Source organism: Prunus mume, linkage group LG3 (genome assembly GCF_029339155.1).
Source record: "Prunus mume cultivar Tortuosa linkage group LG3, ASM2933915v1, whole genome shotgun sequence".
Taxonomy (NCBI): domain Eukaryota; kingdom Viridiplantae; phylum Streptophyta; class Magnoliopsida; order Rosales; family Rosaceae; genus Prunus; species Prunus mume.
Genome location: NC_142700.1, coordinates 27763467 through 27828356, shown reverse-complemented (window position 1 = coordinate 27828356; position 64890 = coordinate 27763467). Strand labels below are relative to the sequence as shown.

At 38.4% G+C, this 64890-nt stretch overlaps 2 protein-coding genes and 1 long non-coding RNA gene across 3 annotated transcripts; all 3 read right to left on the bottom strand.

The window, feature by feature from the left end:
• Nucleotides 1–6239: 6239 nt before the first annotated feature.
• Nucleotides 6240–6979, bottom strand: LOC148919290 (uncharacterized). The gene is made up of 2 exons (XR_016125361.1): nucleotides 6843–6979; nucleotides 6240–6674 (listed from the first exon to the last, which is right to left on the bottom strand). It is a non-coding gene; the product is annotated as an uncharacterized LOC148919290 (long non-coding RNA).
• Nucleotides 6980–29354: 22375 nt separating this feature from the next.
• On the bottom strand, nucleotides 29355–32675 carry LOC148919288 (MDIS1-interacting receptor like kinase 2-like). The gene is made up of 2 exons (XM_089049462.1): nucleotides 29971–32675; nucleotides 29355–29878 (listed from the first exon to the last, which is right to left on the bottom strand). The coding sequence occupies exons 1-2, from the start codon at nucleotides 31196–31198 to the stop codon at nucleotides 29523–29525; spliced, it is 1584 nt and encodes a 527-aa protein (XP_088905588.1). The 5' UTR covers nucleotides 31199–32675; the 3' UTR covers nucleotides 29355–29522.
• On the bottom strand, nucleotides 31314–32675 carry LOC148919289 (uncharacterized). The gene has a single exon (XM_089049463.1). It carries the CDS (start codon nucleotides 32664–32666, stop codon nucleotides 31314–31316), a length of 1353 nt encoding a protein of 450 aa, XP_088905589.1. The 5' UTR covers nucleotides 32667–32675.
• Nucleotides 32676–64890: the final 32215 nt, after the last annotated feature.

Genomic DNA, 64890 nt, shown 5'->3' with positions numbered 1-64890 from the left:
CTGCAGTTCTCTCTTCGGTCCACCGCAAGACTGAAGGTCCGATTTCTCATTTACACCATAAATCATGAGATGGTTATATGCTTACTCTGGCTAATGAGCCGGGCTTTGATGAGGTTATGTGAAGAGAAACTTGGATAAACCTCTCCACGGTAGGACCTTCAGCCTCACCCTCTCGACCGCTGATCTTCGATTGGGTAGCGCCTACGCTGCTTTACCTGCATAAAAAGAAACGGAATTAATATAACCAAGGATAACACAATCAAGGAATCCTACCGAATGGCAGATGGCTTCACGCATGATTTGGAACATGGTGGGAATGTGAAACGGATACGGTGTCCCGAGGAGACTCTCGTCACCGGACAACAAAGACTACCGCTTCTCCACGTCTCGGGAGGTCGGTATGGGTTGACAAATGGCCACGATCGGTAGCCTTCTGCCAGCTTAGCTTGAACCCATCCCCATGATCGGCGATTCGACTCGTGATGCCGCATGCATGGGAGAACTGCTATACGGTTGCCTCCTGCTACCATGCCGGACCGCGGATCACACCCATCAGCTACCCAGAAGTTGGGGTTGAACAGCGAGAGCATAGCCTGCTTCGGCGCCAGATCCTCCTCAACGGCGGGCTACGAGGGAGCCTCACTCCTTGCGTATACGTCCAGAAAAAGACGACTTCGCCATCTTTCGGATCGCTTAGAGATTCGGTAGGACCCGATCCTCATGCCTACCGAATATGGGATAAGATACTCAACCCAAAACCTCGTGATCTCCTCTCTGATCCCGCGGCCTGTAATCTACGCCAAGACTAGATCCTTCGAACAGCCATCGCACCCTAGGGTTGAAAGACTACCAAACCCTCGGCCGGGGAGATGGTTCGCAAACTGGCTCTCCGCGACCGGGAGGTGGAGGCCTCGTCGGGCGATCGCGCTGCTTCCTCAGGGGCGCCTGACATCACATGGCGACTGCCGCTATAGATAATAGACAACGGCACCGGGCGGTCATTAGCCCTTCGATGCCATGTGTCGGGTAGTAGCCGGGCCCTTCGCCGAGTATTTCGACATCGTATCACCCCATCCCTGTGATCGGGCCCGCCGCTTCAACATCGGTCAAAGAGACCATCCGATGACCTCATCGAACGCTGGGCCTACGCCGAGAATGACTCGCTATCGGATATCTACAAACCAGGGAAGAAAGGAAACTAAGGCTCATACCGGATGCTATCCTACCGATCCCTACATCACTACCTATGGCGACTAGACTACCGAACGGAACCCTATGGTCACTCTAGTTCAAACCAAGGAAGGACGTAACTCTTAAGGTATGCAAAGGGAAAAAGGAGATGCCGAACGGTACCTTGGTTTAGCTTGGAGGATGAGCGCAAATCGCGGCTCGTATGGTTCTAGACAAAATCGCTCTTCCTATCTTAGTGGTGCCGAACGCTCGATTGCCGCTCGCAAACGCCGGAAACGCTTGAATACCGGAAGCTATCGTTAAAAACGCCAGAGTTTCGCTACTAAGTGCAAAGTGAGTCTCCTCCGTGGTCACTCTATTTATAGGGCGAGTCCGCAATACAGACACTCGAGGCCAAACGGGCGATTAATGCCTGCGACGCTATCATTACTTCCGCCACGCGTCGCCATCCTATGGGGATCGACGCACGCGAGGCGAAGTCGGCGCCGACGCTTCTTCGCTGTCTCTCAACGCGACCTTCGACTACCCAAACGCTGCCTTCAATGGGCGAGAACGAAGGCTCGAGTTGAGCCCTTCCATTAAATGGCCCTACCGAACGGTAGGGCAACGCTTTCTATAATCTTCAAATCCTTCCGAATTCTCGCAAGAGGACTTGGGACTTATTTATACCAAAATGAACAGCCAATAAACATTGACACGTGACCAAGCCGAGTATGGGAGCTTCTTCGCACCTAGCCGCATCTTACCTACCGATCGCTCTATTAGGGCAACCTTGGCATCCGGATCACGTGGCAGTCACACAATCAATGTCCAGAGTCCCACATCGAAACTCTAAGTAAAATGCACACCTCCCAAGGCCTATAAAAGAGGGCAACCATCTCAGCTTGGAGGTAATCAATCAGAACTAACGGCATCGCTATTGATCTGTAGTTCAAACTTACCAACTCAGACTTACTTAAGCATCTGAGAGCCTTCGCGTATCACACCGTACCTAGGACTTACTGAAGGCTTGCTATCTTATGTGTGTAACTACTACTACCAAGTCATAGCATACCAAGGTAACAAAATCACAAAGTTACGCGGGAAAAGGACAGAACCATTTTTCAGCGTCAACAAGAATCTAGCTCCTTTTGAGTGGAGAACCTTGTATTGCTATGTCATTTCAACTCTACTGCTTCCGATTCTGAAATTTTTTTCTTCATTCAAACAGTATCTTGTGCCTAATTTTGCCTTTTTTTCTAGGACCCACCCTACTTCAAATTCCTTTTGGGTCTGGTTAAAGACTATTCTCTTATATTTTAGATTTTCTTGACTGAAAAATAACCTTTGATTAGCAACACACAACTGATACGCGTGCATAATTTTGCTTTGTTCTCTCTTTCTCCCTCATGGTCTCACCCGCTTCACCTTTTCATTTTGACAGCACAAATTGGGTAGAGGTCACCAGGAAAGGCTCCAGAAGTTCATAACAATAACTGGAACGAGGTAATTAATAATCATACGTAAATTTTCTGTAGTCTGTCTTAAGAAAGGAGTTTTTGGAGAATACTATGCTTCTACTCTACTAATTCTTTGAGTTTGGCTTTATTCTAAAAAAATATGCATGTAGCTTAGATAATTTATTCCTGTGTCACAAGCTTGTTGTAATATTGTGAAAAACAGGTTGTGTGAAAGTGATAAGTGTTTTTATGTCTGAATCATGCTGTAAGATGAAATGCATTAACCACAGTGATGATAGTATATAAGAATCTTATAAGCATGCCTAGGTTCATGGGTCTTTATTAAAACCCATTTAGATGTTGAAGTTTTGCTAGCTTGCATCTGTCATGCATGATATTTAAAGCACCCATTTGAACCAGTTGATGTTGCGTGTTTAGTTGTTGATCATGCTATGGCTGGCTTCAATCTCTGTATCATAAGAGAATAATATATATTTGTACTTATGGTACATGTGGCTTATGAATTCTTATCTCACTCTTAAATGTTGTGCCTGCTTGATATATATTTGCACTTATGGTACATGGCTTATTTATTTCAGAGTTTAATTTCATCTATAAGAAAATAATATACTTGAAATAATTTAGTACCTTGGACTTTTTAAATGTTCATATTTCTGCAGTTCGTGTTTACATTTTACATGCTTTTTTTTTTTCCAGTGTAAAGCTAGACAGAAGGACACGTATATCCAAATGGAATTGGATGAGGTGCGAGAAGAATTGGCAACTCATGCCCTATAATGGCTTTTTGATTGAACTAAACATTCCTCCTTCATTTTACATGTCTTTCTAGCTAGTATTTTGCATATATATAGACAAGTACGGATAATTTGTGGTGTGGGGCTGGAAAAATTGTGATTCGGATGTGACAAGTACGGATCATTCAAGTGTTTTGCTTATATATATAGACAAGTATGCATATATTTAAATTACTATTTATATATATGTTTTTTTATCAGCAATGGCAACACAACATGATTTGGAAATGATGCCTTTTTGATATTCTAAGACATTAACCAAGTAAAGTGTGACGTGGATCATGCAAAATGCCTACACTTTCCTTACATAAGTGATGCCTATTGTTTATAACAACTTCAGTTTTGCAGAAAATAACTAAAGTTGAAAGATTAAAACAACCACCAAACATCTATGATCACTAATGCCTAAAATTAGAAGTAGCATTAGCATTTATATAACAACCAGCGCTATTGGAGGTTTTTCATGTTGGCAAAATAGAAAAAGCGAAGACTTATAACATAATTCGCAACAACACTATTTGTTTATGGGATTTTGTAATTGATAATACATCGATGATGGGTGCGTCTTCAATGACTAGTTCGCTAGTTGTGACTTGGGAGACATAAGTCGCCTGCGCTATCTTTCTCTTGCCCTCCTTAGTGGTCAGCCCGGACTCATAAGAGTTAGCTAGAATGGTGTTGATCCGTATGACTTCTTGGGGAGGTTCCTTGGCAACTGCATCATGGTCCTCGCTTTGCTGGATGGCCTTCTTTGCGATGAATTTCGTGCAATGGCCGTTTCTTACCAGCTCATCGAGGTGCATTTTCAAGGCATTGCAATTATTGGTGTAATGATCATGCTCCTTGTGGAATGCGCAGTATTTACTGGTGTCCCTTCTAGCCGGGTCTCTCTTTAGGGGTGGCGGTCTCCTCACCCATGATTTTTCCTTCACTTGTGCTAGGATCTGGTGGATTGGGATAGTAAACTCAGTGAAGGTTTTTGTTTCGGGACTCCGTCCTTTGGGCCGCGATATGCTCTTCTCCTGGTTTTTGTGTTCAAACTTGTTGTTGTTTTAGCTTTTCTGCCTTATCGGGTGGTCAGCTTACTTGCTGGCTTTCTTGCGCAATGCAGTCATCGTCCCAGTGCGTAGCACTTTGTCGTCACGAAGCATTCTGCCAAGGTTTGGCTCGGAGTTGTGGCCAACTCACGGTATAGCTCGTGTTTGGTTGGCAAGCCCTTCTTGAAAGCTAAGGATGCAACTAAGTCATTGCATCCTATGATGTTTGCCTTCTCCGCCTTAAACCTTCTGAGGTATTCTCGAGAGACTTGTCCAGCTTCTTGTGCAGTTGAACTAGTGGTCCACATGCTCTTTGACCGTCCGAAAGGAGTTATGCTCTTTTGTGAAAATGAGAGTGAACTCCTTGAATCTGCCTATCGATGAGGATAGTAGAGTGTGAAACTAGTCTTGAGTTGCTCATGGAAAAGTCATTGCGAACACTTTACAACCAGGGAGTCGTCTGCCTTGTACAAGATCATGGTGCTCTTGAAGTGCCTCAAATGGCCCTTGGGATCAGAGTACCCCTTGAATGGTGTGATGGACGATGTTGTGAACTACTTCAAAGGTGTAGCCTGCTCCACCTTGTTGGTAAAGGACAAGGAGTTGACTCGATCAATTTCCCTACACAGAGCTACCTCTGTGCTTCCTTAAGTTGGAGACCATGGAGTCGGTCATTTACTAGCCTCTCGACATGTTCTACTCGAAAGGCTGGTGGCTTGGGTCGGTGTCTTCGGTGTCTCGAGCACCGCTGGATAACTTCCTTCTCAACTTCCAAGGGTTGATCCCCTTAGCTGTTCTGCCAGTGGAGCTGATTGAGAGATTGAGATTGTGAGGATCCCTCTACAGCTTGCTGCCGTGTATTAGTTCTCGAGCGGGTTGGTGAGCGTCGATCGTTGCATTTGTTACACATTTGTTTGTGAAAAATGGATTTAAGCACGCTTTGAGTATTATTTCGTGCTCTCAATGAAAGCACCAAGTTGTGGGAGCGATTTTCATTCCCAAAGAATATTCGTCTAAAGATTCCGTCTTCCTCTTCGCTTATCTTTCTCCCTGCAAAACAATACGGAGTAAAAGACCGCACCCGAGGTTGTTGGCCAAAGATCCTCCGATGTCTAAGTTAGGTTGAGTGTTTGTAGGAAAACAATAACTAACAATAAGATGGAAATTTCTATAGGGTGAGAACCGAATGGTTGGAGCCCTGTGTGGTGGCCGGAGCCTTATGTGTGAGAGAGAAAGAGTATGGCGGCTAGGGTTTGTGAGAGAGAATTTTTGCAGAGTTTCAGACAAAAGTTTTGACGTACCTCAACCCTAGGTGTAGCCATGTATTTGTAGGAGCCTCGGAAGAATAATTCCACATATGAAAAGGAATTATTCTTCCCCAATTTGGAGAGATTGATGTAATTACGGATTTGATTTAAATCAAATCCCTAATTAAGGCAATAATCGAATAATTCCCAATTAAATCAAATAACTCCCAAGTAGGTCAAATAATTCCCAAATTGATTGGCTTAATTATTTGACCTTATTCGTAGATATTTTGCTTCCACAATTCCCATCACAAATTTTAATTTCTAAGACTAAAGCTCGTGCTGAATTTAATTTGGCTGACGACTAACGCAGTCCATATAATTATGCAATGGATGCATTTAAATATGTTACGCACTACCAATTAGAATTCATAAACTATTAGCAATCTCGTTCAATGACTTTGATTGACGAATATTCAATCATTCAACAAATTGCTTGGACATTTGAAATACATGGAAAAGTACTAAAACATGTGTTTTTTGTTTTTTTTTTTGGGTACAATAAAACATCTGTTTTTGTTGTGCTGTGTTCTTTGCATGATCATAGAATACATGTAAGCAAGTAAAGTGGCCATGGCCAATAAAGAAGGAAGTGGCAAAAAACTTATACAGCCTACAAGAACAACCATACAGAGAACTATGAGATGACCTAAGATTATATTCCCTCCAAAGTCGATCAACCAGATCCATATTTCTATAAGCACCAAATCATCCTTATTTCCGTTCTGGTTTATGGTTGGTAAAGAACAGTTATATGTTGTTGTTGCTGGTACAGTCCGCACACTTAACGGGTCCCTGGAGAGCCTGGTGGCTTTTTATGTGGGTCTATTGACTTCTCATGGTTAATAATCTTCATCTTCGAAAATTCCGTATCGATCTTCTCTTCTGTAATGAGAATACAAAACTTTATTAATAACTAATCATGCTAAACAATTTATCAATGTACACATACATATACATGGCGCTCCTAAAGAGAGATTTCTTTTATTTTCAGAACATGGCGCTCCTAAACTATTTTTAGTCTCTATTTAACTATTTGGGAAAGAGACTAACCGGTTTCTGAAAATTGGGAAACTCCAGCAAACACGACTTTGGATGAGAACAACAGCAATAGGATGAAGAGACTCACGTAAACAGCATTGGCCTTGGGAACCATTTTTTATGATAGACAGGTATAAGTTCCCCTCCTCCTTTCTAAATCACCCACCCCCACCTTATATTATATATAATGCCAGTAAACACCACATGGGGAAAATAAAGTCAAGGTCTTTGCGTGTTTCACAAGCAAAGGTCAAGGCTTTCGGGACAGTGGATCCACTTGAACGGCAATCTTAACGTTGAATGACTTGAATTGATGAATTCAGTCATTCAACAAATTGCTTGGATATTTGAAATATGGAAAAGTACAAACACATGACTACTTACTATATCCTTTGGATTGGACAATTGAATACATTCCACTCAATTATATATTGTGTTTAATTTAAGTTTCCAATGTGATATTTTACTTCTTCAACATCGAGAAACAAAGACAGTTAAAAAAGACATCAAGAAACGAATAATGTTTATGAAGAGCATATCTGAGGTGGAGGTGGAGGTGGAGGAGCATATCTGATAGGTCTTTTTGGTTTCTTCTTTTTGTTCTGGTGTTGTAGGTTTTCGGGTGGATGTATTTTTTGCGGTGTTGCCCCTGCCTCCACTGCGGCTGCGACGGTTGTGCTTGTTGTTTCAGATATCTTGAAAATCATCAACATCTCCTATGACGACAACTTACTAGTGAAAAAAGGGTAATGATTGATGTTATGGGTAACCAAGTAAAATGGTTTTTTGTTTTTTTGTTTTTTTGTTAATTTTTCAACAAGTTTTTGGGTGGTATTGTTTGATGTAGATTGCCAACGGTATCAGAAAACTGCTACAATCTACTTCTTTTTTTCTTTTTCATTTTTGGTAAGGTGTCTCCACACCCGAAGGGTAGGATTAATCCCCGCTCCAAGTTTGGCTTGCCTCTGGCCTCAAAGTTCTTCCAATAGGTTTCAAACCCCTGCTATTGAAGCACCAGGTAGCTCGCCGGATGGAGGTGGCAATTTGCCAACCACACCACACCTTGTGGTTATCTTCTTCTTTTTTTCTTTTGCATCTTTTTCAACTTTTTTGTATAAAATTTTATTTAGGGTAAGGTTGGAAGAAAAGTCCAACTCTGAAAAACAAATTAATTTTCTTTTTGAAAAGGACATGTGGCAAATTTTGTGTAGGAATATCACCAACTGACGTTAGTGGCGGACCTATTAAGGAGCAAGGAGGAGTAGCTGCACCTCCCCTCGCAAGAAAAACTATTGTAGGTGCTTCAAATTGCCCTTTTGCTCAGCTGGTGGTGGTGTATAGATTACCTTATTTCTATTTTCAACAAGTAAATGTCTTTGTCATTTTACTTTCATTTATTTTATATTACTCCATTTACTTAAGTTTACAATGTAAATAGGGAAGTACCCTCATATGGATTCAAATGAAAATACTAGAAAATCAAATTCTCACCAAATCAAAATATGAAAAATTGGTTTTAGTGCAAAATACGATTTAGGCTAAAAATGATAGCTCATTAAGTAAATATATACTTCATAAGAAAAGTCTGACGTGGTGATATATATACTTTATCACTCAATAATTTCTCCTATCTTTGGCCCTATATCTTTGAGTGGAGGTATACCATATGATCTTGATTTTGCCATTGGGTTCGTCCGTATTGGTTTAACTAGAGATTGCAGAAATCCATGAAGGGTCTGGTCCCCAGCCCTAACAGGACGCTATTTCAGGGGGAAGATCGGGTACGGGGATTCCCGAATGTTAAAAATCCTCGACAGGTATGTGACAAGGATGATATTCATATCCCCATCCTTGAGCCCGGCCCGATAAAAATATATTTATTTTAAACATTTATAAAGAGGAGAATTTCATTATTTTGGGGAACTCCCAAACAGCAAAATACTATAATAAGAGAACTTGCGGCTTGCAAATAAACATGAAACTCCCCAGTACTGAAGCAATTACAAAATCAATTTTTTTTTTGGTCAATACAGTGAATGACAAAGCTCCAACCAGAGTCATGGCCAATGAGATCAATACATGAGAAACTAGTTCGTGGGAGGATTTCTTGATTTACCTTTGATGTGGATAAATATAAATATTTTTTATATAAAAAAAATAGGGAATTTGGGGGATAGTCCTAAGGGTTCAAGGACAGGCATTCTCTGAAATTTTTTATCGGGGATGGAGACAATCACGGGGGCAGGGATTGGAAGAGGGGATAGGGATGGTATTGCCATCCAAGGCCCCTACCTGGCCCCTTGCCATTCATGGTTGTAACTCTTTGTGGGTAGTTGTAATGGCCCTTTGTGTGGTTCTTAGTGGAGGTATACTGTATGAGTTTGATGTTGTCATTGGATCCCTTCGTAATGTATACAAAATATACATGGCTGTTCTAGAGAGAGATTTCAAATAAGTCTAATTTTCACATAGAGAGAGAGAGAGAGAGAGAGAGAGAGAGAGAGAGAGATATTTCAAATAAGTTGCAGCTGTCACATAGTTTTCACTGATTAGTTATGTGAACCAAAACTAAAGTCAAGGTCTTTGCAAGATAGATTATGCCTGAGCTATAATATGAATGAGAACAGTCTACATACTAGTTTTAAATTGTTTGATTGCAAAAAGTCTTAGTACTATTAGGTGTGTGAGACTACTCACTTGTATGTTGTATTTTATTTGGCTAAGTCTCTAACGTGGTATTTTGCATTCTTCAACAACCAAAAATAAAGGACGAACATTGTCAAGCATCCAAGATGTTAACTATTCTGTCAATTTCATCAATTAAATTCAACAAGAAAATTCAAATTTTGAATTACATTTATGGAGAAATGTAAGACAATGACTTTAACTGAGGTGTAGGAAAGACTTAAAAGTCTCCTATCCAAAATTCAAAATCTGCATTAAATTTATGGAGAAATGTAAGACAGGGACTTTAACTGAGGTGTAGGAAACGTCTTCTCTCCTCCAAAATTCAAAATTTTCATTTAATTTATTTTTTACACCTTTAGTCACTGATTTTATGGTCGAATTTAAATTTGGCCACCGAAATTTCAATTTTTTGATTTTGGTCACTCGGGTTAGTATCGTCAGCAAATCAAATCCAATTGAACCATGATGTCAGTTAAGACGCGTGCATGCAGGGACAAAATTGAAACTTCACCATTTAAACAATTATTAAATATAAAAAATTAAAGCAACAAAAAGAACAAATAAATAACAATTTAAATGGCATGGCTGGAATAACATGACATGGCTGTGATGCGTATCAAGAATAACATGTTTCAATTTGTGCGATGTTTACACCACAATCAACCGAGCATATCCAGCCTCAAAACGACTAGCACCAAGGCAGACATGCCTTCTTCTGCCGGAGGAAGACACTCTTCCGGTGCCGACACTACCAAGCTCCCACGAAGCTCTCATTGCCGAACCTAATCTCTAAGACACGTGTCACCACCACAACAATTTGCACAAAGTCCCACATCGAAACTTTGTGCAAACCACCCACTTTCACTCCCTATAAATAGGGAACAATACCCAAGTAAAAAGGGTAACTCCTCTCTCACTTTTACTGTTACTCGCCAATTTTACCACTCTGGCAACCGACTTAAGATCGGAGAGCCTTCGGCGGGCGCCACACTGTGTCGAAGCTTAACAACCGCTTCTCCTACTTTGTCTTCTGCAGCTCTTCCCTTCTTGTCAAGGTCCTCACCTTCTCCCATGTCAAGACTATCCACTTCTCTAAGTTGACCTCCCAAAAGAGTATCGACGGTTTGCGCCGCTTGGGAAACGACATTTGAATCCCATTTTCTCTACACCCAGCTTGGCTCCTTCTCCCGTCAGCCCCGTCGCTCTTCTTCACCTCACACTCTTCTATGCGACCGAGGATAGCCACGATATTTAGCACCATACCCCTCGGGGTACTCACGAAGCTCGCTTGAAGGAAACCTTTAGCGATACCAATCTCAGGCAAAAGTAGAGCTCCTCCGCAGCGTTACCAAGATGTCCAAGAAGTACGAACATCTTCATACCAAAACATCGAAATGAGCATGACTACCACACACCTGAGCGTAATTGGGAACGAACTCAGGCCTAGGGCTCCCAACGTAACTTTACTTAGGATGTTGAGCATACCCAGCCAAACCGTCGGTGCACTCTGTCATAGTGCTGATCCACCCGATCTAGGTTCAAGAAGGTAAAGGCTCCTCCATCCAAGACAACGAAGTCGCGTCTTCTTTACATCTCCCCACCAAAGAACCGGCCCCATGAACCGATGAAGGTCTACTGAGATTGCAGAGACCGTCTCTTGGACCGTCAAGCAAGACCTATTCCTCTCCCGTTAATCTCCAAGACCCAAGGATGACACACCTAGGTCCCCTACACCTACCCACCTACCACTGGAGAAGGCGCGGGGACTCTGGACGATTGAGAAAATTATCATTCAAAAGACTGGAAAATTTATCACACTGAAGCGTTAGAGGATTGGGAACCTTACCCACCTGCCAATCCACACTCTAGGCCTTCAACACCCGAGACCCTCCTCATGCCCACCCGCCATGAGGCTTTGTACCACCAGGAGAAAGACATTAAGCCACTTTATATCGTCTTCTACACTGCACGGAGGATCCTCTCACCTATATCCACTCTTTCCACCATCGGATGCGGGGCCTTAGTGATGAAGGCATGTGCCTCCTCTTCCCTTTCACCTCGGGCCGGCCTTAAATTGGTTCTACAGCAACCCCGCACTATCAACTCATTGGACACCGGACATCTTCTTGGACCATTTCATGATCTAGATCGATCTGTACTCTGCAGACGACTTGTACATGCTTCGGCAGTGGTGAGGAAGAACCCTTGGGAGTATGCAGCCCGCCTTCAGCCACGAGTACTCATTGCTCGAGATCGATGATTGTGCCGCTTGGCGCTTTCAAGAGTGGCCTCTGCGAGTCCAACTTCCGGCACCGTCCACAACAATCCTTGGAACACATATGCAGAGCTAATGAGGCAAGCAGCCGTTCACGCCAAGGCCGAGTATTTCAACTCCAAGCTTGGCCCAGCCACTGCACACAAAGACCGTTGGTGATCTTCCGCCTACTTTGGTACCTACCCCAGCCCCACCTCAACTTTCTATTCCCGCCCTAGATAACCAAGGTACCCCACACCCAAAAAGGAAGGATAGCTACCTGCATACCTTCAGCAGTGGCAAGCATGGCAGACATGGCAATCACCACCAGCCTAGTGGAAGCAACCTTCCCAGGACAAGCGATCGGGCCCCACTCCCCTTCACACCCAAGCCTGGGTTTGAGGTCTTCACCACCCTCAACACCACCTATGAGAATGTCCTGGTACATGAGGCACCTATCATGCCCAAGCCTCCCCCACGAAGACCGTCCAACGAGCCTGTGCCAAACACAGGTGTCTTCGCCATTTTCATCAATTCAGTGGCCATGATACTGAATACGCAACATCATTGAAGGACTTATTCGCGAAAAGAAGTTGGATAAATATGTGCACAACTTTCCACCCCTACCTAACCCTCACCAAAGGCAGATCAACATGATCTCCACCATCAATGGTGGTCCCACGTTGGCCAGAACCTCCAACAACTCCATCAAACACTATGTCCGTTCTTCCTATGCGCACTGTGTCTTCAAAGATCGAGCACAAATGCCTCGCTTAAGACTAAAAATCAGGCTGGGCCCCATCACTTTTTGTAAGGAGGAAGAACGTGGTGTCATTCTCCCACATGACGACCCCTTCATTATCCACACAAACATTTTTAACTTTGATGTTGGACGATTCGTGGACACCTGGCAGCTCGGCCAATGTGATGTTTGCTAATGCTTTCAACGAGCTCCAGGTCCCTGCTCACTTGCTAGACCGAAGCATCACACCCCTTGTGAGCTTCTCTGGTGATGTTGTCCAGCCCATTTAAAGCATCCATCTCCTATATCTATTGGTTCGGCACCAAGCGGCCGATCACCACTCCCTTCCTCATTGTTGACTGCCCCACAGGCTACAACGTCATCCTTAGGCGCTTTGCCTTGGCCCAAATGAAGGTTTTCATCTCTACACATATGCTTCTGTTGAAGTTCCCTACGCCCCAACTTGGTGCTAGAAGCTGCTATGCTTCAAGCACTGAAATCCACCAATCACCAACATAGGGGTGAGGCCCTAGTAGTAACCAATGCTCAGCCCCTCCTTGTCGCATCAACGACTTGAAGACCCGGGAGGAATCACACCTAGCAGCCGAGCTTGTAGAAGACCTTGAGCTGGTTACCCTCCATGACGACATCCTGGATTGGCACCTCCCTCTCACAAGAGCTTCGCTATGATCTCGACGCCTTCCTCCGCCTCAACTCAAGTCTTCGCCTGGTCTTACAATGACATGTCCGCATATCACCGACATCATATCTCATCCGCAAGCATTAATCCCGCCATCAAACCCATTCAGCAGTAAGCATCGTGCTTATAACCCGAGAGGTACGAGGCCATGAAGGGAATTGGATAATGAGTAGCATTGGATTCATAAAATAGGTGGACTATCTCACCTGGCTTGCCAATCTGGTGATGGTACGTAAACCAAAGAAAGGCTGGCACATGTGTGTAGACTACACCAACCTTAATCGGGCTTGTCCAAAGGATAACTTCCCTTTACCACGAATCGACCAGCTTGTTGACGCCAACGGTGACCACGCCCTCCTTAGCTTCATGGATGCTTACTCGGGTACAACCAGATCTTTATGCACCCTAATGACTAAGCCCATACATCCTTCATCACTGACCGTGGCCTCTACTACTACAAGGTTATGCCCTTTGGCCTCAAGAATGTTGGGGCAACTTATCAGCGTCTGGTGAACAGCATCTTTGCCCCACTAATTGGCAACACCATTGAGGTTTATGTCGATGACATGCTAGTCAAAAGTCGCACTGTTGACCAGCACATCTCCCACCTATTTGCCATGTTCTCCATCCTGAATCAGTATAAAATTAGGCTCAACCCCACAAAGTGTGCCTTCGGCATAGCTTCGAGGAAAATTCCTTGGCTTCATGATCACCCAGCAGGGTATTGAAGCTAACCCAAAAAAGATTTAGGCCATTTTAGACATGAAGATACCCAAGACAGTCAAGGACATCGAGCCTTATCGGACGGGTCGCGACTCGACCAAGTTTATCTCTAAGGCCAGCGATCGCTCGCCCCTTCTTCAAGCGCGCTAAGGGCAACAAGCTTAAACATCACCACTGTCCGAATGTGACAAGGCTTTCAGCAAGCTCAAGGAGTATATGAGTCGGGCCCCTTTATTGTCAACTCACGAGCCTAGGGACATCCTCATGATTTACCTCTCCGTCTCACCACCGCAGTTAGCTCAATTCTCATCCGCCCCCACGAAGGTGCTGAACATCCGATGCACTATGTTAGCAAGGGAGTGCAGGATGTCGAGGTTTGGTACCCAAACATTGAGAAACTGGCCTCACCCTGGTAGTCTCGACTAGACAGCTTAAACCATACTCCCAAGCTCATACCATCCATGTCCTAACCAACTAGCCATTAAGGCAGGTATTGCAAAAGCTAGAGACTTCTGGCAGGTTGGTCAAGTGAGCTATTGAGCTTGGTGAATTTGATATTCACTACAAACCCCACCCAGCTACAAAGGGCTAGGCTGCAAGCTCGACTTCATATCGTAATTCATAGAACCCCAAGCTTTGGCTGCTCCACAAATTATAACCGAGGCCTACTCCTCCTTGGGCCGGTGCGTAGCAAGAACGACACTCTAGACTGATCCAACCTTTGTGGACTGCTATGTGGATGGCTCCTCCAATGCCCAAGGATGTGGAGCTGGCCTCATCCTTATCTCCCTGCACAAAGTTGTTCTTGAGTACGCCATCAAACATTCGTCAGCGAATATCATATGTCGCCGCATCCCCAACACCATCGTCACAGACAACGGCTGGCAATTTGACAATGCCAAGTTCAGGCAATTTTGTTCCAACCTCAAGATACACCTTTGCTTCGCCTCCCCAGCCCATCCTCACTCCAATGGCCAGGTTGAAGCGTGAACAAGATCATCAAGAAGACTCTTAAGACTAAGCTTGACAAAGCCAACGGTTGTTGGCCGGAGGTACTCCCTGAGGTTCTTTGGTACTACCGCACCACCTTCCATATCTCGACAGGAGAAACACGTTCTCTCTTTCCTTTGGTACGAAGCCGTGGCACCAAAGTGGAGATCGACTTCACTTCACAACTCAGAGCAAAGGTTAGATACTACTCAACCATTTACACTTGCACAAGCAAAAATGGAGAACCAAGAGTTAAAGCAGGTAGAAACACTACAAAATAATAATTAGTCTTAAAGGATGGGGCCAAAGACCTATAGACTGGAAGTGGGTAGGAATGTATTTGGAAAGGGTCTTCCCTGGTGAACACTCCCACCACCATAACCTGACACCACCTGCTCCTCCAAGACTTCTGAGTAGAAGGCTTGTGACCAATAAAATAACTCCTCTCTTTTGCCTTTTCGCCAATTGGCTGTACCCAGCCAAAACATAAATTGCTCAAATATTGGCTCCCTCAACCCAGCCAACCACCAAGCAATATAAACCCTATGAAGAAGAATTCAAAAGTTGGGATTATATTGCCCCGACGCATATCCCAGCTTGGCCAACATCATCAGTACCCAAGGATGAAACGGTAGTCTGAAGCCATGCTGATTACATATTGGTAAATATCAACACGCATCCTCTAGAGGATATCTAACCACATCAGCAGCATTGGGTAACCTCAAGCCCATCGAGGGTGGGACATTAAAATTTTTCCAAAGCTCTGCCAGCTTTACCTCTGTAAGTATATTACGCCTTGACAAAGGGACACCAACCCGTATATCCACCCCCTCTGAAGCTGAAGCCACGGCTACACCCATAGATGGTGATGCCGGATTGCTCAAGGCTAGAACCCGGTCAGCCACAGCCTCTAACACTCTATAATTCCTCTGCATTTCTCTATACTCGGCCTCCTGGGAATCTACTAATGGCTCACCTCTCTCACGCTCATGCACTACCTTCCTACTTTCTATCATACCTTCTACCACACCCTCTGTCTAGGAACTCTCATCTTCAAAACAAACATATTGGCTGGGCTCTTCACTCTCAGTATCTTCCCCACCAAAGGCAAGAGGGTCATGACTTTCTCTATTAGAATTTTCAGACATCTACAATATGCAGAAACAAGGAAAGGAGCTAATGCACATGCAAGAAGGATCGAAAAAACAAGAACACAAAAAGAAGGGCACACCTACATGCTCTTTGATCTAGAAGCATACATTCAACAAGTTCATACCAATGTTCAAGGTGTTCATCATGTTCATACTCATATTCAAGGTGTTCATCCTAGTCTTCAACATGTTCATATAGAAAAGGACATTTCAATTCAAAAGTTCAAAGGAAATGAGGTCTAACCATGTTTGCACCACCACAGAGAAACGCCGGAAATCACCTTGGCCACAAGCACCACCACCAAAATCTCGCAGGAAATCTCATTTTCTCTTGCTCACTTTCTAGAAATTTTTCTCCACAACTTAAGTATGATGCCTTCGTCACTCCGAGTTCCTATTTATAAAGTTTTGTTCACCCGTTTTGTGTTTGCTCCTGTGATGGAAGGGTAAAATTCCCTATTGCCTTGAAAATCATTGACGGGTCAACAAGTCAACTTTCTTTAATGTGAGAGCGTGCCACTGGTAATAAAATTCTAGCAGACTTCTTAAAATAGATAACTTGCGCCCCAAGTTACTGATTTCTAAACAAGCGATTATGAATTTGGGTGAGGAATATCTCCCAAGTAAGCTCTTTTCTTGCCTCAGATCTGGTGAGGACTTCACAATTTTTCACGATATAAACCGTAGTTCGCTAGAATAAATGATAAGATAGTAAACTGCTTTTAGGCGTATGCCTTTTACAAAGCAAAAGGAAAAATCAACTCTAGAAAGACAAAAAGAAGGCTGGACTTCCATTTATGCCAAGTTTGAAAACTCCTAATCGGGCTGGACTGGGTAAGCATGTGCTTTGGGACTGAGCTATTAATAACTTCAAGCTGCTAAGCTTCAGCTGTAAATTGATACCAAGCGTTCGAGTTTGGTAGAGCTCTAATCTATTTCAAGCTTTGAAAGGCTTTTTGAACCCGCAGAATTGCGGCCTCTTGATGAAAGGCGAAGTAGTTGGACTTGAGGATTACCTGAGCGGGAGGCGCACTATGGTACCTGTTATGCCCGATCGGGACTCTCCATAAATTTATTGAGGTTTTCATATTTGTAGAAACCTGGACTCTGCTGATTTTGGCTTTTGCTGAACCAAATTTGTAACGAGAGAAATCTCATTTTGAGTGACTTATTTCTCTTAAGTTTGAATTGGAAATTCTGATTTATAGCTGGCTTCTTCTGTGGCTCGAATGACCTTTTGGTTACTTCAGTTTGTTTGAAGGTTCTCAGAGATTAAGTGATCATTTTGAGTTTTTGTCTTTGGTTGATTTTTTTGGTTATTTGATTTTTTGATTGTCGAGTGTCCTTTGCTCTATACACCCTCTCTTATATTTATTTGAAATGCTGCAGTAGGGTTTCTAGAAATGGGTGGCAGATTTTCTGAAAAAGATCTTTATTTTCAAAATGCAAAGAAAAAGGGTTTCTATCAATTCTGGCAGATAAGCCTTCCATAGTCAGCCTTCCTAAGGCAGTCACTTCCCTGTATTTTTTGAAAGAAAACCCAACCCTTCTTCTATAATTTTAAGAGCTCAAACTATGATGGTTAGTTTGATTTTCTGTTTGAGCAACTCCCTACCTTCTACTTATCCTTCTAAAAAATATAGCCTGCTTATCCCTTGGAAATGATGTCTGTCGAATTTTCTAAATACAGAAAAGGATTTTGATTTTTTCCTCTGTCTATGGCAGATTGGGGAAATCTTCCTGTAAGAGTGCCTACACTAAACCCCCCCTATCAAATTCCTTTGTGACTAGTTGAAATTGTTGACTTTTTCAAAGTCTTTATGTAGTCATGTGGGCTTCCTCGAGAACAATTTCCTCATAAAAGTTTGCCAAATTGTTCTTGGGCTTTTTGAGAGATATGGTAGGTTCTGAAGACTAGGCCCAATTCAATTTTCTTCTTTTATTGATGTGCTTAATTTGTAACCGCCATTTTAATTTGGCGTTTCTTTACAATTCTGTCTTTTTTGAAAAATACGTGAGTTTCTGACATGGATTGGGCTTTTCTTGATCTGGTAATTGAAGCCCATTTTTCTATTTTCTGTTATTTCCTTGTGAAGATGGGCTGGTGCTTTTAAATTTCTTTTGGCCCAAACAAATTCCAAGGGTACCAACGCCTCGGTGCACGACAAAACCCCATGCACCCTTCCACCTTCCCTCCCAAATTTCGCGTACTTGCACAACAATTTCAATTTCAAATTTCAAATTCAAAAAAAAAACAACAACAACAACGAAACGGATCGAGGAATTGAGAAGGCCTTGTCGAACGGCAAGGCATTACCTGAGGAAGCGGAGGCCTCGAAAAATTTTACCTCAACAAAACCCTAGCTCCACTTCCCACACAGAAAGGCCCAGCCCGTGCGCACAAAGCTGAACCCGACCATTGCGCCAAAATCATGCCAAGACCTATAGAAGATTAGAACAGCATCTAGGGGGACTCTACAACAAAAGCCTTCGACAATTCCATCTTTGAAAGGGCCTGCAACGAGCAGCAGACCCTTGGAGAAGCAAAAAAGGGACTCACAACAAAAGCCTTACCGAGTGTATAACCCGACCGCCCACTCTAATTCCCAATTTACCAAGTAGACCCTCGTGCAAACCCAGCTCAAATGAGCCCACTCGAGTTGAAACATCAAGGTCGACTCTAAACCACAGACAGTTTTCTTCCTTGCTGAACTACATGTCCGGTGCTAGGTTGGGGGTTACCTCACAAGATTTTCATCAACGAAGACGAGCCCACCATGGCCCACCTACCGAACATGCCCCTGCGAAATTCTACTGCCGAATGAAAAGGCTAAGCCCAATTTTCACCAAGACTGCAGCAAATCCAAGTGCCTCTTGCGAAAATAAAGGCTCAACAACACACCTTTCTACTTGCGAACGGCAAGGGTTGAGCAACGTCGAAAGGAAAGGGGCGTTCTCAAAAATACTTAACTCCAAGAGACCCAGTTCCGGATTATTCCCAGCCTCAAAGATACTCCCCAACCTCACCAAGACCCTCTTGCCAAAAGACAAAATAGGCTCCAAAGTTTTTATGGTCGAACAATTCCTTGTCAAATAGTAGCACCTACCAAAGTCATGGCACCAACTAATGACGGGCACCCTTGCCGAACGGCAAGGTCCATGGACAACTTGAAGGAAGACTTGCAAAAGTCCTGGTTCCAAGTCACCTATGCTGAACGGCAACGAACGTCCTAGCGCATCCACAAAGACTTACAGAGAGGCATCCACAAAGATACTTACCTCCAGAAAGGCCCAATCCCTCTTACCAAAGCCCTAGCGCTCCACAAATCACCTTGCCAAGATCTGCCAAAAGCCAAAACAACTAAAGTTAGCATCATCAGTATCTGAAACATACCTTGCCGAACGGCAAGGCCATGAAAAAATGGGAACAATCACAGCATACTCACCTTTGCCGGAGGCACACCAACTCGAGCCAGCAATGGAGCTCAACTCCTTGCCGAACGGCAAGGTCCGTATGACGCTAGAACCGCCTCCTTAGAATCTTGAGCGGTGCAGTGCGGACCTAGCTCAAGCCCTCAATCGATCTTAGAGCTATTCCAACCATGCAGCCCAGCCCGAGGAGGGAAAAACAAAAATCAGCTTCACCATGCAGGCCCTGGGTGTGGGACCCACCTGCTGGCCGCCCAAGGCAACTTTCGCCTGTGTCCAAAGCGAAGTCGAGCGAACCGCTCTATGCAAGAATGCATAAGAATCGCTCTGATCGCTCTGCTCCCGCTACAAGATCGCTACAAAGATGCATCGATTTGATTTTTTTCCTGTTGCCACGTGGCGTCGTCGGGCTCTCCGATCCGATTTTTTCCTCCAATCCAACTGCCAATTTTTTTGCCATAAAATACTGGAAAAAATTCGGAACTTTTTTTAAAAATACCAAAAATTAATGAATTTTTTTCTATAAATACCAGACTTTTTTTTTAAATTTATCTGAAATTTGAAATTGAAAATTTTATCCGATTATGAGATATGAATAGTATTGACACGTAGGAACCCGTAAATCTTATCCGAAAATATTATCCATATTAATTATTAAGGTAAATAAAATTGTAAATAAAACAAAAAAATGAATAGTAACTGCCCTTAGCTAGGGCAATGGGTGAAACACAAAATTCGGATTTTGCAAGGGCAACCACTATTCACGTGAATAGTGGCTGCCCTAACTCCCCCTGCCATGGCTAAGGGCAATATGGGTGGAGTTGCTCTTACTAAAAGGCCCAGCCCTAGCTTTCTGTTTCTTACCGAATAGGAAGAAGGACCAAGGATTTTTACCAACACCCTTGCCGAACGACAAGGGTCGTGAAGAAGGAACAAAGAGCACTAGCAAAGTCCAATCCAAGAATTCGGCTTGCCAAACGGCAGGCTATATAAATCATAGACACCAACTGCTCAAACCCAGTTCTACTCTATCGGTACTTTGCTAAAAATGGCTAGGACCCAACACCAAAGAGGGTTTAAGAGTCTTGCTGATGTGATCTTGCTGAATGGCGCAAAGAGTCTTTATACTTACCCTCCAAACCCTAGCCTTTATTTATCGAAAGCCCACTCAATTCACCCTTGCCAACGGCAAGCCACATTGAACCTACTTGGGCCATTTTTTCATTTCAGCATCTTATTACAAGCTTTGATACAGCCCTGATTATGACCTCCGTGCCAAAGCTACAAGGCCCGCCCAACAACCTACCAAGGGCCCACTATAAGAAGGCCCCCAAGTGTAGTACCAAAAATGAAAAGGGGGCGCGGCCAAACGGCAAGTTCTGTAAAACAAGAAAGGGCTCACCCAATTCTTCCCTTGCCAAAGCCTAGCTCCCAAAACCCAAGGGCCCGGCTCCAAAGACTTGTCGAAAGCCCAAATGACCACAAGGTACCCAGCTACGAATAGTTCTAGAGGCTCACACAGCTTTCATCATACCCTCACACATCTTCCCTTGCTTGCCAACTTGGGGGACTAGGGAATGCCCCATGGTTCCCACCGAGTCTGGAATGATCAATCATGAATACACAAAAGCTCACAAGTTCCCAACCCAGAAGTTACTTCTTGACTGCAAACTTGGGGGACTACTGTTTAAACCATAATCAACCGAGCATATCCAGCCTCAAAACGACTAGCACCAAGGTAGACATGCCTGCTTTCCTGCCTAAAGGAAAACACTCTTTGGTGCGGACACTTACCAAAGCTCCCGACCACAAGCACTCAAACTGCCAAACCTAATCTCCAAGACACGTGTCACCATCACAACGATTTGCACAAAGTCCCACATTGAAACTTTGTGCAAACCACACACTTTCACTTCCCTATAAATAGGAGAAGCAGTACCCAAACAAAAAGGGTAACTCCCTCTCACTTTTCGTTACTCGCCAATTTTACCACTCCCAAATGACTTAGCATCGAAGAGCCTTTGGCCGCACCACACCTATGTCCTGGCTTAACGACTGCTTCTCCTACTTTTTCTTCCACAGGCCCTTCCCTTGCCGAAGGTCCTCACCTTCTCCCCTGCTGAAGACTATCCACTTCTCTCTAAGTTGACCTCCCAAGAAGAGTGTCAACATGCGAGACTATTTGTGAAAAAATCTCCAGGGCTGGAATTCAAACTTACTCTATGCAGCAGGGAAAAAAGTGCTCATCAAACCAATTGTGGTGTAAAGTTTTGTAGTGATCTACCTTGGCAAATATTTTGGGGCAAACAACCGGAAAAGTTGTTAGTGTCCAATTGTAGCACATTCAACTTCATGAGATTTTCCATCTCTAGGGGGATGGAGCCAGAAAATTTGTTAGCGCGTAGGAATAAGATTTCTAGGCTGTTGTGAAGTGGTGATGGAACCGTTAAGTTAATTCTGGCTCAACTCTAGATCCATAATAGATTTCCAGTTCCCTATCTCTTTTGGAATTGTTCCAGAAAGATTATTTTTAGAGAGATAGAGAAGGGTAAGGTTTGTTAGATCACCTAATGATGACGGGATTGGACCAGATAGATTGTTATTATCAATGCATACTTCCATTAGACAAATTTCCTAATTCTGAAGGATGAAAACCAAAAAGTTGATTGATGTACAAGTATATCATGATCAACTGTTTTAAATTTCCAAAACTTGGAGGAATGGCACCTGTTAAATAGTTTTCCTGCATGTACAACACCTCTAAATTGGAAATGTTACCAAGAGAAGCTGGAATTGGACCTTGTAGATTGCTGGTTTGCAGAGCAAGCTCATTAAGAAAATTTAGGTGATCTAGAACAGATGGTGGAAGCAATCGAAGAGGAGCTGGAGTGACGCGCGTGCAAGAGGAAATAGGGTAAGCTCTGATTTGGGCTCCAAGCTTAAAATCAGGTCCATGACCCATGACCCATTAATTTCAGAGGAACGGCGTCACGAGTAAAACACATTGCTCTGCTATGACATATGGGCTTTTTCGAGCATTTGAGATCGTTTAGTAGCCCAAAATTCAGTTTTAAAGTTTTTACAATTTTTGGAAACTTTGTTATTTTCCTTTATTATTTTCCTTTGTTATTTTCCTTTTTTAATTCCTTTGTTATTCTTGGGATTTCTATGAGTATTTAAGCATACTTTACCCATAGTTAGGGTTATGTTTTGTTATTCCAGTTTATCAAATAAACCTTGAGGCTTCCTCATATCTTCCTAGTGATTCCAGAATTAAATGTTTTAGGCTAAGATTTAGCCAATCAGTTATCACACTGCATCATTACCTGACTGATTTCTTGAGGGATTGAGCTATTTAATCGGTTCTCATTTAGGTGTAGGAGTTGAAGATTATTTAGAAGACCAATTTCGGGTGGGATTTTCCCATAAAACTAATTATAAGAAAGGTCAAGATAGATGAGTTTGGAGAGGGAACTGATCTAAGGTGGGATTGCACCAAAGAGTTCATTCAAGCTAAGGTCAACATATTCAAGATTAGGACAAGGACAAGAATGTAAATTCATAGTGTACCTTGTATCCCATAATTGGTGAGGTTGATCCTGTTGACACTTCCAGCAGTGTCGCATGAAATACCAGTCCAAATATTTCATGGGGTTTCATTTTGCATTTGGATTGTAACTCCATGAGGTCAGATTATTCTTGTTTGATTTTGGAAGATAGCTTTCCATTTGAGAAGAGGCTCTGCTTCAAGAGAAGAATTGCAAAAGCAAAAGCAATGTTTGGAAATAAAACAGCTGACTACATACAAGATAAGGCAAGCTAGAGAGCTAAAATATGCCATGGTTTTTGTTTCTGTGTACAATCTTATATATAGTTGATGACTTTATTTATTGCTATTATTCTACATACCCTATTTCTCTTTGCAATGATCCACAAGTTTTTGTGGTTGAGACTTGAGAACTCTCTTCAATTTTCTATGTTCGAAAGTTTGAATTGAATTTTGTTGTTGAAATTGATAGAGTTGGCAGTATCCACTCTTGGTTTCTGCTGTTACATAATGCAAAATACCACGTCAGAAACTTCACAAAATATAGTAATATAAGGAAGGTTCCACATCTGGTAGCATCGATATCTTTCCTAATGAAATAATTTAACATTGTAGGATGTAGAATTTGTATGTGAAATGCTCAAGCATCTCGACTTTGACTTGTGAAACGCGCAAATAGCCTGACTTTAGATATAACTTGTTGGTACCATGACTAACCAATCAACTAGCTAGGCTAGATCAGCCATGTGCCATGCTCTGAGAGGTCATCACCTTAGCCAAAGAAGCCTTACCGCAAGTCACAACTAGGGGCAATGTCAAGAATCCCACATTGGAAGGTTACAAGAGGTGGAGACTCCCCCTCACCTATAAAAGAAGACTACTCTCCACTTAGAAAAGGGTCTTGGGTCTTGGATTCTTGGGCTTGTACCTTAGGCCTTGGGCCTTCTTCCCTTTATTTTGGGTCTAACCCCTTGTACAAATGTAAACAAATATTATCATAATGAGAACATCCTTCTCCGTGGACGCAGCCTATCATTCGGGTGAACGAAGTATACCTTGTCTTCTGCATGCTTATTTACTTTACTTCTGCTGAACTTTAGTGATTGCCGAAGGAAAAGGCCCACATCTTCACACATCATCTACCACTTCACATCTATCTAAGTTGATACCCATTTTTGGTGTCAACATAACTAATCAATGAAAACTACAACTATTGTGATGTTCTCCCATTGTGTATAAGGAAGTTGGGTCACTGGGTGTCAGAATGGGAAAGGTGTTTACTGGCATTATATATATAATACAAGGAAGGTTATGTTGGGAAAGGAGGAGCGAAACTAAGACCTGGGACCTGGTTGGCTCTCATTAAAATGGTTCCCAAGGCCAATTCTGTTTACATGAGTGTCTTCATCATATTGTTGTTGTTCTCATCCAAAGTCGCGTTTGCCAGAGCTTCCCATTCTTCATAAATCAGTTAGTCTCTTTCCCAAATATATACGTTAGTGTCTGATGGTGTTATTTTACAAACCTTAGGATTTAGATTATGTTAAAGAATATGAGTTTCACGTCAAAAAATTGACTAAATAAATTACAACTTATAATATGTGGTTCCACTCATAATAACACTGAGGCCTTTTGTGATAAAACCACACACCTACTAGGCTTTGTAGGTGGTTAAGTTGGGGATAATATCGGTGTCGCTAGTAGTACACCGTTCACATGTCTCTTTAAAATTTAACATGGCATCCTAGAGGGGGTTGATTGACTGCGCTTGAATTAGGCCTCTACTTGTACCGTTCACTATTCACATGTTGGGCTTGAATGTTTGCCCCTACCTCTTACTCAATACGTGGTGCTCACGTGTTGGGCTTGAATGGTCGACTTCAATGTGGACTGGGCTCCATGTGTGGCCCACTATGTGATGGTCCCACGTGAGGGGGCGTGTTGAAGAATATGAGTCCCACAACAGAAACTTGGGCATTGACGTGTAAATTTCATGACAGGCCAGTCTTTCTCAAAATTGGAGACATTTGCAACCCAGGCTGGGGGGCTATGATACTAAACCCTAGCGGCTGAATCAATGAATAATTAGAGTGGTCAACTCAGCTAAACCTAAATGCTCAAACCCTAAAGAAATAACCAAAAATTGCATCATACTTAAATTGCTAGATAAGTTTCTTCAACAAATAAAATCTATCATGTAATTTATTTATGATGACACAAGATAACATGTAATTTGTGTAAGCTATAAGTAATCTCTTGCCACAAAGGTGTGATACTTAATTAAGGAAGCTTGCATGTGTTATTTGTTAGTTTTGTGAATAAAGTTAAAACAGAAAACTGTTTTCTCTTTACAAATTGAGAATTGGTTTCTTGGAAAGTAATATGCTTTCTTTTTGCAAATCCTTACAGCTTTGGACACTCCCTTAATCAATTTCTCACAAATTGAAACTCTCACTGGATCGAATTTCAAACGATGGAAGTTCGATCTTGAAGTTTCCCCAGGCATCAGTGATAACGATTATGCTATCAACCAAGACGAGCTGACCAGACCCGTTGCTAATTCCCCTGCTGAAGTTAAAAGGGTGCATGAAGCTTGGAAGATGGCGAATAAGGTTTTTCTGTTGGTTATGAAGAAGACTATTGTGGAAGCTATTTTTGGTGGAGTTCCAGAAATAGAAAGTGCGAAGTAGTTTATGGAATCCGTGGAAAGGAAATTCAAGGAATTTGGAAAGGCTGAAACGAAGAACGTCATGTCTAGGCTAGCTAATACGAAGTATAAAGGAGGCAGCGTAAGAGAACATCTCATGGGACTAGTGGATATTGCTGCCAAATTGAACAGGTTGAAAGTAACATATTGCTCCAACTTATCTAGTGCATATTACACTAGATTTCGTACCTTATGAGCATATGAAATCGACCTATAACACCCTGAAGAAGGATTGGACAATGGATGACTTGATTACAATTGTTGTTCTTGAGGAGAATAGGACAAATGCTTATGGTGGTGTGGTTAACGTGGTCATTGCTAGGAAGTATGAGAAAAAGGGTGCTACAAAATCTGGAATAAAGTAGCAGAGTCAGTCTCAAAAGAATAACCCTCTTGACGTGATCCCTACCACTGAATTCAAGTGCTATTTTTGCCAAAAGGAAGGTCACATTAAGAAGAACTGCAAAAATTACAAGAAGTGGTTCGAGAAGAACAAGAACAAAGGTAATAAAGAATTAGCCCTAGTAAGTTTTGAGTTTAATTTAGTGGATATTCCTTCTTATTCTTGGTGGTTAGATACGGGTGCCTTGATTCATATAGCTCATAATGTGCAGGAATTCACAAGGAGGGAACCAAGAAAGCATGAAATTAAAGTGTTTGTGGGGAATGGAGAGCAAGTAGATGTGGAAGCCATTGGAGTAGTGCACCTGATATTGGATTCAAGATTTATTTTAGAGTTGGATGATGTAGTTTTAGTTCCCTCAATGAAGAGGAATTTGATTTATGTTTCAAGATTATCAAGACTTGGTTTTGTTTTTCAATTCAATAAAGATTGCTTTGCATTATCTTAGAATTCAAATGTTCTTGCTAGTGGTTTTCTCTCAAATGGATTATACTGTCTCAATTACAATAAAGAGGGTGAAGTTGTAATGGCTGAATCGAGTGAGGAAAGGATTAGAGGTGGAGGAACATCCACTAGGTTATGGCATAGACGTTTAGGACACATTTCAAAAGAAAGAATGAAAATTCTTGTTAAGGAACAAATTATGCCATCACTGACCTTCGGTGATGACGGAATTTGTATTGAATGTGACAAAGGAAAACTCACTAAGACTAAGAAGAAAGGTGCAACTCACAATAGTGATCTTTTACAGATCATCCACACAGATATTTGTGGACCATTCCCTCATCAAACAATTGATGATCACTCTCATTTTGATTATCTGTATCTCATAGCAGAAAAATCTTAAGCTTTTGAAATGTTCAAGATTTTTTAAATTAAAGTAGAAAGGCAACTTGAGAAGAAGATCAAAATTGTGAGGACAAACAGAAGGGGTGAATATTATGGATGTTTTGATGAAGGACGACAACGAGCTGGACCTTTTGCTAGGTATCTACAAGATAATGGAATAGTTGTTCAATACACAATGCCAGGAACTTCACAACAGAATGGTGTGCTTGAGAGAAAAAATCGAACTTTGAAGGACATGGTTCGTAGCTTGACTTCCAAAACTGATTTACCTAAGAGTCTATGGGGAGAAGCGATCAAAACAGCAAAATTCATACTTAATATGCACAGATATGTTACAAGATATGCAAAACAATACGACGATATGACAAGTATAAAAGATTAGTAGATACAGGGATAAGACAATAAAGAAATATATAGTTAAATATTAATTGTTTATTTTTTCTTTAACATTTGAAACTAGCCCAAGATAGCTTGTTTCAAAGAAAAAAAACATTATGAACACTTCTCAGAAGGCCATGAACCCTTGATGAGTCGATTTTATATTATATATTTAACCCTATTCTTAGTATATTTTGGTTAATATTTTGGAAGAATTTTGATACTTTGAATTATATTTTCAATATAGGACTTTCGACTCTCTCTGGAGCAAAACATAATCAAATGGACGAATTTTGGAGTAATTCCAGTTGGAGGACGTACGTGAGTCACTTAGCTTGATCGTATCAAAATATCAGACTTTTACACTAAGCGATGATTTCTGGTGAATAAATGAAGGAACGATGTGCAGTGCTGGAATAGTGACGTTTTGGGCTTATATTGCGTTTTTGGAGCCCAAGATGACCTCGGATGGGTTCGTGGCCTTCTGGAGAAGTGTTCGAATATTTTTATCTTTAAAACGAGCTATCTTGGGCCAGATTTGGAGGAGATTTGAGACCAAAACGTGGCTGGACAGATTTGGGCAGATTCTCCTAATCCAATTTGACTTTATTTCCTAGTCTTATTTTATTTTAACTTAGTTTCCTTGTGGGGATTGGGTAGCTAGGTTTTAGGAGGTATTTGCTTCTTTTCACAGCAATTTAGAGACCTCCTTTAGAACTTCTTTTTGGCTTTGGAGCAATTGCTAGGGTTTTGGATTTTCGCTACTTTGGTGTTTTCATTCTTACTCATTCAATGATATTTTCTTGGATTTCAATTATGATTATGTGTAACTAATTCCTTTGCTAGGCGAGGCCGTAAGCCTTAGCATGAATATGTAGTTTTATTAATTTGCTTATGAATGGATGCATGTTTGCTTTGAATTATTAATCACTGTGTTTAAAACTATCTATCTATTTTAATGATTGATCACCATTAGGATATGTAGACAAGTAATTTGATGCAATTTCTGTTGGAACATCACCCTGAAATTGAGGAGGGCTTCTTGTGATTAGTAATTGTAAGTTCACTTAAGGCGAACATCACGCTCTTAAGGGTTGCATGGTTTTTCAAAGGGTTTTCACAAAGCTTAATGAGTCTTGCATGTTTATATTTGATCCGAACATCACAGACGGATTGCATGTTAGATATACGCTGCTTGAACATCACAAGGAAAATATGCATTAGGAAAACCTAACCTTCAAAGCATATATGTGGAAAATCATAAGTAATTGATAGAATTGCATAGGATTGTGACGGTGTTAATGAACCTAGTTTTCTAAATTGTTAGTCTTTAAAAGAAATCATTTTTCTTCTTTGCTATTATTTCCCAACTTTGATTTCTTTTGTTAGTTTAATCTTTTCAAATTCATAAACTTCAAATCTTTGATAAAATCTATTTTAGTTATTAATTAAGAGTTAGTTTAATTACAGATTAGTCAAACAATCTTTGGGGACAACGACCTTGCATGAGCATTTATACTACAATTACCTTGTATTCTTGCAAGTATTTTCAGTGATTTTAACCCTGTTTGCGCAGGTACTAAAAATCCTATCAAACCCATCCAAGGTCATCTTGGGCTCCAAAAACACAATAAAAGCCCAAAACGTAACTATTCCAGCACTGCACATCGCTCCTTTATTTATTCGCCAGGAAATCATCGCTTGGTGGAAAAGTCTGATATTTTGATACTATCAAGCTAACCGACTCACGAACGTCCTCCAACTAAAATTACTCCAAAATTCATCCATTTGACCACGTTTTGCTTCAGAAGAAGTAGAAAGTCCCATATTGAAAATACAATTTAAAGTATCAAAATTCTTCCAAAATGTTAACCAAAATATACTAAGAATAGGGTTAAATATACAATATAAAATCGACTCATCATGGTTTTCCAATTTTATAGTAGTTAAATTCAGCACAAGGTTTAGTTCTAGAAATTAAAATGTGATGTGAATTTTCTACAACAGGTGGTAATAATAGGATAATCTGGTTAAACCAGTTACTCTGATACAAAACAGAACAATACACATGCTAAAGTTGATATGAAAAGAAGTACTCAAATGACTACAATATGCATATGGCACACGCAAATCAGATCGTAATGAGTTGTTCAAGGGTAATATCATTTGATCTTCTATTGGAAGAAGCAGTTGGGAACGATAACGCTTGAGAAACCATGTGCATTGTTGGCCTCGATTGTGGATGGGAATGTCTGCATGCAATTGATAGACTTGCAATGGTTATGAGTTCATCTTGAAGTTGAGGTGTAGGAGGGGAAAGGCTTTGGTCCAACACATCCTTGAGAAATATGTTTGCATAGGTGGTGGATGGAAACGAAAAGGAGGAGACGAAATCACCTAGCTGCTTTCCCATAATCACTTCCAGTGCCAGCACTCCAAAGCTATAAACATCACATTTTTCTGTTACCTTCATTGTATAAGCCAGCTCTGCGTGTAAATTAAGGAAGAACAAACCATTAATATAGATATATCCAGAATTAATTTTTCTAGAAAAAAACTTCTATATTTTAGTATTTTACCTGGTGCGACATATCCATATGTGCCTGCAAGAGCAGTCCAATTCGACGAGTCTGGATTCAAAAGCTTAGCAGTGCCAAAGTCCGAAACGCAAGGCTCATAGTCACAATGCAGCAAAATGTTGCTGCTTTTTATGTCTCGATGCACGATAGGTGGTGCGCAATCATGATGCATATAACACAAAGCATGAGCTACACCCTTTACTATTCTCACCCTTGTGCTCCAGTCCAACTTTTTAGCTTCATGCTCGTTGCTCAAGATTGCAGCCAAGTTACCTTTTTCCAGATACTCATAGACCAAAAACGAGTGATGGGAACTTGAACAAAAGCCAAGAAACTTTACAATGTTTCGGTGTCGTATCTGAGTTAAGGCCCTTATTTCATTAAAGAACTCCTTCCGAGATGCCTCCTCACCATCAAGTGTTTGATGGAATTTCTTCACTGCAACAATGCTGCCTGATGGCAGCTTTGCCTTGTACACACTTCCCTGTCCTCCCATCCCGATGCAATAGACGACATCAAAAACATTGGTTGCTTTCATTATTTCTTCATACATTTTTCTTCCATCAAAACTAGAGATTGAAAAAAAGTTTTCATGCATATCGCTCCTTTCTATTTCTGGGTCTTTCTTTCTTCTTTTTCTTCTTCTTCTTTCAATCAAAGCAAATGTCAGGAAAGCTAGTAAAAGTACTCCCAAGATAGGGAAAATGATTAAGAACGCCTTCTTTGAGGTATGCTTATGTTCCACAGAATGATTGCAGGGCTTTAGTCCTCCAACACTGCCACACAATCCGTTATTCCCTTCCATTCGAGCATTTTGAAATGCTTTGTTGTTGGGGATTGGACCCTGCAGTTGATTGTAGGATATGTCGATGTCATTCAGACCATGCATTTCATCAAAACTTGTTGGAATGAGACCGGTAAGATTATTGTGGGAAAGATTCAACGTCTCCAAGCTTTGCATACTGCTCATTTCTGATGGTATCTTACCCTCAAGTGAGTTGTGACTTAGATCAAGTTGGGACATATGAAACAACTTCCCCAACTGAAACGGAATTTCTTGACTGAACTTGTTATTGCTCAAATTCAAATAGTGTAATTTGAGCAAGTCACTAAAAATGCCTGGAATTGACTCATTGAATTTGTTCGTGGACAAGTCAAGATATTCAATATAAGTCAACGATCCAAATTCTGAGGGTATAGGACCCCAAAGTTGATTGCCATTCAACATCAATTTCACCAAAGAAGTCAATCTCCCAAATTTCTTTGGGATCACCCCGACTAAACTGTTGGAAGAAAGATCAAGTTCATGAATTTGGGTTGCATGGCTAATCTCAGGTGGTATACTACCTGTAAGCTTGTTCCCAGCAATTCGTAGTGTTGCTAATTGCGGACATCGCCCCCTTAGCCTGTGAGATTTCACCGTGCAAGTTATTGTGGCTCAGGTCAATAAAATTAAGATTTGGATAGGAACCAAAGTCTTCAGATATATTGCCCGTTAGTTGGTTACCTTCAAGATGAACTCTCACTAAGCTCTTGCAATTTTGCAAACCTTTGGGGATTGTACCTATGACATGGTTGGAGCTTACTGTAAAGTTTTGTAGTGATCCGCCTCGACAAATATTTTGTGGCAAATAACCAGAAAAATTGTTAGTGTCGAGTTCCAGCACAGTCAACTTCATCAGATTCCCAATCTCTTGGGGGATGGAGCCAGAAAGTTCGTTATTGTTTAGGAATAAGATTTCTAGGTTGCTCAAGTTACCAAGTGAAGTGGGGATGGGACCATTGAGTTGGTTCTGGTTCAACTCTAGCTCCACAATGGATTCCAAGTTCCCTATCTCTTTTGGAATTGTTCCAGAAAGATTATTTTCAAAGAGATAGAGACGGGTAAGGTTTGTTAGATCACCTAATGATGACGGGATTGGACCAGATAGATTGTTATCATCAATGCATAGTTCCACTAGAGACTTCAAATTTCCTATTTCTGAAGGGAGAGAACCAGAAAGTTGATTGTTGTACAAGTATATCATGATCAGCTGTTTTAAATTTCCAAAACTGGGAGGAATGGCACCTGTTAAATAATTTTCCTGCATGTACAGCACCTCTAAATTGGAAAGGTTACCAAAAGAAGCTGGAATTGGACCTTGTAGATTGTTGGTATGCAGAGCAAGCTCATTAAGAAACTTAAGCTGGCCAATTTCTTGAGGAATTGAGCCATTTAATTGGTTCTCATTTAGGTGCAGGGCTTGAAGATTATTTAGAAGACCAATTTCTGTTGGGATTTTCCCAGACAACTGATTATAAGAAAGGTCAAAATAGATGAGTTTGGAGAGGGAACTTATCTGAGATGGGATGGCACCAAAGAGTTGGTTCAAGCTGAGGTCAATGTATTCGAGATTAGGGAGCGACAGGAATGGAAATTCATATAGCGTACCTTGTATCCCAGAATTGGTGAGGTTGATCCTGTTGACACTTGCAGCACTGTTGCATGAAATACCAGTCCAAACGTTGCATGGGATTGTATTTACTTTTGGATAGTAAGCCCATGAGGTCAGATTATTCTTGGTTTGATTTTGAAAGCTAGCTTTCCATTTGAGAAGAGCCTCTGCTTCAACTGAAGAAGCAAAAGCAATGTTTGGTGATGAGAACAGCTGGACATACGAGATAAGGCAAGCTAGACAGCATAATAAATATGTCATTGTATTTTTGTTTCTGTATACAATCATGTATTTGATGGCTTTATTTATAGCTATTATTCTACAAGTGATTCCGTTTTCCACAATATATCCAGCGATCGACAATTTTTTGTCGTTGAGATGGCTTGAGTTGACATCTCTTTCACTTTTCTTTCTAAAAGGTAAGGTGGTATGTTAATTAGTCATCGTCTTATAAATGCAATGTTTGAATTTTGTGGTTGAATTTAGAGTTAGCAATAACTTGGATGCTTGACAATGTTCATTCTTTGAATTTTGGCTGTTGAATAATGTCAAATAAGATCGAAAACTTAACGAAATAAAATACAATATTGTATAAGTGCATGGTTCCACAATTAAGTAGTATAGAAGGTTTTCTTACTCATATTATAGAGTAGGCATAATTCATGTTGCAAAGGAGGAGAGAAACTTACCTGGCTAAAGTTGTTTACATGATGACTCTCAGCATGTAAGGGATTGTGAGGGATTTACAACTACAGGGTTAAAATTAATAAAATTGAAACTATGGGGACCAAAGTGGTAAAATCAGTAAACTACACGGACAAAAAAATACTTTCTCCTTTATTTATTGTATGTCTCGTATTTGATTTTTATATGAGATTGTAAGGATATGTTTTGTAAGATGAACAACGGGCTGTAGTATTTTATGCAAAAAATTATGGACTCAGGGCACGATATGCTGAAGACAATGATGCAAGAATCAAGCATGTGTTACAAGCCAGAACTCAGTTTTCTTGTATGAAAGGATGGTAGATTTACCTTGTACACACTTATCTGTCCTCCCTTGGCGGTGCAATAGAGGACATCGAAACCATTGGTTGATTTCATGATTTCTCCATACATTTTTCGTCCATCAAAATTAGGTATTGAAAAGAAAAAGAAGTCTGGAATAGGACGCCAAAGTTGATTGCCATTCAACTTCAAATTCACCAAAAAATGTCGATCTCCCAGAGTCCTTTGGGACTACCCTGACTAAACGATTTGGGGAAAGGTCGATTTTCTACACCTCAGTTAAAGTCAATGTCTTGCGTTTATTCATGCATTTAAATGCAAATGAATTTTCTTGTTGAATTTTGATGAAATTGATACATTTCTTTTTTGTTAGAAGAAATTGATAGTTGATGCTTGACAACGTTCATATTTTGTTTTTGACTAAAATATATCACATTGGAAAATTGACAAAAGTGGTTTGAAACGTGCAAATACCTTGACTTTATGGTTCATTTGGGACACACTTTTGACAAAAGAGCCTTATACCATGACTTTAGGGGCTCGTTTGGGACTCGCTTTTAACAAAAGCGCCTTTATTATAAAAAGTTGAAAGATTTCCATAAGAAATCCAAGTACATCATGAAAAAGTACACTTAGGATTGTGCTTACTAAAATTGTTTTTCCAAAAAGTGCTTCTACGACCTGAATATTCTTTTAATTCTTTATGTCAACCCTGTCAAAAGTACTTTTATCCTTTTCAAAAGCACTCCCAAAACAAATCTTTTAGGTTAATCACTCAAAACTAGTCCTACAACTTGTGTGGTGTTTACTAGTGTACTATATACCAGATTGTCTATCACAAAACTTTTTAAGTTTTTTTCAAGTCTTTCCTACACCTCAATTAAAGTTTACACTAGCCTCTCTGCAAGCGCTTTCTCGTATGCGAGAGGTTTTTTTTTTTTTAAATTAATTTATTTTAGCATTAAAAAAGATAATGAGTAGTTGTGTTCCATAAAAATATGATCCATTATCTTATTTTTCTTTTAATTTTAATTTTAATTTTTTTTAATATGCAAAAGTGTGAATTTACCATATTATCCTCATTTAATTAATAATTTCAATTCTTGATGGTTGCATTAACCAATGACATTTTCTGGTATTTTGAATGTTTCACCATTCTATGCATTTTACTTTATATCTATATATATATATATATAGATTTCTCCATAAATGTAATGCAAATTTTGAATTTTCTTGTTGAATTTAATTAATGAAATTGGCAGAATAGTTAACATCTTGGTTGTTGAAGAATGTAAAATACTTAAATTAAATTAAATCTCTAAGAGTGTTGCTAAACGAACCCTAAAATTAACTGAGTACACCATATGATCTAAGTGCACCATAATATTTAAATCAAATTATAAAATTAACTCAGTACACCCTATTTAACTACCAAAAACACCCATGGTACACCCCAATACACTCTATCACACAACACCTAACCCATTCATGAGTCCAATTTTACTATTACCAAATGCCATGTGCCGACATGTTTCCCTTCTATTTTTTTGACATGTGGTAAACCATTTAACAACACTTAAACCTGTCAAATCGATCTCCCATCATCCCCCACCCAGCCAACCCCATCCTTCCTCCTCCGACTTAAGCCCTCTTGCATAAGATTCTAATAAGCGCGTAATATCGTGTTGGAATCCATCTCCCTTCAACTAGTGGAAGAAGGAAATTCCAAAGTGGGTTTGTTTCTTAGACTGTTGAGGTTGCTATCAACCCCCACGGTATCTAATTAAGAAGAAATAGGTTGTATTGGAGTTGTTGGAAGTTGGTGTTTATGGTGCAAACAGCAACATAATTGTCATTAGATTCATCAGAGGGTGAGGAGCTGGAATTCTAGTGGGCAAGTGTAAGAGCCGTTTGGGAATATGCTCACTTGAAACCACCAACACCGTAGATGAACATCAAATGATTATTGTTTTGGGTGGGTTGAATGCATTAACCAAGTCTAATGGACGAACGCCACATACACATGGAAGATTCTGACTCATTGCAAAAAATTTAGAGCAAATAAGATAATTTGGATGAGAGAGAGAGGGAGGGACGGTGGTGGTGGGGTTGGGTTGGATTCATAGCGTTCAACATCGCTCCATCGAATATTAGGGTTGGATATGGTGAGTAAGGTGTACTTATATTATGGTAAATTAGTAATTCAATAAATAGTTTGATAGTAGGGTGTACTAAGTTAATTTTAGGGTTCGTATAGCATCACTCATCTCTAATGCCAAGTAAATTTCATTTTTATTAATTAGTTATGATAATCCCGAAAATTACTCAATTATCTTTCCCCTCTTTGGTTTCTTATCATTTTCTCTCTTCTCAATTAATAACCTATGAAACCTCACCATCACCTTCCCCTTGGCGGATCCATGTTGGGACAAGAGGGGTCGGACGACCCCTTGGAATTCTGGAAAGTTGGCAAGGGACTCCATTGAAGCCCCCTTGGATGCACGCCAACTGCCAACGAAAGTCCCGGAGGAGGAGAAGCTTGTCTGATCGCGCTTTGCGCTGCTGCGTGTGATTTTGTTTTTAAAACAGCCTTGCCAAACGACGTCGTTTGGTCCAAGGCTCAGTCAATTTTTAAATGACCTGGCCTCAAAACGACGTCGTTTTGGGCGGGTTTAAAAAACAAAAAAACAAAACTAGAACGAACATAGGCGCTCAATACAGTTACCTTATTTAAGTTTTTTACTCCATTTACTTAAGTTTACAATGTAAATAAGGAAGTAACCCCCATTTGGTTTCAAATAAAAATACTAGAAAATCAAATTCTCACCAAATCAAAATATGAAAATTCAGTTTTAGTGTAAAATACGATTTATGCTAAAAATGATGGCTCATTAAGTCAATATATACTTCATATTAAAATCCCATAAAATCAAGTTTTCTTATTTGATGTGTAAGGAATAAAAGCCGCCAAAAATTATCTTAAGAAAATGATTATTCCGAAAAACCATTTTTCATACTTAGTCAATATTGCACCTCCGCTAAAAAATTTCTGGGTCCCCCAATGCTTCCCTCTCAAATCCTAACCTCTCCCAACCTCCTAACCTCCGACAACCTCCATCAACTCTTCGCCGGTGGCCCATTGGCGATCACCACCACCATCTTGTGCCGCCCTTTTTTTACAAGTACAAGTAAGCAGGTCAAAATTTAAATTAATAAATTTATAGTGATAATATATTGTTGATATTGATATTTTTTTTATGTAATGAAATCTATGGATATGAATCATATTGATGGATAATTTAGATTGATTGCGTTTATGCTTGATTGTTGATTGAGTATATTAAAGATTGAATGATATTTGATATGATAATTTGGTATATTGAATATTGATTAATATGGGTGAATATTGAGAGTAGGTTATTGACATTTTCATATTCATATGATAATTTTGATAAAAATTAATGATTGATTCAATTAATTGATTTGTAGAATTATGGAATGATTCTATAAAAGAAAATTATCTACGGATAGTCCTTCTCCGTCTAATCCGGGTAGTTCAAATGCAACAAGACCAATTGAAGTAGATGAGATATTAGCTAATCTTTAGGCAAACCCTGGACTAAGACCTCGAATGACGGATTATAGTCCTAATATTCGGGATGAGATCCGAAGAGCATATCTACGAAAGGGACCTTGTCAACCTAGAAGATATAAATTCCCACAAACTAATCAATCAGGATTTAATAGACGTTTCATTGCTCAATGGTTTGATGAGTATGATTGGTTGGAATATAGTATAACTACCGAGGTAGAGGAAAAATTTCGAATGACGGATTAATAGGCTTTTTTAGCATTATTTTCTTTGTAAAAAAATTTCGGAACTTTTAAACTAAGCCCCCTTGGCCACAGAATCCTGGATCCGCCACTGTCATCTACACTAACGGAGCATTCTTCCATGACATAGAAAATCTGTCTGAAGCTACCAATATTGAAGAGAAAATAAGATATTAATATTTAACCAAAAAAGAAAAAGCCCATATTTGTTGCAATATTTCTTCTCTACCGTTTGGTTGATCTAACTCTATGTTTTCTCTCTCTCTCTCTCTCTCTGTTTTTTTCTAACATCTTAATGGCTTACGATCTTTTATTCATTATGATTAATAATAACATTAAAAATATATATGGCAAAAGACAGTTTGTTGTGCAGTTCGTTGTGCGTGTGTGGGTGGGGTTCAATCCCCAAGCCTTTACTTCGAGAGTCATAATCTATATATAACTGTAACAACTCAAAAAAAAACAATAAAAAAAAACAAAAGACAAAGTTAGCGATAGAGAAGAAAAAGAATCAGAAACTTGTAAAGCTTTAGAAGAAAGAGGAGGATGGGAAAGTCATTAATTGAAGAATTCTAGAGGATGGAGAACGATGAAATAGGAAGATTTTATAAAACATTGATTGAGGATACAGAAATAAGAAAGAAAAAGTCAATTAATAATTATTTTTAATATATATTTTTCTTTAAAATATATAATTATTTTAGTTAATCTTAGCCATTTAATCCATTTCAATCTAATGGTTGAAAACTTGTGTCAAAACTTGTGTCAAAAATATAGTGTCATGGATCTGCCCCCATATATATATATATATATATATTGTATATGTGAAAACAAGGACTTATTTGAAATCTCTCTCTAGAATAGCTGTATATGTATACATTGATCAATTGTTTAGTGTGATTGGCTATTACAACATGCCTTATTTCTCTTTCCACAACAAATCCAGCAATTTACAAGTTTTTGTAGTTGAGACTCCAGAAGTGTCTTTCACGTTTCTTTCAAAGTTAAGGTGGTTTGCATTGCATGGGAGAAGACTTTGAAGTCTTTCCTGTTATAAAAATTATAGTTTTCCTCTTTTCGTATAAGCCAAACACAAAATCCTTTATAATATAAACAACTTGAAAAGTCTTTTAAGGTAAAGTAAAACTAAATAAACAAATAATAGGTAAATAAAAGTAAAATAAATTAAGATTATGAAAGCAAGCCTGGTATGGTGAAGCACGTCAAAGAAGTTGTCCTAAAGCCTTTGTAGCCTTCCTATGTGCAGGTACTGGCGGTTTACAAGACTCGAAGATACAATCCCCAATACACAGGCTCAAGGTCTACTATGAGCATGTTCACAAACAGATTTAGGTCTTTGTAATTAATTGTTACCACACCTCTTGGTAACAATTAATTACATTGTAGAGATTTGATTTCAAATTGGTAATAAATTAGCATCTCTCTCTCTATGTATGAAAACCAAAATGAAATGATGAAGTGAAGACAAGTGGAGAGAAGGGCCAAAGAACTTTGGATGAAAGGTGAAGCATCCTATGAAGTAATGAGTAGGAAGAGGGTATCTAAGGGGTAGCAGCCAAGGCAAAAACAGATCATTCTCTACACTTTGTTATTTCAAATTTTTTAAGAAGTAGGAGAGCAAGGAGCAACCAAGGAGAGGGGAGAATGACATAACAATTGTAGAGAACCTTGAGGAGCCTTGAGGCAAGGATCCAACAGGTTGAAGATGCAATTCTCTTTCTCTTCCTTGTTCTTATTTTTATTCATTTTATTTATCTCTTGTCACTACTACATTTTACAGTTTGCACGACGAAAAAATTCCGTCACGCAAAGATGGATGTAGTCGCAAAAACTTAAGCGCGACGGAATGTCGCCGCGCAACATCCGTCGCGCGTTCGTGAAGAAAGACATTGCGCGACCAAAACTTCCATTCGTAGCCCAAAATTGCGCGACGATAAGCCTTCGTCGCCAAAATGTGCGGGGACGGTAGATGTTGCGTCGCACAAACATTTGTGCGATTTAAAATATATTCGTTACGCAAAATTTGCGCGACGGACAATTTTGTCGTGCAATTTTCGTCGCGCAAAGTTAGAGCGAAAAAGTTTTGAATCTTTGAGCGACGGAAAATTTTCGTCACAAGAACATATGCGCGATGAAATATTTTACGTCGCGCAAAAATAAAAATATTTTAATTTTTTATTTTTAATTTGCGCGACCAAATGGTTTTCGTCGTGCAAAAATAAATATTTTTTTATTTAAATTTAATTTTCTGTTTCTTTTATTTTGTTAATTTAAATTTAAATTTTGGTTTAATTTTTTTTCAATAAAAGAAAATTGCATTAAACAAATGTAATGAAGAGAAAAGAAATGTTATAAAATAATATAAATGTAATTACAAGAAAAATTGTTAAAATGTAATAACAAATAAAAAACTAATCGAATAAAGTTCCAAAATCAACGTGGTCGCTCGCAGATGCGCTCGGACGTCGGGCATTGTTGGCGGGTAGATGTCCGTAGCCGTTGGGGGCTAGGAGGTCGAGGAGCAACCAAATCGCGGGATTGGAATGCGACCAAGCAAGGGACTCTAGAATCATAGACATCCGACCCTTAAGCTCGGCCACCGATTCTGTTGCCAAAGCGATCACCTCGCTTGATCGCGACGATGAACGGGTATAGGTTCCCGCCACGGCATTCCCATCCTCGACAAGATGTCCCGGCCTCCTCCCGAGAGTCCGATCCAACGTCTCCGTCAAGATTTGAAACCCCGCATCCTGTGGAGGATGCACAGACTCGAGCGGAGTATCGGGAGGAAGTTGGGAGGCAGACTCCTGAAGAACCAACTGGCTCCTCTCCACCATCGTCGTCTGTTTAATTAAAATTACAGAATTAAAACATAAAATATTAAAATTAATTAAAACATTCATATATTAACCATGACACTTGAATGCGTATATAATAATTAAAATTAAAGAATACTTACATGAATGGACTCGGCCAACTCATTCCCAGGTCGAACATAAACGTTACAAAGACGTCGATCTCCGAATTTGGACTCACTCAATTGAACAAGACAAGAAAAATGTTAGTACGAAAAATAAAAATTAATATTAATTACATATTCAAAATTGGATATAAAACTAATTTATTATTACCCGTCGTCGTGCGTCCATCCTATATGAGAAGGGCCTGGAACCTGAATGGTGGAGAAGAGTCTTCTTCTTCCTATTGCCCTTATTTACTGTGGCCTTATTCATTACACAAAAAATAAACGTATCAGTTGAAATTGAAATGAAATAGAAAAAATTAAATAAACATTAGTAAGAAACATGTAATAAGTTTGAACAATTAATATAAAAATAAAAATACCACATATTCGGGTGCCAGAAAATGAGCGCAGAGCCACGCCTAACTATCCTCCCCGACCTCAAGCTCCGCTGGCAACCTCTTCAAGAGCGACTTGCGGATCATCAAATGCCTGAAAATGGTGGTGCAAGTCGCTCTGTATCCTACATTTTATTTGTTTGTCCTTCAAATTTTATTTATTTATATGCCTGGTCTATAATGAATTTATTGCAGACAAACTACAACTTAGAGGACCTCGATGATGAGTCATTGGCGTACGTCAATAGACTTTTTGGTGAGAGGTACAAGCAGTGGAAAGGTCTATTCTCAGAACCCACGTGACTACCTGACTTCAAAAAGTCAATTATTTCAACTAGTCACAAGAGAATTTGACAGGGAATTAATGAAGGCATGCCTACAAGAAAATTTCTCTAGTCTTTCACAGATAGAGAAGAGATCAATGTCCCCTTTATATATTCAGAGAAATTTCTGCTCCAAAGAAGGCACCATTTTCAAGAAATAAGCAGACTACATTTTTGGAGATAAGTAGGAAGCAGAGAGTTGTTCATCTGGAATATCAAAACTAACAATCACAGTTTGAGCTCTTACAAAGAGCAGTTAAATTGGAAGAAGGATTAGGTTTTCTCTCAAGAAAAATAGGAAAGTGATTGCCTTAGGAACTGACTATTGAGGGCTTATCTGCTAGAATTGATAAAACCCCTTTTTTCTTTGCATTTAAAAATGAAAGATCTCTTGAGAATTCTTTCCGCCCATTATTAAAATAATTAGAAAACCCCACTCCAAAACATTTCTTATAAATATAAGAGAGGGTGAACAGAACAAACACAACCAAAAAAATCAATCAAAAAACTCAAAATGATCACTTAATCTCAAAGAACCTTCAAACAACCTGAAGCAACCAAAATCTCATTGAGCCACAAGAAAGAAGCCAACTACAAATCAAAACTGCCAGTTTCATTGGGTCATTCAAAACGAGATTTCTTTCATACAAATTTGTTCAAGAAAGCCGGGTTTTTTTACAAATATGAAAACCTCAACAAATTTATGGAGAGCCCTGATCAAGCAAAACAAGTACCACAATGAAGTTCCAACCAATAATCCTCAAGTCCAACCACCGCCTTTCAGATTAAAGAGGCCGCACTCCTGCCTGCTCAAAAAGCCTTCAACATTGGTATCGATTTACATGAGAAGCTTAGTAGTGGAAGTTGTTGATACCAGTCCAAAGACAGCACACCCAATCTAGCCCTGATCAAAAGCTTCTTTCCAGCAGAAATGGAAGTCCAGCCCTCTTTTTATCTTTCTAGAGTTGGTTTTTTCTTGCTGAGTTTTGTAAGAGGCAATTCCACCTGAAAACAGTTCACTTTCTTACCATTTATTATGGCCAAAACTACTAATCTTGTACTGTGAAAAATTGTGAAGTCCTTACCACTCTAAGGCAAGAAAAGAACTTACTCGGGATATATTCCTCACCCAAATTCACAATCGTTTGTTTAGAAATCAATAACTTGGGGCACAAGTTATCTATTTTAAAGTATGTTAGGATTTTTAATTGCTAGCAGTGGGACACTCGCACACTAAAGAAAGTTGACTTGTTCACCACTCAATGGACTTGAAGGCAGTGAGGAACTTTACCCTGCCATCACAGGAACAAACATAAAACGGGTGAACAAAAATAATAAATAAATATTTATAAAAAAAAAAGGAGAACGTGTGGGTTTCACCGTGGTTTGGGCTTCAAGTGGGTTAACTTCATATTGGTGTGGGCTTCATAGTGGTTTGGGCTTTTGACTTGTGTAAGCCTGTGTGGTTGTATTTCAAGTGTTTTATTGTTTCGTTTGAATTTTTGTCATTATATATATATATATATATATATATTTTTAAACTGTCTAGTAATTTAATTCTTTTATGTTGTGATCTTTATTTGCTTTAGTCCCTTTCCTTTCTTAACATTGCCTATGCCTAATTTTCCAACATTGAGGACAATGTTAATTTCTAAGTTTGGGAATGGATAGCATGTCATTTTTGTTTGACTTAATTTCTTTCCTTGTTTTGCTTTGTTTTTCGTGCATTGTTTTCTTTTGTGTTGTTTTCAGTTTTCAGTCATTTTTTTCTTACGAGTCACTTTCCGAACACATATGATGAGATTGTGATGAATGTTTGCATGGCCTGATTGAAAATTTGAAAACCAAAAAAATTTATTATTATTCACTTAATGGCATCGTTCTAACATGATATATATGAAACCTTCTATGCACTTGCCATGTGTTTCATAATTCTCCAATTGAAGGATTTGCATGATCCAAATAATTGTATCAAGCATGAATTAGACTTGTATAACCATATAATGCGAGCTTTTGAGCCTTGTGTTTCAATTCATGAGTGTTATTCACATATTCTTATTTTCTTCTCATCCAAGTTGTTGTTTGATCCCATTATTCATTGATTTGGTTGAGCGCAAAAAAGTCATTTATTCTTATGCAATTTGATTATATAACATTTAAGAAATGATATTAAGGCGCTCTTTGGATTGTTTGTGCATTTCAAGCTAACCTTGTGCATGCTTAAGCATGATGTTCCATTGTTAACCACTTTGAGCCTACATATAAGCCTTTTCTTTCATTTAGCCAATTATACTTCCTTGCCTTAGCCTGAAAAACAAGAATTTACCTTGCTAGGGAACGCTTGAGCTTTAATTTGGATGTGTTTTTCATGCTAAGTTTGGGAAGGCGGTGTTACATATTTCAAAAAAACAAAAAAACAAAAAACAAAAAACAAAAACAATAGAAATTCACTCAATTGGTGAAATAAAAGAGAAAAGTTGAGATTAAGTGGCAATGGATTGAAACTTCATTTCCAAGTTTCTTTATTGGTTCTAAAAAAATATTTGATGGTTGTTCAAATGGAAGAAAAAAGTGTGAATCAAAATAAATGGAGGTATAAGACTCTATGGTCTAATTGATCATGTAAAAAAATAAAAGAATATATAAATATCTAAACATGATGATTTGAAGTCTTGTAATTAATTGTTCTATGTTCTTTCGTTGTGGGTTCCTTGGACTTTGTATTATCCATACCTTTCTTTCGTTGTGGGTTCTTTCATGCATGTTCTTCATATTTATTGTTCTATGTTTTTACGAGTTAAGTCCCTTATGGTTTAATCTCTATTCTCATGTTTATTATTGAGTGATGGATTGTAACCCTATTCCGAGTGATTCATTTGTGAGAGGACAACTTTGGTGAGATTTGAAGTTACATTTGTGTTTGGTATGATTTTTGAAGTTGTGTGAAAACTAAAATCGGGGAATGAGTTGTATTTGGCTATCACACTACTACACTTTAAGCGTGTTGAGCTTTGAACATTGTTGTCTTGTGAATGATGTCTAAACTGAGCTTTTCTTGTGAAAACTTTTGAGTCATGTGGATTAATCGTTCTCTCTCCAGAAAATGTTCGAAAGGTTTGTTTCGAGTCTTGTTTTAGTTTTAGTTTTTCTCAAGGACTAGCTGTTGAAACAAAAAAGAAAAAAAGAAAGAAAAAAAAAATGCCAAATAAATCTTATCATTTATTTCAAATAAAATTAAATGATAAAGTCAAACCAACATGTGTTCCCAAATTTTTTGGGATATCTGTTATAAGGCTAAAGCTGATCAGTTGAAATTTTTTATTCATTTCCAATTAAATATTCATTTAAAAATCGAATTGAAGCGAAAAAAATTCCAGAATAAATCCTCCGGACTTGTGACGACATTTCCTTCCATGACATATCCCGAAAAAGGCCGCGTCATATAAATATCCTTACAGAATGAATGTGATTGAACAAATAAGAGTCTAGGGTTTGAAAAGTGTACTAGTGTTTTCATTTTCATTATCCAACACTAGGGTTCGTTCCTTAATTTTATTTTTCCCCAACTCCGTTATTGTACTTTCAGTACGAAGTATTCATCCCGATAAATACTTAGGAATTTTCCCCATTTTTTCTGAATTTTCCTGTAATTGTTAAGATTTTCTGAAGAAAAAAAAAAGGAATAAAATACACACAAAATGCCAAGTGGAGGCGCTAGAGTGGGGAGCTGCAGACCTTAGCGACACGCGGCGCATTCCCATGCCGCCACACACCACTGTGGAGTGTTTAGGGTAAAAAAATTATTCAAAATTCCCCACAACAATGCTTTTTATGTTCTCGCTTATGCATTAGGGTTAAAAAAATAAAATAAAATATTGAACTTTGGAATTTCCCGCTCACGGATTGTCAGCACCAAAAAGGCGAATTCAAACTTCAAACGCCATATATGTTTCGACCAAATAATAAAATACAATTCCTTTTCAGAATTGAAGGAAAATAATTTGGGGGTTTTGACCAACTATTTGGAAGGGTATAATTCTTCTGTTTTCTTTATTTTCAACTTTGGGCAAAGTGATGTCGATTTCTTCGACAAACACAAGCAAAGAGGTGTCAGACGCATGTCGAGATGGTGGAGCTAATTTCCAAATCCAAAGGAATCTAGGCTGATCGTATTGGAAGTGCTTCACAACATATGTAAGTATAATTTTCCCAAACCTCGTATGTAAAACCGAATAAGCTGTATATAATAAATAGTTATCCCAAGCTGAAATTGCTCTAGAGAAAAGAATATGGTCTAACATTGTAATCCCAGACTGAAAAATGTAGTTTTGTTTTTTTTTTTAGGGAGCTACAAGGTGTCGTGGCTATGAATGGGTAACAGCAGCCAACACCCCAACTGAATTTGACATTCAAAATTAGGTGGATGTGAAGGAACTTAATGCATATGCTGAAGTAATCCGTATACTGAAGGGCATTAAAAAAAAAATCCTTCTACTGTTGTTAGTTCTATCATTTTTGAATTTGGCTGTTCAATTGATCAAAAAGTAAGAAATGTTTTGGGTTTTTAAGTATATGTTTTGTAATGTTCTAATCCGGACAGATACATATAAGACGTGTTTGGAAATGTACAAATATAATTAAACCTTCAGCACAATTAGTCAATGACAAACTTCAACATTTCATATGCCTGCATCTTAACTTCACAATCGTGTTTGCCCTAAAAAAGATACATTACTATTTATTTGACATTTGAAAAGAATCATGCACCATTTAGGGTTCGGGTTCAGCATACTATCAACAATATGTGTTGAGGGTTTCATACAACTTGTATTTGAGCATAATACAAAAACTAATTTTTTAATTTTAAGTGAAAAGGGGGAGTTGGATCACAAAGAAGACTTTGTTCCTTAACAAACAAGAAAACTACCTTTTCAAAACCTTACTAAAATAGAAAGGGGAAAGATGCGCTCAAGCATGCGAAGAAAGCTCTTCAAACTTCTCTTATATTATAGAAAGGTTTGTTTTGTAACTCCTGAATATAAGGTATGTTACCAACATAATTGCCCACCCAGTTAAATTAATTTTGCAAGTTCATATACTACACTACACCCACCCAGTTAAAAACTTTGCAAGTTATAGTATCTCCTAATGAATCACAGCTACCAATATCCCTGCAACAACTGTACAATGAGCTTCAACCAATAGAAGGGCATGGCGTCATGGGAAATCTTGGCTAGGTCTACATTCGAGGTCTGAAACTCGAGGTATTTGAGGATGTACATCCCACAGTCGCCCCTAAAACAAAGCAAAGAAGCTGTGATTCATTGTACAACAAATCCATTTCATAAGACAATGTGGTTAGGTGGAATATTACTCACCCGCCTACTTGTTGGGGTGCATCCATGACGCAAATAATTGGCCACTCACTTTTCAGAAGTAGACCGTTGCCAATATATCCAGATTCCTTTAACAACCGGGCAGCATTTTCGCCACCGGCTGTACGGCCAGACGTCTGCTGATGGCTTGAGTTCTGCACAGATCTACTTTTGAATCATATGCCCTTATCTCACACTCTTTTAAATCGACAACAATTAAGATCCAGTGTTTCTGCCTTTGTAGGTTGAAGGGCAAACAAACATGATTCACAGACGACCATGATTTAGCCAACTTTACTCCCTTCGCCCTTGACCATTCCTAGTAGACCTTGATGTGCTGCCTGTCCTCCTTTCCCACATACGCCTTCATTTGCTTGTAATCCAAGGCAACACATATCTACACGGCACACAAGTTATGCATCATAACGGATACCAAATTTGAAAATAAACAATGCTTATGAAACAATACAGACTTGAAAAGTGGTGTCCAATATTGCAGTCAGAACCAAACCAATTCCCAGAGCTCTTGTGCCGCTTCCGTAGCAAAAGCAAGGCCATGTCTATGTTCTACATAAAAGGGTTGTTTCCATTATTAAATCAATAAATCACTACATAACATGGGCATTTCGACAAAATCCCAAATCAATTAATGCTTACCGAGTCATCCAACCAACCATCCTTGGTCAGCAATCGAACAAAGAACTTATGCGTACCTTCCATACCGTATTCTCCACATAACTGCACATGTGAACTACATTTGTGAATCATTATTATTATCAATTCCATTTCACCATTCACTCAATAACTAATCATAATAAACCATTTACATTTCACTAAGGACGGGCAATGGGAACTTACTTTTCTTCTTGTCCCCATTCCCAGCAGAATTTCGCCACCACCAAAATGGAATCACGAGGAACAGGCCTTAGGGGGTTAGCAATTGTGTCCTCCGAAATATTGGGAGTCTCCCGACCTGTCCATGGAGTTTCCCTCACCACTGCCCTTCACCTCTTCATCACAGGGCCAAGAATCTCACTCTTTCCCCGACCCCTCTTTTGCTGCACCCCAACTATAACATCTTCATGACATTCACCCTCAGCAGTGGACATGTCAATCTTTCGAGGAGGATTCGTAACAAATTTAACAAGGGTGACACACACCATACCCAATTTATATCCGAGGGTGTATATTGCACTTCTTCTTTAGCATTTTGTACACACTGCTCTCTCGATTATGCTACTCCACCATCCTCAGCTTTATCACTCTCCTTTCCAAAGATCCTCGCCTTTTGACTCTCCTCTCCAAAGATCCTCAGTCCTGACTCTCCTCTCCATCCTCACCCTATTCCTCTCCTCTCTAGGATCTCCAGTCTTCCTCGCTCTGCATGACTATTACAGTTTTCCAATCGTAAAATTCTCTCCTCTAGCTGACCCTTCTCTTGGTGCAATACTGCAACCTCATTCCTCAACTATTGCACAACAGAGTTTAACTCATCAAGGTCCTTACATACCCACAGAGATACACTAAGTGCATCACATTCAGGAACATCTAATCCCCAACTCCAATACGGTTGGTTCATCTCCAATTGACTTGGTCATAAGAGGTGCAGTATAACAGGCTATCAAACACATAGAGTTAACAGGTCATATACAATACAAAATAGCTTTCCTCATGAAACGAACATAGTACTGAAATAAATTATTAACTACACACCTATTTGCTTCGAAATATATAAGTGTTCAGCTTTCTAAACTCAAGCACTTTACAATATCTAGGGGGGGAATTCCCAATTCAGCAATTAATTCATACACCCAAATCTATAACAAATAAATTATCAAAGTCAGTACTTAATTACGAACTAAAATTTTACAAACACTAATTTTGAACTACATCATACCCGGAGAGCATAGCTCAATCCCTTTATACTCCATCTAGGTCTATTAATTCTTTTAGGCTTCTCATCTTCCACTTTTTTCTTCCCTTTTCTCACCTGAACTCCACACCGCCTTTTCCCCCTTTTTATGTCCTTTTCCCTTCTCATCATTCTCTTCATCACTCTCTTTCTTCCCGGAAGCAAACAACAGAGAATCTTGCAAAAACTCAAATGATATAGATCCCCATGGATAATTGTTGAATTTGTCCATTTTATGAACCAAATGTAAGTACTCCTCGTTTATCTTCACATTTTGGGGTTTACCCATTATCACAAACTCCACAAAATACAGCAGTCCCAATTTGAATAAGTCCTTGCTTCCTCTTTCGTACTTTAGGAATACATTTTCTAAGTCATTACAAGTAATGTGACCCCCGTTGGTAAAATGCACTTTCATAAATCGATTATGAGCATCCCCCCTGGACGTTATGTCAGGCTCTGTTCCACATTTCAGACCATTATCAAACAAAAATCCTTTACACTAAATTGAGCAACATTGGACCCTATTGCATAACTAAGCCCCAGCATGTCCTTAACACTGAGTCCTCCGACTCGCTGAAGTGCCAAAGCATGCACAATTTGACCACTAAAATGCAATTTTATGGAGGCCCAACAAGTGCCCAAAATAGCTCTCTCTAAATCTTTTCATAAGTGACTCACTGAAATGCGCCCCAAAATTAACAGGACTGAATTCGCCAGACACAAATTATTCACCCGCAAGATAGACCTCTGACTTCTGGAAACAAAGTTCAAACCCTGTATTCCATTTTATACTTGCAACAAACATCTTTTGCTTAATAAATAGAAGTGATACCGGCTCACAAAATTTTGAACACATTAACATACATAAATGATACCTACTCACAATATTATCTACACATCTTCATCACATTAAGATACATAATTAATACATACAAACACTATTTTCAACACATTCACATACATAATGGATACCTACTAACACTATTTTCAACATATTAAAATGCAAACTCATACATTATTTTCAACTCATTAACATACATAATTAATACCTATAAACATTATTTTCAACACATTCAGATACATAATGGATACCTACTAACACTATTTCCAACATATTAAGATGCAAAACTGATACACTATTTTCAACTCATTAAGATACATAATTTTCACCTACAAACACTATTTTCAACACATTCACAAACAAAACTGATACCTACCAACACTATTTTCAACACATTAAGATACATAATTGATACCTACTACAAGATGCATTGATCCTTCTACATCCCAAATCATCTCATATTCACAGTTAAGATTCAATTTTCTCTTCTGCGTTCTACTTCTAATGATACTTATTCTTTGTTTTCCAAACCCCATTAAATCCTTAAAATGATACCATACACTCACCCCACTAGATGGGCAAAGCAAGATTACAATGACCAACACATGAAGGTTCCTGGAATTTTAAGAAAAGACAACAAGCAAGCACAATGCAAAAAGAAAATAGGAACAACCAACAGCTGTGAATCTACACTTCAACAAATTACCACAAAAATTGCGATAAAAAGACAACCTAACTTTTGGAAAAATTAAATAATATTTAAACCGCAGAAAAACTTTAAAAATTAGTTACTATGGTTCAACAAATTACTAGAAACTAGAAAAAGATGCAAAAAAGCAACTAAAGCCAATTTATATTTTTGCAAACACAACTACTACAGAGACAGACTACTCTTACCCAGAAAATCAAAGCCTAAAATCCTACACCAGCAACAAACTACTCTTACCCATAAATCAATGCCCTAAAATCCTAAACATTATTTAAACATTAACTGAATGTAATATAACATGCAAACTTTAATATGAATGAAAGAGAGGGAATTCAAGAGAAATGTACCTTCTCAGACGTTCAAATGAGAAATATTAGATGAGGGAGGAAGTGAAAGAGACAGAGTACACTAGGGAGTTTCTGCCACAAGAGAAATACACAAATTTATGTCTAGTAGGTATTTTGGGTGTTTAGTGTTGATTCATAAATTCATAAATTCATAAATTTATTGACAAGAAAGGCGCGACTGGTGAAGTACGGCGCCACTGTCAGGAAGAAGAAAGGAGCGTTGTTTCGAAACAAGTGTGACTTGACACTTGGGCTAAGGGGAACTGCAGCCTACCCATTTTTACCGTAAGCTTGCTTTTTCTCTTTAGCCATTCAGATAATTTGGATGGTTGGATTTGATTCTCATATAAGGTTCGCACATAAGCGTTATCACTAGGTAACCGCCCTTCAACATAAATATAGGAGTGCAATGTCTGATTTTACTTGGAAACAAACTCTACAGAGTTGAATAGCTATCTGGTTGTTTCAATCGGTTGCTGGACCAAAGCTTTTCTGGGCTCCTTCCTTGTGGGCTAACTGACAACAAATATCAAAGGCCCAAAATAGAATAATGGGTTGTCCAAAATAATTGCCCATTAACTCTCAAAAGCCCATAGTAATTAATGGGTAATCCAAATAATTACACATTAAATTTACAGAGGCCCAAATTTCCCATTATATGGTTAATGGATTAATTTTATAAAAAAATCCTCACAGCCATATTTGGGTCCAAATGCAAATGTCAATTTTAGAAAATTAGTGGGTCAATCAAAATTGCTTATTATTTTTCTTGGACACTGACAAAAATAAAAATGGTACAAAACCTTCCAATTTTTCTCATGGGTCATCTACCCATGCAAATTCCAATGAGATTAAATTCAAATATTTCAAACACAAATTCTCAATTAGTGAGCCACACTTACCTATTAATTTCTAATTTTTCTCTTAGGTCATCTACCTATGAAAATTTCCAAATTGTCTCAAAGACACAAATTCTGAATTATTGGGCCACACTTACCTATTAATTTTCCAAATTTTAGAACTATGTCGGTTTGATCCCATTAAGGGTACGTAGGCAGTTTAGCATCTCAATAGATGCAACCGCAACCAAATTTGAATCACTGGTTACATCAACCAAATTCCCACAAATCAAATATCTATCTTCACACAAATCAATTCCGAACTACGTTGGTTTGATCCCTTCGAAAGGGTAGGCAATGTAGAGAATCAATCTAGATGCAACCACCCAAATCTCCAAACAGAATCCCTGATTTATTCTTAACCAAATTCACCCCAAAACACATATTGAAATCGAATCCCTGGTTTATTAAGCTAAATTCACTCAAACTCTTTTTTCCAATCAAATTCATACAAATCCTCCCTTTTGTAATGAGCGATCGGTTCATAATTACATATCATTTTGTACCCTTCTAACTTATGATTTGGTTATGTTTTGAGTTAACCTTGTGCTTTTAATATATTTTGTATTTGTTTTAGTGTATCAAACTTTGGGACTCATTTAATGAGTCAACTATTGTGTCTACAGATCAGTCAACTTCACAGATTAGACTGTACTTGCTCAGGAAGAACCTGATAATGAGCCATACATCATTGGAAAGATGCGGAAGTCTAGTTTCTAGATCATTTTATGGTTTATGATTCTGAGTCTTTTAGAGGAAGTTATGCAAGTTTTGGCAACTTAAGGTCAACTCCAACAGCATCTGCGTTACTGGGCCAAAAATGACATTTGAAGGTCTTTTCGATTTTTCCTTGAGCTGGCTGCATATGCTTAGAAAGATGGGAAAAAAGCTTCAAGATCCATACTTTTCCAGATTTTTCATAATGGAGGAACAAGCCCAAAATGAGCCCAAAAGAAGACTGCAATACATTGTCATGCATGAGATATGCATGAAGTGTTATTGATTATGGGAAAGTTAGGTGAAGCAGATTCAATACTTATAATTGGAGTGGAGTTTTGCAGTAGCCAAAGGAAATAAAAGAAGATGAAGTGGGAGCTGCAACACTAAGCTTAAAGACAAGAAGAATTGTTTTCAAATGCAATTGTATGTTAGGTAAAGTTGGTGAATTGAGTGTTGTAAGTTGGTGATGTGGGTGTTGTAGGTAGAAGCAATACTTAATTCAAAATTTTACTTCCATTAGGCCTATAAATAGTGAGGTTTCTCAAGCTTGTAAACACACCCCAAGGGGGGGAGCTCTCAAACACTTCTCTAGAGCTCCCCTCCCTTCTCTCTCTCAAATTCTCTTAGTTTTCCTTTCTAGTTCTCAATTGTTGTAACAAAATCCTTTTACTAAATTTTCCGTCAAGTTTTTGAGTTCTAATTTAATTTTCATTGTAATGTAATTTCTTAGTTTCCAAGATTCAATTATGGTTCATGTTCTTATTCATTATACTTATAAGTTAATATGCTTGTTTGAATGATTGATCACCATTAAGGCTTGCATGTTAACTATCTTGGTTTGAATTAAGAGTAGACACCATGAATTCGACAATCGGGATTAGATACATACTTGGTTGTTTAAAATATTCTTCTATGCTTAATGGATTCATAATGCTTAATTTAGGTTAGACAACAAATGATCAAATTAGGGAATTAGGAATACAAGGTTAGGGCCAGACACCATGACCTAATCATACTTTAGCTAGAATCAAACCGTTAATCTAAATTGAACTTGGGAACTTATTTGCTTGAGTTACTTATTTTCTTCCTTTTCTTCTTTTCAATCTTTGTAGTTTTCACAATCATCTTAAACCTTGTTTCCATTTATGTTTGTATAGGGAATCAAATTGAATCAATCTATCATCAATCCTTGTGGGATCGACCTCGCACTTACATATGTTATACTACCAAACGACTCGTGTACTTACGAGTATCATAAGTTGAGGATGCAGCTAAATCAATTTTGGTGCAGCTGAATCGATGCAACAATGAGTCATCTATTCATTGTGAATCTTTGTACTATGAGTGGCTTGATTTCCGCAAGGGATATGTAGGCATCCTGATTTTGGACTTGGGAGTAGCCACAAAATCAAACACACGTTCCTGTTTCTTTATGATGGAATCAAAGGGTGTTCCCTTAAAGTAAGGGATTGTAATTAAGAGACTTGCGTCTCGAATGGGTCGAACCTAAAACAATAATAAAATCCCATTATTTAATTAGTGGTGGTGAAATTATGTTGGGAGGTTCATATTTTTCCTTCAACACTAGCAAAAGATAAGTTTGGGAAGTTTGTTGGGTTCATTTTTATGCATGATTTATCATGTTATTCACCTAATATTTTGAGTTAGTTCTTGACATTTAATAGCTTTTACTTATTTTTTGTGTTTTTATAGATTTTACCTTGGTTATAATGAAAGTGAGCTAAAAGTGCATTACTGAATGTAAATTCTATTTTTGCTCATTTTCCTAGGTCAAATTCTTGGCTGTGGATTACCATTCTCTGTTGCTCGGATGCATTGAAGTTCTTCATGAAACTTGTTCCAATGGGTATCTACTACAACATATGAGAAATTTAGCTCCATTGAACAAGTATAACTTCCCACCCAATCTAGCATTATACTAACGCTGAAAATCTGTTTTGGGTTACTTTTACCCCACTTTTGGTATCATCTCCCCTTCTAATTGTTACCACACCTCCTAGTAACAATTAATTATATTGTAGAGATTTGATTTTAGATTGGCAATAAATTAGAATCTCTCTCTATGCATTAAAACCAAAATGAAATAATGAAGTGAAGATAAGTGGAGAGAAGGGCCAAAGAACTTTGGGTGAAAGGTGAAGAATCCTAAGAAGTAATGAGTAGGAAGAGGGTATCTAAAGGGCAGCAGCCAAGGCAAAAATGGATAATTCTATATATTTTGTAATTTCAGATTTTTGAAGAAGAAGGAGAGCAAGGAGCAACCAAGGAGAGGGGAGAATGACATAACAATTGGAGAGAACCTTGGGGAGCCTTGAGGCAATGATCCAAAGGGAAGATGCAATTCTCTTTCTCCTCCTTGTTCTTAGTTTGTTTCATTTTATTTATTTCTTGTATTTTCTTAGTTTTAATGTAACTTCTTATTTTTCTAGGGCTTAGGTTGAAACCCTAAACATGATTACACTTTAGTTTTGATGCTTTGACTTTATGGATTCTTGACAACAATTGATGAATTTGTCTTCACTATAATAATCTATCCTTGATGTATGTTTTTCTTTGATTGATCACCTTTGAAAGTATGCTTCTTGAGATTGTTGGGATTATATGTACCTTCATGTTTTCCTAACCAACCAATGGATGAAGTAAGAATCATTCATGTGAATTGGTTTCTTGAGTGCCTATGTAAACACCATGCTATTAGGGTTCTCATGATGTTCATATTCTCTTCAAACTTAATGGGTTTTTCATATGATTAAATTGAAGTACTAATAAGCACACCTAGATTGATTTTATAGGAAGCACGAGTATTGTAGCACTAGACTTGTACTCTACTTATACTAGAGAGAATCAAATGGAATTAGGCGATCCAATCCTTGTGGGATCGACGTCGCACTTACATAAGCTTTATTACCAATGGTTCGTGCACTAGCGAGTATAATGCCTGTTTGAAATAATCTCTGTTTCGCAGGTTATCTAAAACACCATAACAACAACAGGTGTGCTTGGTGGGACATGTTTGCCTTTTAATCATATTGATCACTCTCGTATCTCTCACCTTAACTCTTCATTTTGTCTTAATAATATTCTTCACTATCCTATAGCCTCTCTTCCCCTCTTATTTGTTCATAAATTCGCTACTGACAACAATTGTTTCTTCACCTTTTTCCCTGATTGCTATTTTATCTAGGATTTGGCAATGGAGAATTTCTTTTTTAGGGCAAGAGTAAAATGGCCTATATCCTTTTTCCTTCTCACCGAATGAGTCATTTTCAAATTTTGCTTGATCGTGTTGTTTTGCTAGGTGTTTGTGTCAGTCATTTCATGTGGCACTCTCGTCTTGGTCATTTTGCTTCATCTACTTTACAATTTTTTTTTCTTGTAATAAATTGTCGTTTTCTGGCTCTCCGTCTAGTACTTTTTTTGTGTGAGTCATGTCCATTGGGTAAAAGTGTAACATCCCGACCCAATTTTAACCATTTATTTAACCTATTTAAATTATTTAATTGTGAAATTACAATTTTTCCCTTTGAGTAAGGTCACGATAGTCACTTTTCGACCCATATGGGTATTTGGCATTTGAGTGGTACCATTGTGAAGGGCGCGTCGATACGAGTTCGTAGACATGTAATGAGCTCAAATCGGCGTTTTAACAAAGAAGTTACGGTCAACGGAAGTGCAGTGGTACAACCATAAATATTTCAATGTCAGTTTTTTTTAAAACCCAGCGCAGCTTCTCTCTCTCTCCCATTTATGTGAGTGACAACCAATTCTTTGACCGACGATATCTCCGTCGTACGACTACCTCCGACCATGAAACTACCTCAATTAGAACCGCCTCCACCCCCTCTTCCTGTTCCACCCCTTCTCTGATGCAACCACCGCCTCCTACGCAGACGGTAGCTTGAAAACATGCCGATTTTCTCTTGAATTTTCCGATGCGTTTTCGAAGACTCCGACATTAGAATTTGTCGATCCAGGTTTGAAGCTCAATCAAAAACCTAAGTTTTGATAGATTTTTGGCTTGATTTTCTGGCAAGCTCCAGCCACTTTTTGGCCATGGTCCAAGAATAAAAGTTGCTCCCCTAGTTGTCCCAATCACGCAGGTACAGGTATTTTCAGATATGTTGAGAATTTTCTAGTCACTTAAATTTTCTCAAGATGCCCATGCACTCCTGATGCTTGTGGCGAGGCGTGGGTTATGGTAGGGTGGCACATTTTGTTTTAAAATGTTCCCCATGTTGTCCCAAGCATGACGGTATGCTCATATTTCAAAATTGGTTATCATTAGATAGTCAAATGGATTTTACACGTAATAGGCGATACTCGGGTACAATAGATTCGAACCGTCAGATTGGTTCCCACTTCAAATATGTTGGCATGTAGGAACTATGCGGATCGAGAATCGAGTCCAGTTACTCGAATTATTAATTCTAATGTAAGACAAAGTTATTACATCTGATCGAGCGATCAAGACCAAACTCTCAGGACTTGTTGTGTATACTTTGTGGGACCTTCAGGAATGTTCATATCGGAAGTATGAGGTCATGGGCCCCGTTGGCTCTGTTGACCAAAAACGAGAAGTTTGACCAACTGTTTACCATAGTTCTTTTGAGATCGTCTCATCCTTTATAAAGGTACTAGAATGGCTTTAGGACCTTTCCAAGGTTGTGTATACATGTTAAGTTTCTAGGAATTATGGGTTTGAGTGTAGATTTTAATTGTGGCCTTACACTACCGGTAGTATTCTTGGAGTTGTTTGCCAATGACAAATACGTGGGATTTGAATGGTGGTTATGACATATTGTTGAAAATTTGGATTTGTTTTGATTTTTTGATATCGGTTGTAGTAACGATATTGATGAGAAATTGGTTTATTTGATAATGGGTATTTTGGTTCATGAGATTATAAAAGCGGGCTATCGATTCAGTTTTGGCCTTTACCATGTGACATGAGACTTTCCGTTTATATATTGTTATTATTATTATTATTACTATTATCATTTTATTTTAATGATTGTTATTATAATTCATTTATGGCGTGATAGAGGCTTTGGTGTCAGTATGGATCTAATTAAATGTCGATTATATGTTTACACTCAAATATATGTCTATGTGTTTGGGTTAGGGATACATTGGATATTGATGCGGGTTTTAAAAGGTTGTATTGGAAAGTGAATAATAAGGGTTATGAATTCTGGTTTGCTGAATGGTATATTATACATATGTGGAATTGATTTCAGAACAGATGTTGAAAGTTATGGGTGATTGTTTGGGCCTGGTTGAAATTTGACTGGGTCAAGCCCAAGATCCAACAATTAAACTAATAGTGAGCCTAAGCTATATTTCAATGGGCCTAATCAATAAGGTAGGATAGAAGCCCCAAATCATAAATGTGGCAGAATATGTACATATGGCAGAATATCTACATGTGCTGGAATACATCAATCTGGCCAAGAGCACAAAAGTGGTCGACAGCCTACATGTGGCCGAAAGTATAGATACGGTTGAATGACTAAAAGTGGCCGAATACATAAAATCAGCCAAGGCTTAAGCAAGGAGAGAGATAATCCGTAGGAGGATTTTCTTATATGTTACAATTAAAATATAGAAGAAATTATGCCAACTTGATGGTCAACCGAAGTTATTGTGGGAGAGCTCAAGATGGAAGGAAAATCAAACAAAATATTATTATTCACATTAAATCACATGCATGAGACAAGGGATTAAAGACATTTTGAAGCAATTATGATTGATTTGAAGGCCAATTGACGACTAGCCAAATTGAGAAGCACCAAAGCCCCTATAAATACCAAGCTTATGGAAGAGAGAAAGGACCCCCCCGACACAACACACAACTTTTCATTTTACATTCTCTTCAATTTCTAGCCATTGCCTAGTTCTTATTTTTTCCGTTCTATTTTTCATAGATTTCAATTATGCCTTTACATTCTTGTTCTTGTTTTTTAACTCTATTTTAATTACAGTAACTTCAATTCATGTTATCTTTATTGTTCTTCATAATTTAGTTTACTTTTCGCCCTTTACTTTACGTACTCACATTTTAATTATTTAATTTATGCAATTTACATTACACACTTGTCTTTACATTCTTTATTTTAAGCACTTTACTTTACACACTTGTCTTTACTTCATTATTTTAGGCACTTTACTTTCCGCACTTATCTCTCAATTATATTTACATTCAAGCACCTTTTACTTTACGCACCTATTCTTCGTTTCATTTCATTTCACCTTCAATTTTCATTCTCTACCCACTCCACATCATTTGGTTGCTCACATAAAGCCTTGACTCTGAGGTAGAAGAATCTAGGCTGTGATGAGGTTTCTTGCTCGATTGAACAATCGTTTGATTAAAGTCAGATTTCGGATGCATCATCTACTCACATTCCATTCAAGCCTAATTTGTAGCTTGGTGGTGGCATGCCTTGCACTCAACTAAAGAAGGACAAAAACCTCCTTCAATTGGCCAACCCGGGCGAAAAGAGGGAAACAGTGATGTAATTCAAACTAGTGAATTTTTAGGATGGGATATGTGATTATGGGAATTTCGGGAATGCTTATTATTATTAGTGCTATTAATATTATTTATAAAGGATTATGACGACTTTGTATAAGATATGGTGTTTTGGATGTTATTATCTTGTCTTACTGGATTTTCCGAGATTGTATATTTCCCAAATATATGAATAGTATTTTGAATACAAATAAAATTGAATGGGCTTATTTAGTTTAGGTGTTTTTCTTAATTATGATTTTATTTTGGTTTTCAAAAAGGAAGTATGGGTGTTATTTTATTATATATACTTATGTTAGATGGAAACGATTTGTTTTGGAAATTGGAATTTTGCATTAGGATATATACCTTCCCTAAATTGTTACGAATGTTGCCTAATGTACGATGGGTTGCCGGCGTGTGGGAGGATGCTTGGGCTAGTCTCGAGTTTTAGAATGTGATCTGGGATTTACGAGGGTTACTATCGCTATTATTATTATTATTATTATTAATGTTATTATTATTATTAGAGTATACATATTTGGATTTCAGTCTATGCTGATATATGTTAAGTTTGAATTCGATATACTGAATGTTATTGTTTTAACTATGATATTATTGGAATGTGTTAAATTTGCATAATGTGAAATTGAGAACTTAATTTCGGATAGGATTATTACAGAGTGAGCGGACTTTGTTTAGATTAAGCGTTATTTTCAAAGATTAGATTATTTTGGACTATGGAGTTTATATATGGTTGAATTATGGCATTTGCAGTTATTTTGATATTTTAAGTTTATGATTATTTTGGATATGGTTAATATGTTTTGAGAAGTTGTCATTTACTTTATGAATAAATAACCGGGCAAGTGGTTGATGAGAGTTGGGTACTTTGTTGATTGTTATGTGAGTATGTAATTGCACCATGCTAAGTACCCTTCCCCTGGTTACCGTACCCACATGTGGCGTTGGATTTTCCTGCGTGTGGTAAAGAACTGACGCATTTGATATTCATTACTTTACCCACACTGTCGCTGGATTTTCCTGCGTGTCGTAAAGAACCGGACATATTTGATATTCGTTACTTTACCCACACGTGTCGTTGGATTTTTCAGCGTGTGGTAAAGAACCTGGTCACATTTGATATTGGTTACTTTACCCACACGTGCTGTTGAATTATTTGGTGTTGAATAAAGCAATGCACGTAGGACATGGTTTGGTTGGGCCACATGTAGGCCTCGTCAATGGGCGGGCGGGCTAGCCTGCTAAAATTTATGGGTTTGGGCCGGGCTCAAACACATAAAAGAATATTAGGGTCTGGGCTGGGCTTTTTCAATAATTCAAAGCCCAGGCCCGAATCATAGGTCGGCCTTAATGGGCCTTATCGGGCCGGGCCGAGCAAGCCCAATTGGGCCGGACCGAAATGGGCTTACTATTTAAAAAGTCAAATATATAAAATTCATTTCATTCTTGCTAAAGTATGAAGCTTACAAAATGTCTTACAAATCTTATATCCTTCCAAAAAAAAAGGTCTTACAAAATCACAATCTAATCACAATCAAATTAGATTCACTAACAATCTAATCAAAAACTTCATTGCAAGGCAAACACTCAAAAGCATAATAAAGTCCGAAAGTCCATTACTACAACAAACATCCCATGCTTGCAAAATAAAATATAATCCTATTACATAACATTTCAACTTTGAATGGTCTCATTTTCAGATTCACCAACAATCTCAACTTCACTGTCTGCCATCCAATCTGGTCTTCATGCTCTTATGTTCATTAATTCTTCAGCTTGTTGCTCATCTACTGCTGCATCTTGCTTTCTTGAATCTGCCAAGGCCCAATCTTTCAAGCAAATTAAAGCTTCTATTGTACTCGGACTCAAACTGGCCCTTTTCTCTGATACAACTCTACCACCTGCACTAAAACATGATTCTGATGCTACAGTAGAAGCTGGAACAGTTAGCAAATCTCTAGCCATGAGGGAAACAATAGGATATGTTAATTTATTGTTTTTCCACCAATCCAAAAGACTAAATTGATTATCATCAACTACTTCTATTGTTGGTAAATCAAGATAAAATTGTAATTCATAAGTGTTGGTGGAAGAAGAAGAAGAAGATAGCCTTTTTCTTTTCAAGCCTTCAATCGAAAAATTTCTCATTATAGGGACAGATATAGGACCAGAAGTTTGACTCAAAGTAGTAGAAGTTGCAACATTTTGCACATTTTGAACCACATCAGGAATTACATTCTTCTTGTAGATATCAAATAACTGAAATAATAAAGTCTTTAAAGCTAAAATTTTTAAGTCAATGGTTAATTGATCAATACCTATCATGTTCAACCATTCAGCAATTGCAAATAATTTAAACCTAGGGTCCATAATAGTAGCTAAGCAAAAAACCATAGGAAACTCTTTCCAATATTTATCAAATTTTGTTTTCATTTCAGTCAAAGCATCCTTAAGAACAGAAAATTCAGAATATGTAGCAAATGATCCATGAATATCTATTAAACAATTAATAACACGACTTGAAGTAGGATAATACACACCAGAAAATATCTTAGTTGAAGAATGAAAATTTTGTAAAAACCCACTAACAAGTTGTGCTATTGTCCAATCTTCTTCACTAGGTACATGTAAATTACAGAAACGTGATTCATTTACCTTTTGAACATACCTATGCAAAGGGGCTTTATATTTTATAGCAACATGTAAAAGCTCATATGCTGAATTCCATCTATGAGGCACATCAATATCTATATTTTTCTTTCCCATATGGAAATCACTACAACATTTAACCCAAATTTCATGTTTCTTGTTAGATGAATTCATGCTACGAACAATATCAGTAATTTTTTCAATAGAAGGAGATAAAACTTTAAATCCATCTTGCACAATCAAATTCAATATATGACAACAACATCGTACATGAAACAACTTTTCATGCACAGAATCCAACAAAAGAGTTGATGGAAGTATACTTGCAATTGAATCATTATTTGATGCATTATCTAATGATAAAGTAAATGCTTTGTTGTGAATGTTCCAAGATAACAATTCATCAAATATATGAGTTGCAAGTGACTTTCCGGTGTGTGGGTACTCAATCATTTTAAAGCAAATTATCCTCTTATTCAAACACCAATCTTTATCGATAAAATGTGCAGTAAGTGACATATAACCCATTTTCTGTCGTGATGACCAAACATCAGAAGTTAAACAGATTTTTGAATCAAGTTGGGCAAAAATAGCAAGCAAATTAATCCTTTCTTTATCAAATTTTTTTAGCACATCCCTTTTACATGTAGAGGCTGAAATTCCTTTATATTGAGGACAAAATGCACGCTGAATCAAGCCTTTAAAATCATGACTTTCAACAAATTTAAATGGCAGCTCAGCTCTAATAATAAAATCCACAAGTTCTTTTCGAGCAATATCATGATCATAAACAAAATTAGTCAAATTTCCAGCAGCATAAACATTTAATAACATTTGACCCTGGATTTACCCTAGCTTGTGCATCTTCATGCCTTTTTAAATGACGAGATAAATGACTAGTGCCACTACTAGAATTACCAACCAACAAAGTATTACAAATAACACACTTAGCCTTAATTACTGGTTTACCATTTTCAATTTTGTTAACCTTTTCAAAAAAAGACCAAACTTTACTTGTTAATCTAGATGCACTAGGTGACTCTGAAGGGGGATTGAAATCATTTGTACTTTCAGTTTCAGTCAAAGGTGACGCACTAGAAGAATCCATTTTGATGATATTACGAAAATAAAGACAAAATGGAAGATGTTACTTGATTTTCCAGCAGAGCACAAACTTTACTTTTGCAGCACAAGCACAAGCTTTACTTTTGCAGCACTAACTCCTGCAAAATAAACTAAGAACGCATTAATAATCAAAGTTCAGCACAAAAACAGAAAGATATATTAACAAACTAAAACAATTGATATTCCTTACCTTTTTCCACCAACAACCATAGAAAATGAAAAAAGGCCTTGCAATCCTCAAAAAAGCAAGACACAAACTCCTGCAATAAAAATGAAAACAAATATTTCATCAATAGTTATCTCAGACAAGCTAAATGTAGACGAAAACAAATAATACATAATTTTGATTTCATAAGAAAACAGAGAATACATAAATTTAACAAAAATGGGAAATTGAAATGCTCTATAAAGAAAAGATATATAAATATAGGATATCCGCAAGTGATACATAAATTTAACAGATAATACACCAATAGATTGGTAAGTTCGGTAGTGTAGTGTCCATTTTGGAGGCTTAATATGACCACAGGTGTCTCTGTCACAAGTTCACTTTTTTTTCTCTCTCTGTGTGTTTGTGGAGAATTGTAGGGGCTGGCCAAAATGGGGCTGCCCATGGCCACTCTGAATTTGCCACGTATTTGGGGTCTCAGATTTTTTTGTTTTTTGATCTTCTGGAACTTGACTGAGATTGTGATCCATCAAAGCTACTTTACGTTTTAGTGTTCTGAGATGGTTTTTGGGAGGACCTATTGCTATTGGGTTTCAGGCCTTAAACTACATAGGAGAAGATCTTGGGCTGTCTGTGATAGAAATCAAATATATAAATATAATTTATATCTATACAAATCTGGAAAAGGAAGATTCACCAGTAGATTTTAAATAACAACCATAACAGAGACTTCAATTTACACACACAAGTAGAATTTCCAGATGCAATCAACAAAACCAAATTAAGCATAAAAAGTCATAAAGCCAAAGCAAATCATCACAAACTAAGAGCTAAACATAAAAACAATAACAATAAAAGAAATAGATGAACTTCTATACAGCAAACAGATTTTAGCAAAAGGATAGAGATGAACTTCTTATAATCTCAGTTTCTCTTGCACTCAAATAAGATCAAAGAGAGAGATCTTAGCTTAAAGAAGAAATTCAGATGGATACCAATTATTGGACTTGGATTGTTGTTTTCGATCTGCAATCTTAGTTTCTCTCAGACTTGGATCTACAAGATCGAATGAGGAGAGAGAGAGCTGAAGAGAAATGTAGAGGTTGAGAATCGAGAAAGCCAAAGAAAAATGAAGAGGAAGACAGAGCCGAAGAGGAAGAGAGAGATGCAGGCAAGAGTGTGGGTGTGGCGCTAGGTTTAGAATTTGGAGACTGATATGATAATTGCCTTTTTATATAGAGGTATTGTATTGGGCTATCTGACCTAAATGGCTATTGGGCCTTTTCACTTTTTTTTTTTTTTCCCTAAACAAGCACAGCCCCTAACGGCTATATTATATAACGGCAATATATACGGGCCTAACGAGCCGGCTTTGTGGTCGGGCGGGCTGGCTCTAGGCTTCGGGCCGGGCTGGGCTTTAGACACCTAAGCCCAAGCCTAGCCCAGCCTAATACAGGCCATCCAAAGCCCATATCAGTCGGGCCGGGCTATTTCTCGATGGGCCGGGCGCCCTATCGACCCATGAGCCCGCTGGGCCAAATGATGAGGCCTAGCAGATAGTCACGCTCGATTCGAAAATAAGAAATATTCCCGAATCAGGGTGTGAGTCATACCATAATCATAAGAATAAAAACTTACAACCATGATATGATAAGAAAAAAGCCATAAATAAATACAATTTTACTTAACAACACAGAATCAGAGTCGCAGTAGCTTGTAGTTAAATAAACACTAAGATCTTTATCAAACGATTGACTACTTACAAATGTTAATTACACAAATCAACAACAAAAGCCTAGTAGCTTGGTTGAAACCCGCTCCCTCAAAATTCGCCTCAAATCCTGCACAATCTATTAGGGTATGAGCATTCTAATGCCTAGTAAAGCACAAACCCCTCAAGGTCAACTATCACAGTTAATCAAAGTGTCAAGAATCAAATAACACAAGATACAGAAATTTTGCAACCATACCAGATAAAGAAATTTGCATATGCAGTGATGCCATGAACTCACTCCCTTCTAATCCAACTAATTCATATCTTAGGGCAACAAGCCTGCATGTCCCATACCATGTGTTTTATCACTGTGGCTCTGAATACCCTAAAATATGAACTAGCGCCTGTCCGTCCCTTCACTTAGTTTTCTTTTGTTTACGAATTTCTCAACTTTCACTTTTCATTAGAGGCCCTGTTCCCATCACCTCATTATATTCAAGCCCTGCTCCCGTCACTTGAATATATTTTACTCTTTTTTTCTCAAATATACCTCAAACGACGCACACACACACCTCAAACACCATTGTCTTTATGATGCATATGTAATGCAGAGCAAACATAATTCATCTGTGTGGAATAATAATACAAATAATAACAATAATATTTCAAGCTTCATCACATGAATAATAATATTCATCCAACGTCAAAAATAATATCCATGGAGAGACATCGATAATTATATTCACCAAGCAAAGTAACAATAATATTCATATTTATAGTATTATATAAGCATCAAGATTAAAAATGATGTAGCCCAATCATCAGGAATTAGGAAACCCTACCATTTGGGCTAAAATTGACACACCCAAATTTCAAATAAAATTAGCCTTAATAAAGTCGCAAAAAATCAAAGAAAGATG

Coding starts and splice junctions, on each gene's coding strand:
- LOC148919288 (XM_089049462.1), bottom strand. CDS start 31,198: ATGTTGAATGGCAATCAACTTTGGGGTCCTATACCCTCAGAATTTGGA. Junction 29,879..29,970: donor ATATGGATATGTCGCACCAG/GTAAAATACTAA, acceptor ATTTACACGCAG/AGCTGGCTTATACAATGAAG.
- LOC148919289 (XM_089049463.1), bottom strand. CDS start 32,666: ATGACATATTTATTATGCTGTCTAGCTTGCCTTATCTCGTATGTCCAG.